Below are 54,289 nucleotides of genomic sequence, written 5' to 3'. Positions count from 1 at the left end.
CGCAGCATGGAGCTGAGCTTCAGCCACTCGAGATCACTCAGCGATGGAGTGGATCTCAGCTCGTATCAGACAGCACCCGATGCGATATTCTATACATCGTTCACGAAGCACCCTCACAACAGCACACCCTCTTTCTACAGAGAATGCTAGCAGGGAAATAAGCACTAGATTTCATATCTGACAGTTCCAGGTTCTGTCACAGTTCTGACAGTTCCATATTCCAGGGTCGTAAAGCAAAGCAAAATGACCACGCGGTTCTTATAAATAATAATAATAATAATAATACAATTTATAATAATAATAATAATAATAATAATAATAATAATAATAATAATAATAATAATATTGTGTGCTTTGTCAGTACAGGAAGTCCCATTTAATAATGAATTTCACACTTTATAAAGCATGTACATCAAAGTAATGTACACGTCCCTGTATATCCACCACCAGGTCGCTTCCACTTCAGCGAGATTACATTTTCAACGATCCTCAATTCGAGTCCTTGTTATTATTTTTCTTGTTTAGTTTTGTGCTTTGTGATGCCGAGTCTGGGGTGCAGAGATTACGGAGCCGCTCAGGGAAGAAGATGGGGTAAACACTGCGTTTGCCGAGAGCCCCTGTGATTGGAGGACACTCCTGACCTGCGGAGAAGCATTAATTCACAGGCTGTGATTGGAGGACACTCCTGACCTTCGGAGAAGCGTTAATTCACATGCTGTGATTTGCTGGAGTATTAATGATCACGTTTCACATGTGTTTTTGCAGCCGGATGAAGCACTTTGTTTCCTGCAGAACGCTGGTAAGAATGCCTTCACGTGCTGCAGGTGTCACCTGAGCTGACTGACAACCCATTAAATACCCAGGCTGTGATGTGCAAGTCCATCGCGATAGACGTGCGTCACTGCAGACAGTGCTGCGCTGCGCGAGGCCCCTGGGATTCTGTCAGCGATCACGCTCTCGTGTCAGGGAGAGTTGCATGCCTGGAGCGGCTCCGTTCCTCCAGCCCCTCAGTTGGCGTACTGCTGGTAGAAGGCGAGTTTGACCCTCTCGATGTGGTGGCACAGCTTGATGGCGGGGCCCAGCTTCAGGTCCATGCACTCCTGGACAGTGGGCAGGGTGAGCAGCAGCAGAGCCTGCCCGTCGATTTCCTGAACAAACCAAACAACCAAATTAAAACCGTTTACAGCAAAAACCTCTAGCATCCGAACTACCTGGATGAGCCGTAACAATCACAATTCAATGCAAAAAAACAACTGCAAGAAACTCGGTCAAGTAAACACACATTTCAGCTTAATTAGGTACTGTAGCGACTTGGATGGCAGACAAGCCCTTTATAATGCTGCAGCCCTAGTTAAGAGACAGTGCTATAAAGTGCTAGCATTGCATTGTGGTGTGCCGTGACCACTGCAGCTCCTAGCGGAGGGGCTCTGTGTGTAGAGCTGCACTCCCGTTGTGTTTTGGCAGCAGTGCGGGAGCGCGGTGGTACCTGATCCAGGAATATCCGTGCCAGAGGGGCGCAGTCCGTGGTCTTGATGAACCGGACCACGTCGGCCACGCTCCAGTCCAGGGGGCTGCTCTCCAGCTGCAGCCTGTCCTCCACCTCGGACCTCAGCTCCTGACAGCACACACATTAACACACGTCAGCCACAGAGCAACTCGCACACATTAACACACGTCAGCCACAGAGCAACTCACACACATTAACACACGTCAGCCACAGAGCAACTCACACACATTAACACACGTCAGCCACAGGACCAGAGAGCAGCTCACACACATTAACACACGCCAGCCACAGGACCAGAGAGCAACTCACACACATTAACACACGCCAGCCACAGGACCACAGAGCAACTCACACACATTAACACACGTCAGCCACAGAGCAACTCACACACATTAACACACGTCAGCCACAGGACCAGAGAGCAACTCACACACATTAACACACGCCAGAAACACACCACAGAGCAACTCACAAGACACACATGTGCACTGCACAGGTTTAGTCAGGGATGGAAATACAGCTTTACTAGAAGCTTGATTAGCCACAGTGTGTGCAGGTTCAGGTGTGTCTTATTAAAGTCCTGTAAAACCAGGTCAAACTCCTGGGTCAAACTGCTATGCAATGGAAGCCTTGTTTCCATCCCTGTACTGCACAGGTTTCCAGCTCATGTTTACTGCACACGTCTGAAAGATCAAGTGTCACACATAACAGTATGTTATGAAACAAGCCCCTGTGTGTGTTACCTTGGGGGAGGGGGGCTTGTTCTCATCGTCGGAGAAGGAGAACGTGCGGCTCTTCCTCTTCCTCTTGTCTCCCTGCGAGGGGGAGGACGGCTGGGATTTCTTCTCGGACACCTCCGAGTCCTCCATGAGCTCGTCCTGCTGCTCCGAACCCGAGTCCTCGCTGCCAGACTCCTCCTCGTCCAGATCCTCCTCCTCTCCGCTCCCCTGCCACAGGAAACAAGCGCAGGCTGCTTATTACAAGAGCAGCAAACTGCACTGCTGCCAGCAAACCCTCTGATCTACTGCAATCACCGAAATACTGGGGCACAGAGGAAAGGGGCTACACATGAAGCACTGTCATTAATAAGCATGCTTTACTGCCTTCCTGTGTCCTGTCTTCTGATCGCCGGGGTGAAGGAGTTTGAACTCGTGAGTGTGTTTGTTATGATAAGCGCTGTGTAAATCAGTGAGGCTCCCTGGAGAAGGTTGAAGGCGGTACCTGCGGGGATCCTGCGGGCGTGTTGTCCAGCGAGGCCGGGGACCGTTTCTTCTTGTGCACAAAGAAGTGCTTGCGTCGTTTCCGCCTCTTGCTGGGCTTCTTGACCCCCCCCTCCAGGTTGGTGTGCCCCCCCGGGGGGCGGCCGATGCGCTTGCTCCTCTTCTTCCCGTAATAGTGAGCTGCGGGGGCAGGGAGGGGTGCGTTAGAGGAGAGCAAGACAAGCACAGCTCCTTTTGGCCTGCTGTTATATATATATATATTTTTTTTTTGATAATTCACTGATGGTGAAAATAGAATGTCTTTAAAATGTGGACATTAAACGCCTCTTCAGGTCAGTACTGAAATATTTAGGAACATGTGTTGTATAATAACTCTACAGAGGAAAACAATACATTTTGAACGTGACAACACTATGTTTTTCTGTTTAATGAAATATTATTAATAATATCTCTCTTTAGATGACTCTGAAGTGCTGTGACATAAGCCATTGCTTTACGTGTGATGATGCATACTGTGACATGCAGGTCGCGATACGACACGCATCACAATCCCAGTTTGATCCAGACAATCGAATCATCAGTTTCTGCAGCTCTAATGATATTATTATTATTATTATTTTTATTATTATTATTATTATTAATAATAATAATAATAGTGTGCATTCATTAAATCGGGCCCTCCGCTCTCGTGCAGTGCGTGTGCTATGGGCCCTGTGCGTACAGCCTGCTCTCGTGCGGCGTGTGACAGCCCGCTCTCTGAGGACTCACTGTACTTGGTCTTGGTCAGCCCTGAGCAGTTCTCGGAGCAGCGCTCCAGCGCCATCCTCGGTCCGAACAGGTTGGGGCAGCACTCCAGCTTGATGCAGGTCTTCCTGCAGAAATCAGGCACCTGGTCGGCCGTCCTGACGATCTCCACCGTGGCGCGGTAACTCTTCCCTTTGTACCTGCAGCAGGGACGACAATGCACGCGAGGCACGGGGGCTTCTCAGAGGTTTGTACAGTAATTCTGCAGCCCTATCCCATGCTTTATTAGACAATGCATTCACCACAGATCATCATTATGCTTTACCACTCATTTCTGGGCTGTACAATGCTTGCCTAGGCTTCACAGTGTGTTCACTATCCTATATTACCCTTGAGTGTGTTCAGTTCTATTATACATGTGTTATCCATTTCCTCTGCTTTACTACACGTGTGTGTGTTCACTATGGGAGGCTCTCTGCACTACTCCAGTGTACACACAACAGGGTTGAAAGAGGTCTGACCGCAGCTCTGTAAAGAAATCCCAAAGCATGGGGTCTTACTTGGCCTTGAGGGTCTCTCCGTACCCCTGCCAGCGAGCCTCTTCATCCAGCTGCAGCTCCCTGAGGACCCGACTCGGCTTGTAGGCAGCGTTGATCAGCAAGGTGAGGACCTGCAATTCAGAACGGAACGATAGCGTGAGGGCAGGCTAGTGGAAACAGACCAAACCCAGGCTGACTCGTGCAGAGGGCTGTGCGGTTCATCAAGAGGGCTCTAGCTTCCAATGTGCTGGAAATAGAGGGTGCTGGAGGGGGGGCGCAGCACAGTCAAAGTGCCCACGAGGTCTGAGCACCGCGCCCGATGGGAATGTGCCTGCAGCAAGCACTGCAGTGTGACCCCCGGACTGCGTGGGACTCGGGTACAGCCTGCCAACCTGAAAACACACATGAAAATGACCAAGTGAAGCACTCCCCGAAACCCTTCATAAAATAAACACGCAATCCGCTTCATTTCAGCACTCTGGTGCTCCCTCAGAAAAGATTCCCCATAGTAAAAGTGTAATAAAGCTTATTAAAAGCATGGTAAAGCATGGGTAAGCATTGTAAAAGACCAGTGAGGTACGGTAAAGCATATCAATAAACATGGCAAACCACTGGAAACCATTGTAAAGGCAAAGTACAACCACGGCAAATGCATGGGAAAAAACTGCAAAAATGCCATGGGAAGCTTCTGTAAGGACGAGCATGCGCTCTCCTCCTGCAGTGCAGTGATACTGAGGTACGGTGCAGAGCAGCCTCACCTCTTTGAGCACCAGCGCACAGCTGCCAGGCCCCACGCACTGAGGCAGCTCCGCAATCCTGCCCTTGTTGAGGTACGGACCCGAGAAGCACCGGTGATTGAAGTAGATTTTCGGACAGCAGTATTTCCCGTTTCCGAGCCCTGGGATGCAAAACACAAACACAAAAGACGATTCAAAGACAGCCCATAGTTAAATACCCGCGCAGTGCAGACAACACTAAATGATCATTATGAGCACAGCTCGTGGGCTGTACAATAAATCATTTCAAGTGTTAAATCAGATCCAGACTGCACAAAGCCTTCCTGTACTTGGTAAATGTGTGCAGGTCGGCTGGCTGTGTTGACCGTGCATGTGAAGGGATTGGGTGCATTCACCTGACTCGCTGGAGTTGTAGTCCTGGCTCCTCAAGCCGTCGTGCGCGGTGTTTCTGGGTGCCACTCTGCAGGGCAGGGAGACATAGACAGCATCGTGATCACACAGGAGATCTTCAAACAGAAGGATTGGGGCTCTGTGTTTGAGAAATCATTTCTTTGGCAGCACTTACTGTTTTTCCGGCTGCACCACAGCGACCTTCCTTTGCTTCTTGACTGCAAAGCAAGTTTAAAAGGGGTTTATTAAGACGTAACCAACGTAGAAAAGTTAAGAAACATTGCATAGAAATATCTAAAGGGAGGCTGGCATCACAGTACAGCAGAACAGCAAGCTGCTGGGTAGTTACTATCTCTGCTTCCACAGGGAGCTGCAATGTAATTCAGCAGTGAGGAATAACCAGACTGCAACATCCACACCTGCTGTAGATGTACACAACTACTGTGCTGCCAAGGGGGCAGGATAATGGTGCCAGTGTGTTTTGACGAGCTGTACAGGGTTAGGGGTTAGAGGTTAGAGGTTAGGGTTAATGGTGCCAGTGTGTTTTGACGAGCTGTACAGGGTTAGTGTTAGGGGTTAGGGTTAGGGTTTGTGTTAGTGTTAGTGTTAGGGGTTAGGGTTAATGGCGTGTGTTGACGAGCTGTACAGGGCTGTCAGGACTGGAAAGTTACCTTTGGGTTTTCGGGGATGGCTCAGCGGGTATCCATTGGTTTCACACCAGCTCACTGGGAAGATGTCCATGGATTCCACGTGCACAATGCACTCTGGGACTGGCTTCTTCGAACCTGAGTCAGACACAGCCCGAGATGAAGAAGTACCTTCCAGTGTCAGGCCAATTGCTTGCTTTATATAACCCTTTACTATTCAATAATTACCGCATGGTGTTTGCAACCTATGTTCCTGGGTTCTCTTGCAGCCCCCCATGCTTTTCCATGGTTATGCTCTGCATTCAGCACAGATTACCAGGGTTTGTCCTGCTTATTAATAGAACCTTTCCACCGGGCTGAAGAGGGCGTCCGAGTGGCAGGAGGTCTTGCAGGAGACAGAGGCGTCTGCTTCCTCTATGCTAGGTTACACTTTGCTTACACCTGCACACTGGAGACCGCTTACCTTCCAGATGCAGCCAGATGTGCTGACCTTTCACCTTGGTAACCGTGGCAGCGTGAATCTCTTCCGGGCTCAGGGGGTTCACTGCCTCCAGTTTCATGTTCTCTGTGTATCCGAAATCAGGCAGGTCCTGAACGATAGAGCAAATGTCACAGCTCCATTCTTCACAGCGTTGCAATGCTTTTATTTACTTTAAGACCAGAGTTAATGTCATTTCACTTAACGTACAGAGTTCACAAGCATCTGTTCAAATCATACAGCCGGGACTGAAACTCAGAGAGAGAAAGCCAGCGATGCCCCTGCCTCGCTCTCACTCACCGTTGAAAAGCAGTGTTGTGGGGCTGCCTCTGAGCTGCACTGTTTCAGGTAGTCAGCCCAGTCAAAGTCTTGTCCTGGGTAACCTAGACCAGCAAACAAGAGTCCATCAATCACAAACCTCAGCCGCGTCGCTCCTTGTGGGTATACCTCACACAGTAAACTATAGTGCAGGGCAAGCCCCTTCACGGGTCACATACTGGTGTTTGTTAAAACACATTCGAAAATCGATGTGGTGGGGATGGGTGCAGACCTTTGGGAGGGGTGAGGTGAACCCCGTTCTTCAGGCACCACTGCACAGGAAAGATCCCCCCGCTGGTCACATGACACACGAACGCACTGGCCCCCGCCTGCTCTGAGCGAAGGTCATCTATCTGAACCAGGAAATACTTCTCACTGAAAACCTGGAAACAACAAACAAACAAAAGACAGAAAGAAATACAATCTGCTTTAAATAGAACATAAAGCTGAACTGCTTCACTTGACGGGAGCCCTGCATCACAAAAAGAGAAATTCTACACGGCAGACTGTTTGCAATTGTGCTGCTCCCACAGCTGTATAGAGCTGCCTGGATCACATGACAGGAGCGGCAGCACTACCTCTCTCTAGATATATAGACAGATGTGTCATTTGAAATCAGGTAAGCCTACCTTGGTCACAGTCGCTGGGCTGATAGTGAAAGGTGCTGCTGGGTCCACAGCCTCTAACTTCATCCCAGCTGAGAATGAATGAGTGCCGATCACAGGCTTGTCCTGATGAAACACCAGCAGCAAGACAGAGACACAGATCACTTCATTACATTCAAAACCTCCTCGCTGAATACAGCCTAATCCTGTCGGCTCGGGATATTCCCAGCACGTGTCACCAGCTATGGACTGTAAATACTGAACTGTGCATTACACATTACACCGCAGAACATGAACACTCAGCCACAAACATCAGAGTTAAACTTTGAAATACAATCAAGGAGTCCGATTTCAGCCCAGTGCAATCTGAAACATCTTAGGGGGCTAGGCGTGTCGGAGACCAGTTTGGTGAAGAAGATTGGTGCCCAAAAACAGCCGTCTTCTTCAATCTAACTTAAATATCTTACTAATAATAATAATAATAATAATAATAATAATAACAATAATAATAATAATAATAATAATAATAATAATAAAGAACCTATTTTATAAAACGTGAACATGCATTTAAAGCAAATGCAAACCCGTTTCACTGAAAGTCTGGACTGCCTGCGCGCTCGTAGGAAGAGTGTTCCCGGGTGAGAGGCGTTACCTTGAAGAACTGCTCAGGCACCGCGGACTCCACTGTCTCCCCAAGAACGCCCTGCAAGACCTCCTGCCAGTCAAGATCGCTCTTCAGCCCCCTCACAGCTGCAATGAAATTCAAACAGCGCGGCGAGGTCAGAGCTTGCCTTTCGTATTGCAGGGTCCTTCCCCAAAGTTTACCAAGGCAAACCTGCAGCCTCTTTCACCTCGCTTGCAGCACGATTCACTACGGCTTTACGTACCTGTTCTAAGATCTCACTCTGCAGCACTTTACTATGTTTTTACCAGGATTTCTACTTCACTGATTCTGCACGATTCCTGAACTTTACCAAGATTTCAGGACGCTTTCACTTTGCTCGACTACACCATGCTTTCACCACGGTACACCACAGTCTACACTTATAGAAGAGGTGTTTAAAAGCCCCACCGGTCTCCTTTAAAACCAAGGTACAAACTATAAGAAACTAAGAAAGCTGGAGCCTTCATCAGTACAGTGAAGCTGTCTGCTTGTCTTAGTTTCTTGTCTTAGTTTCTTATAGTTTTTAGCTTGGTTTTAAAGGAGACCGGTGGAACTTTGAAACACCTTTTTATATAAGTTATACAGGTATATTAGTTTCTTCTGCTTTCACTTTGAGATTGTGACGAGTGTTTGGAGGCTGTGGGTGCTTCTCACCTGCGGGTGGTGTGAGAGAGAGGCCCTGCTGCCTGGCCCAGCCGACGGGATGAAGGAAGGGGTCCAGGTAGAAGAGCCAGCGCCGGTGCTCGGCACGCTTCTCAGCCCCGGCGTAGCGGAACCGCAGCCGGCCGCCCGTGTTCTCCTCCACCACCACGAGCCAGGCCTGCAGGGGCCACTCCCGGTCCTGCAGCTCCAGCAGGGACCCGGGAGCCAGGAGGTCCAGGGGGTTCCTGCCCCGGTGAGGCTGCCACACAAACAGGACACGAGGAGGAGGAGGAGGAGTTAGGGTTCATCCGGTGAGCAGAATTCACATTCTTATATTAAAGATTTAAAACAAACTGAAATAATGATTTACTTTAAAAAAAAAAAAAAAAAAAAGATAATCAGTGTATTATTTTATATAGAGAATATAGAATAAACAGATATTCAAATAGATAGATAGATACAGATTAAGACAGATACAGACAGATAGACAGATATGACTTAGATAGATACAGATTAAGATGGATAGACAGATAGACAGATAGATTGATAGATATACAGCTAGATAAATAGATATAGATACAGATTAAGATAGACAGATAGACAGACAGATAGGTATACAGAGTGATAGATAGACAGATTGAGATTTGATTGACCCTGAACAGGCTCACTGACATGTAACCCTGCTGTATCAGTGTGATGCTCTGCTGTCAGTGAGATGGCATTAAAAGCTCTAGAACCACACAAGCAGCAAGCCTGGCTCTTTTGCATTGCGGCTGGGTGGTCTCCAGTTAGTGTTTAGTTCCACGGGGGCAGAATGAGGTTGCGGGTCTTTGCAGTGCAGCCCGACTGCATTGAGGAGCCCCCCCCCCCCGAGATACCCCTGGATCAGTGCACAGTGCAGAGCTGTGGTCAGCGTGCTGGCTAGCGCTGTGCTGTACCTACCCCCTCCAGCAGGGCTGCAGGAGCACTGCTCGCCCCAGACAGCGTCTGCACCAGAAAGGCACCCCAGTCCGAATACTTGTCCCGGATACCTGAGAAAGAGAATCCATTATTACAGACGTGCAGTCCGATCCTGCAAGGTAAAACCTTCAATGAAACAAAATTATAATAATCGTGAAAGACAAATCTGCTTTTAATGGAGGAAGGCACTACCGTCCTACAGGGAGTCAATCTGAACATCCTAGACGCCGGTATAACCTACACGACCTGTCTATTAGAGAAAGTATTAGGACATGGAAATGAGATATGGTAGGCTGTTTGCAATAGTGCAGCAGAGTTCACATTTCACGTTCTGCGGTTTGATGCAACACAGCGTGATTCACCAGCGCAGTTAAATGCTTTCATAAAACGCAGCTGAGGCTTATCCAGCCCGGCGGAGTACAGGACGATCGAATCACCCCGAGAGGCTCAAACAGAAGGGAAGCCACAGGTGAAATGAATCTACAGTAGGATAGCAGACCAAGTCTGCCACTCTGCACCGCCTCGGGTGCACGAAGCACACTGTATGCAGGTGCAACGTGAAGAGCAGGGGTCTCGTGCGCATGAAGCACACTGTATGCAGGTGCAACGTGAAGAGCAGGGGTCTCGTGCGCATGAAGCACACTGTATGCAGGTGCAACGTGAAGAGCAGGGGTCTCGTGCGCATGAAGCACACTGTATGCAGGTGCAACGTGAAGAGCAGGGGTCTCGTGCGCATGAAGCACACTGTATGCAGGTGCAACGTGAAGAGCAGGGGTCTCGTGCGCATGAAGCACACTGTATGCAGGTGCAACGTGAAGAGCAGGGGTCTCGTGCGCATGAAGCACACTGTATGCAGGTGCAACGTGAAGAGCAGGGGTCTCGTGCGGATGAAGCACACTGTATGCAGGTGCAACGTGAAGAGCAGGGGTCTTGTTGCAAATACTGTGAAACAGAATAATATCCAGAGAGCTACAGACAGAAAAATACATCAAACTGCAAGACTTGGCTGCATGTCAAAACGAGCTCCGCTTCCATTTTTTAATTATTATTTTTTTTACAGCATTTCTATTTGGTAGCAGATGTTCGGGACAGTTGCCATGCAGAGGGAATCGCGATGCAGGGGTAGAGGACCCAAACACAATCTGCTCATGCAGAAAAAAAATCAGAATAACTCACTCATACAAAACAGCAAAAAGCAAGTCATTTTGTAATTATTTAAACCTTTTTTTGTACATCCAACTTTACATTTTTTTCATTTTTGTAAACTGCAGTTATACCTCCTTTGAAACACACATTATATATAAAAATATATACACACCCTGTATATTTGAAATACATCTTTCCATATGGGTGACGGTTTATTGTCTACAGTGTCGTGTTGAGTAACCTCACCCTCACCCTCACCTACCCTCTGGGGGTCTGAGCACTTTGTTGTTCTGTCCGCACCAGCCGATGGGGTGCAGGTCAGCAGTCATGATGTCACACCAGAAGTCTGCGCGGCGGTCTTCCCCGTAGCCGTCGTAGCGCAGGAGGAGCAGCTGCCCGCACGTCATGATGATGGACGCCACCCAGTACGTCTCGGGGTCGCTCTTGTTCGCCACCTCCAGCTTCATCCCGGAGCTGAACCCGTTCTGCAGGCTGAGATCCACCTGGGGGCGCCGGCGAGACACGACAGAGACACGTCAGTGCTATAGACATACACGCCCCCTCTCGCCACGGCCGGGAACGCCAAATCAAATCACTGTGTGGGAATAGAAAAAGGGGACCTGCGACAATTGAGAAGAAAGGAACATTTCCGAGAGAGAGTGAGAGAGGAGACAATCTGACCCATCGATGCTCGTCTGGTTCTGAGCAGCTGGATCACCGATTACATTAATTTGTAGGTCTCAACGTATCCCTGAGAGGAGAGCAGTCCCAGTGTACCACCAAAAACCAGCCCAGCCCGTCCAGTCTACCACCAAAAACCAGCCTAGTCCGTCCAGTGTACCACCCCAAAACCAGCCCAGCCCATCCAGTCTCCGTCCAGTCTACCACCAAAAACCAGCCCAGTCCGTCCAGTGTACCACCCAAAACCAGCCCAGCCCGTCCAGTGTACCACCCAAAACCAGCCCAGTCCATCCAATGTACCACACAAAACCAGCCCAGTCTGTCCAAGCAGACCCTGATAGTGATGCAACAGCATCTGGAATTTCTTTGCAGCAGATAGTTGGTAGCAGATGGAAATTCTTATTTAATACAATATATATATATATATAATATATATATATTTTTTATTTAAACTTTTATTTAAATTTTATTTTTTAAACAAACACTTTCCCTTGACATGTTAAATATACCAAAATGTCAAAATAGGATGCAAGAGACAAGCTGATTTTCAATTTTCACCCACTCAAGGTCAGAGGCCAATAGACCCAGACCTCGTGCAGTACTTCCATTACTTTCTTCAAAAGCAGAGAGGAGCCACAGGCAGCAGGAGCAGCATGCGCATGGACAGAGCCTCTTTCCAGTGTGAGCGCGGTCCCATCCTTCACCTCTCCCTGTGATACCAGGGGCAGCGCACCCAGTTCTTATTGAGGACGTAATGAAACGGCATAAAGCAGCGCATGATTTCACGCTGTTCCTTCGAGTCAGGATGAGAGATGCGTTTACAGCGGAGCAGGGTGGAATAGATCCTGGACAGGCGATACATTTCATTTTCATGCAGCTCGTTCTGTCAGCCAGCTATTCATTGTTATAACACCCAAATTATTTTTTACAAATCCGTTGCGATGCCGTTCAGCGCGCCGGATTAAATGCAAACAGCATGTTCTCCTCAAGCCAGCGTTTGTTCTGTTAGGAACACGAGCGCAGTTATCACAGGCAGCACGGGTCACGGCATTTACTTTCTAAATCAACAATTTACACGGTTTGTTTCCCAGAATTGCTCAAATTGCCTTATGAGGTGCAAGAGCAATTCAAAACGATGTAAAAGAAGAAGCTGCTCAGGCTTGATCAGTTCATTCAGAGCAGACTGAGCAGGGCTGACTGTGCAAACTCCTGACACCTGTTCATTTCAATACTCCACCTGAACAAGACGAGTTCTGAACCCCAGGACTCAGTTCATTCAGAGCAGACTGAGCAGGGCTGACTGTGCAAACTCCTGACACCTGTTCATTTCAATACTACACCTGAACAAGAGGAGTTCTGAACCCCAGGACTGGGTGCAGCAGGACTCGTGGAAGTTTCTAAGCCTGCAGACAGACACACAGTATGAAACACAGAACTCACATGCTTGAAAGAGCTGTGGGGGGCGGCAGTGGTTCCAGTCTCCTCCAGATACTCATCCCAGTTAAACTCCGAGTCCTCCAGGCCTGACACAGCATCTGCAACCAATTTCAAAATCCCAGCTGTCAGCACACAGCTCCGAGACACGGGCACACAGAGAACAGTGCTACGAAGTGCAGCATCCTGAACAGCACCTTACACAACACGATTAAACACAGGGAATGCATAGCTTAAACACAGCCCAATCACATCAAACTGCAGGACAGAGTAAGCGCAGTGAAATGTATTACTGAATGAATGAATGAATTCATTACATAAAAACTAGTTACCATGCCATCATAAACTAACACATCCACAGTTTGTTTTCAAACACACTTCCTATATCTATATCTGTATCTATAGACACACACATAGGCTTATAAAGAGCTATGTGATTTATTGGAGAGTTTCTGGAAGCCTGAACTGTATCCTTTGAAGATTCCTGGTCTTTGTAGTTACGGGGCGGGGAACAGCTGCTAGCTTTGGGGTGGAGCTCATCGGTGCGAATTCCAGGGAAGAGGAGTTTTCAGGAACGCTTCACATGTTCCCAGCAGCCCTCTGATGTAGAACTGCAGTGAACCCACCCCCAAAACTGCAGGCAGACATTAAAAGAGTCCCATTGCATAGGAATGAAACCGTATGATATAAAGGGTCCCCTGAAATTAGCAGGCAGGGAGGCCGGGGTTAATAAAGACCTTTCGGGACGTGCGGACAGGTTCAGAACTAAAACAACACAGGTCTTCCAGCTCAACACACAATGACCTTATAGCTTTGCCAATATAGCTACACCGTCACCCAGATGAAAAACACTTACAGCCTGTAGTGGTTTCTATTTCCAGTTTTCCAATACTGACAATGCATTTCATTACCCTTGGATATAAAAAAAAACATCCACAACAGCAGCAGGGGAATACTTTGCACTTGTTTTGAAATAACCATCTCAACACCTTTACAGAAGTTGACCAGGCTTGTCCCATGCTTAATATTTCTGTCTCAATGCATTGTCCACGCGCTCCCCACGGTGTCTCCTCTTTACCTGTGTCCTGGGGCTCTCTGCTGCTCATGTCCAGGCGGCTCTGACTCATTCCCCTGGGTGTGAGGTTGTCTGCGCCGGATCTCTCCTCCCTCCCTGGCTCTCACAGCTGTGTTCTCATCGGCAGACTCTCTCTCTCTTTGCACTGCCAGAGTGTTTCAGAACATCCACACCAACTCCTGGAGTCAGGAAGGGGGAGGAGAGGAGAGGAGAGGAGAGTGAGTCACTCACAAGGTGCCGTCCAATCAGGAGGCCCGAGCACCTGAAAAACTAAAAGCATCCAATCATCATCCCTCAGTGTTAACCTGCGTTCAGAAACAGCCCTGGGGAAAGCCCAGGGTTTAAGAGGGGAGCAGCACAAGAAATTCTGAAACTTCAGAGGCGCTAAAATTTGGAGACTAAAAGTCTGAAACATGATAAAAGCACACTGCTCATAACGTTTCACATACAGAAACGAAAGTAAACCCGATTTATCCTGCTCTAGCCTGCCACTCCTGAAAGCATGATAAAACCACACTCCTCATAATGTTTCATATACAGCAGAATAGTTCAATAGCAAAAGCAAAACTACATAGATTTTCTTTTGGTTTAAGATAGTTTCCGAGCAACGCAGAAGGTTCCCTCATTAAAAGCATGAAATAAACCAATGCAAGGCCGCTCTCTGATTCCACGCAAGTGAAAAGTGCGCTCAGGCATGCCATGTTAACTGGGGTATTCTCAAACATTGCTTTTTTAAATAAATAAATTGCAGGCGTTGTCCTGAATGTCTAAGAAGCTAAACAAGGACCAAAAGAGGGGGGATTAACCCTCCACCCCTCCCCTCTGAACCCCCCAACAATCACTGAGCTCCCAGCCTCTCCTCCCTCACCCCGACTCACACCAGAAGAATGCCACCCCCACACCCCTCATTGTACAGCCCTGAAAGGGAGGTGAGGGGTGCACTGAGCCCCCTGTCCCGTGTGAAAGAGCCCCCCCCGGAGACCCCACTGTGGGATGTTTCATTAAAAAGGGAAGCGGGGCGGGACACTGGCTGTCAAACCCCACCGTGAAAACTAGCAGGCAAATCCGGGAGTGTTCTGTTCATGCAGATGCGCCGAGGCCCTTCCAGTAATCCTGTGGGTCAGCATCGCGGTCACACTACACAAACACAAACAGCTCTCCCCTCTATTCACACAACCACAGCCACTGTCAGTACTGATGACTTGATTCATATTCAAATGAACTTACTCAAAGAAATTCAGAGACACTGTCAGACAAACAGGACCTTATTTTCAAAGTCTTTCCTCCAGTTTTTTTTTTTTTAATAAAAGACAAAAAAAACCCTGTTAACGTTACAAAGTGAGACACAGAGCACACTGAGAGCGCTGAAGATGGCTCCGAATGTGTTATTTCGTTGCTTGGTTCTCATTTTGTAAAATGAACAGGTGTTTTATTAATAGGAGTAGATTAAGGATGGAGTAAACACTTTGAAAATATGGCCCGTTGTCTTTTACAATTTTCTTAAACAAGAACCCCCTCCTCTTTGGTATGGTGCTGTTTATCTTTGTCATTTCCAGCAGTTGATAGAGAAGATTTCACTCCACCATATAAAACCAAGGGGTCAACATGACTGCATTACACTGCATCACTCGGAGTTTACTGTTTGATAACTCCTTCGGTTGGGGCTCTTCGTGTCTTCAACCCTCTCTGGCCAATTCATCATAATGTTATGGTCCTTAACTTTATTATCAGTAGTAGTAGTAGTATCATCATTAGCATTATTACCACATTATTATTTTCTTCATCACAAATACAACTGAAATAAAAGGACTTCTTTCTAGACGCTGACAATGAGCAGATGCCAGCATCTTCTTTTCCTAACTCAGGCATGTGTTTTTTTTTCTCTGCTTGCGTCCCAGTCTGTGATTGTTGGAAACATTTTAAACAGACAACACCCCCTGCTTCTGTTTCCCTAGCCTGTTGTGACCATGATTCTGAAAGCAAACACAGAGTGAGGCGGGTCACAGCTGAGCCGACGCTAGCGCCAGAATGAGGGGAGGAGCACCGCACCGCACCTCCAGTATCATCATCCTCCTCCTCATCCTCATCCTCATCATTATTATTATTATGAGTTCATTCAGCAGATGCCTTTATCCAAGGTGACTTGCAGAGACTAGGGTGTGTGAACTATGCATCAGCTGCAGAGTCACTTACAGCACTGTCTCACCTGAAAGACGGAGCACAAGGAGGTTAAGTGACTTGCTCAGGGTCACACCGGGAGTACATGACACCCTTAAACCCAGCAGTATTTCAGAGGGCTCTGTCAAAGCCAGTAATATAAAACCAGTACCTCATCAAATGACAGCACATATTGAAGCTAGATACCCAGTCTTATGAGCCAGATCTTCACAAATGATACACGGTCTTGTGTAAACCAATACAAACATGGTCAATTCTGCATGCGTTTAAAGCAGCGTTTGTTTGAATGTTCAAAATATTATTGCCAGCACTAAACAACATCCCACTGCAGTTCCGAGATGTCAGATCCCTTTTCATGCGTTCCAAGCGTTACTGTGACTGGCAGGCAGTGTCTCCTTCCAGGAATGCTTTCAAATTCCCAAATGAATAGACCAAAAAAAACATCCAATTCATGTGATTGACTTCTCCACTGAATGGAATGGGTTTACGGAAGCCTGAAGCTTCTAGACATGCGAGGAAAAAAGAAAGCCGAGCGCAAAGCTGCCTTTTCATTGTTTGCATCAGATATTAGAGACTAAAAACACACAATATTATCTTTACAGAATGCCTAAACAGAGTAAACGAAGGCACAGGGCCTCAGTGAGACAGGGTTTCTGATCGCTGCAATGCAAACCAGAAACACCTGTTTCTACAGAGCTGCTGTGAGTCTGCAGAGCATCAGCACCACTACAACGTAACAGCACTCTCTCCTAAAAAAAGAATCTTTAACTATATTCTTATGATAACTTAGTCTCACTTTGCTAACCGCAAATGCTGAGTCAAAATGCAATGCATGAAATTACTTAAATACAGCTTGATTTTTTCAAAGAGAAATGTATTTGTTAGGTAGGGTTAATGGACACACCAAAGACAAAATAATGACTCTGTGATCTGATCTGATATTATTATCATCATCATGTGTACTGCAGTACAGTGTTTTAATACATTACGAATAATAAACTGTTCTATAGCGAGAAGCCCATTTGAATAAAGCAATGCTAAAGCAATGCAATCAATATTATTGCATTATATTTTAGATAACGGCTGTTAATGCCTTTTTAATTTATTTGTTATCTCCATGAAAACGTCCTAAATTAGTCAAAGGGGTATGCTCTCTGTACCTGTGATTTTAATACTTATGCAAAGAGACGGCGATTAAAGGACTAGTTTATAACAGCTGCAATCTGCACTCAAACAGGGGTACTGAAATAACTGCTATACCGCTCCAATTTCACATGGCACGCTAGCGATCGGAAATTACTGGCTGGGATGACAAGTATAGTGAGGCGTACATTTAAGTTCTTAACACGAAAATGCAATTCGCAGGATTTTTTTTGGTGAAAGGTAAACTAAACGTATTAAAAAGTGTAACAAACGCTCCCTTGGGTGTGTAATTGAAGCTCGTGTGAGTCTCCGTCACTTGTTACTCGGGTTTAGGATTACCAGTTGGGTTTTTTATTTATTTTCCACCGGTGCACAGCGTGATGTTTGTATTATTTCAGGGAGGTATACGCACCCATTCCACCGCAGCTCTGCTGTCCGTTGTTTTCTCGGGATGCATTCCCATCACAACTCGGAACACAGACCCGACACGGATTCGCCAGCTATTATTTTAGGTTTCATTTTTCAAAAATGTACTTTTTTATTTCAAATGAAAAGATTAAGATTTTGAAGAATTCAGATAGTTTTGCAAAATGTTACATACCGGTATTTATACTTTCCTGAAGAAAGAGAAAGCCGTATTTTTATTGGAACTGTGTTTAAAATAAGAGAAAGGGGAGACAGGCTAGTTTTTTGGGGGGGTTCAATGTTCGGTTTGTGGTCAGGGGTAATAATCGCGTGTCAGAATCCGGTCGCGGTTCGTGTTTCATACAGTACCGACCCGAGCCCGTTAGCAAATATTACAGCGCAACAACGTCACCGGAGAAAACACCAGTAACCAAAACAAACGAGGATGAGCTGCAGGGTATTTTGGGTGAAACACCTTTGAAATGAACTGGATTCTCTTTGTACAGCCTGCAGCGTAACACAGACACGGGGAGCGAAACAATAAGGTAACCCGGTGTTTCGACACGCCGCTACGTATGTTGCAAAAGCAAGGAACAAGACCCGTGCTATGTATCTGCAGTAACAGCAGAAATGTGACTAGACTCGTCTATTATAGCACACGGACCACGGCATGCACAGAGGCTATAATTATAATATATATATATATAATCACGCACAGTTCGCCTCCTCTTTAAAAAATATGCAAGGGATTTTAATAAGCAATCGCAGCTACCCTAAGATGATAAATTTACTACAATGCTTTTTCTCCCGTGTAGAACAGCCACTAAATAAAAGTCCCAAATATTGCGACTCGTTGACTATTCTTTTTTTTTTTTTTTCTTTGGCCGGTTTCTCGTTACACAGACTAGCTGAGCGGTTTTAAATACGCAATATTAAACACACAGCAGCTCCGGGTCCCTCCAGTAAGCAGACGGAACCATTCAACTTGGTGGACTTCAATCAAGACATATAGATTACAATGCAACATGTACCCCGCCGCGTTGTGCTGGTATTTCAATTATACCGCTACACTGACCCGGGTATCTTCTGGACTCACGTTGTCTCGAAACGGCTCCTAATCCCCAGTAAAACCACCAATCCCCACACTAACACTGTATATTCTTAACGAGACTGCTGATGCGGCTATTTAACCCTTTAAGTTGCACAAGGAACTGAGCGGCTGTTCAAACAGCTTCTTCTTAAAATACATTTGAGTGACATCACGTGGAAACGGACCATTCGGGTGACCAGATCTAACCTGTCAGTTCCTTTTTGCCCCTCGTTGCATAAACAGCACGGTTCGAATCACGTGTTATTTGAGGGGCATCGTGTCCCTCGTAGGGCTACCTTGACAGTGCCTGTCGTTACAGATTTGTGAAGACGCTGTCGCGCTGTGAACTTTAGCTGGTGACCGCAGAGTGTATTAATACCAGCATGGTCTGACTGCACAGTACGCTATTACTCAACCACCGCACCACACACAGCTAAAACAACTACATACACAACCCTTTAACAATGCGTCATGATTTTAAACCAAATTAAAACATGAACAATTCTCAAATAATACCTTATGCCGCCATTTTACAAAATAAAAATATAAATAGTAGGCCTACTATAGCCCACTATATAGTGTGAAGTTATGTAATTATATATATATATATATATATATATATATATATATATATATATATATAAACATAAAAAATATGATTGTTGAGAATGAAATAAAACACGTGTCCGTTAAACATAATATCACGTTTATTGTTTAGGAGTGCTTACAAAACAACAACCAATTATAAATAAACACATACATAAATAAACAGGGTCCGCTTCCTGATCGTCATCACAGGCAATGCAAACCCACGCTCAAGGCACAATATTAGCCTATAATAGCATTACTTTTTGGCGCTATAGATCAACGTAGAAATAACTGCCGACCGCCCAACTTTCACTCTACATGTACCAGACACCGACAGGGGTTGAATGGTGAAAAGAAAAAACGAGGTGTCTGTCGTTTTTGAACCCTTGTTTTTCAATACCGTACAGTATGTACTGAAGCAAGCGCTTATTTCTACAGAGCTGAGCTCGCATCTCACAGCAGCAGAACTGCTCCAAGTTAGAAACGTCAGGCTGACTGCTGCATATCCAGCCCAGTGTTATGCACACACTTACTCACTGAGGCTGAAAAGACATGGGCTTTTAGCAACGGGAAAAAAGACGAGCTGGACTCCAAAAAACACGAAAACGTCTTTAAACGCGAGATGGGGTTGTTGTCTGTTGAAATGATTTGTGCCCGAGTGTTGTACTCACCTGGTCCGAGTTTTTCCAGGTCGATTTTAAAAGCCGTCTCTCCGAGCTCTGCTCTCAGTGTCCGCTGCCTCATTCCAATATGGCACAGCCTGCCTCTGCGCATGCTCCAACCTCGAAACGCATACTCGCACACCCGACAATACTGCTCTGTTTGGAGGAACACACTATTTATTTATTAAAAATAATAATAATAATAATTGCGTTCAATATTTTTACCGCCCGCTCTAGAAAATTAAATGTTCTTTTTTTTGTTTATAAATAAAAATATATAAATCTAAATAAATCGTCCCGGAATGTTCCCAGTGTTGTGTTCAGTTGTTGTTCTGTAGCCGACGCGCACAGAAAGTCCACTGACCTTAAAAACAAGGAAGGCGCATTCTCACAGATGAAACTGTACTGCGAGCGGCAGCTATAGACTGCATTCTGTATTCTACAAAAAAAAAAGCGAATATTCATTTTAATAAACGCAGCTCTAGAGCTTTGTCAGAGTTTGTTACATTGCAGACCGTGTATGACGTTTCATTTTCAAACAGCGTGTGTGTGTGTGTCTTATTAAACATAACACATCGTGTCCAATCTACCCTACTGATACACGGTCTTCTATATACAGCACATGAAAACCTACCTACTTGTCAGTTTCTTAATTGTTAAATATACGATTAAACGCTCTTAATTTCCAGTGAGCAAATTTGGATAATATTTTATCATCCTCTTTTAGTCTCGCTGGTATCAGCCAAGCGTCTCTTCAAAACTATAAATTACTATGAAGTCAACGATTACATCAATGTATCCAGTTTAACAGATTATTATTATTATTATTATTATTATTATTATTATTATTATTATTATTATTATTATAACAAATGCAGTGGAATTAAGGCGGATATCCGTGTACAGCACCGGTGGCTTACTGAATCAGGCGTGAAGTGTTGGAAATATTAAAATAAACCCGGTATATTCCATACAGAAAAAAAGGTTTAAAATATTAATAAATCAATTTTTAAAAAATGCCACCGTGCTAAAATGACTTCAGTGCTGTAGCCTGTAAGTAAAGCTCTGTCTGTACGGGCACAGTTCTGCAGGGATTCCACGCACTATACAGATCTACTGAGTTCTATCAAATGTGCTCAATGTGATACCAAAAAAAAATCAAATAAAGGTTATACATTTTTGGGACCACGGGGATCCATAATTCCACACGTCATGTTTAGAACTGCCAGAGGTTCTGTTGTTGGATAACACGGGTATGTATTCGGAACGCATTAAATGGAACCCCCAACGCTTTATGGCATGTAGTATATAAGAATGTTTACAGTATATAATATATAAGAATGTTTACAGTAAATAATATGTAAGAATGTTTATAGTATATCGCAGGTCTGATCAAGATCAAGAACACACGAGGACCCATTTTTACCGTATATAAAAATATGTTATCATAATGTAATCACAATGATAAAAACATGTTATCATAATGTAATCACAATGATAAAAATAGGTTATCATAATGTAATCACAATGATAAAAACATGTTATCATAATGTAATCACAATGATAAAAATAGGTTATCATAATGTAATCACAATGATAAAAATAGGTTATCATAATGTAATCACAATGATAAAAATAAAGAAAAAACAAATAGATTCAATCTCATGAAGCCTGAAGGGTTCAGTAGAAAGGAAGGGTAGATCGGTTCATCATTTCTGTAGTACATGACATCACAGGCACAGTAACAGAGTTCAATAGGAAAAACTGAGTGTTCGTTTCAAACACGCGTTCCCTTATACATATATATGTAATGTCTGGGTGTGTGATTGTTACACAGTAACTCGTAATAACCAACTCGTTTTTAAGAGACCCCGTACACCCCAATAGCAGAGATCAGTGATCAGCGTGTCACCCCAATAGCAGACATCAGTGATCAGCGTGTCAGCCCAATAGCAGAGATCAGTGATCAGCGTGTCACCCCAACAGCAGAGATCAGTGATCAGCGTGTCACCCCAGTAGCAGAGATCAGTGATCAGCGTGTCACCCCAACAGCAGAGATCAGTGATCAGCGTGTCTTCCTGTTGATGTGTTTGTATTGGTGCTTATCATCGCAGTACAGAAAGCACGCTGTGTGTCGTGTTCTTCAGGTATCTATAGAGGCGGGGTTATCATCCTTTAACAGGGATACATCACAGTCACTGTGCAACTGTGTGTTCTTCCCATGCTCAGGTCCATTTTGTACAGCGCATTAGCCCTTAAACCGGAGCCCTATATTGATCCACCCGAAACCGACAATTCCAAAGCAAACGCTCTCAACACGAATGACATGAACCTGCAAAAGAAACCAAGGCGCCGCATTCCCGGCGATATGTTCAATCAACGCCAGCGTGTTGAAATGCCCGCTGTGTCTATCTGTTATGCTAGTATTGTCTTTGAATAAGGTCCGGAAAGGGAGTCATAAGAGAAGATAATGTCCGGATATGAAACACTCACTGGACGCGGCTACTTTATTCGAAGCATTCCTATATTTCAGCAAAAGGTTTTTTTTTCTATTAAAACAATGACTGGGTCTACATTTTTCAACTTTGACTTCCTATACGTATTTTAACAACTGCATACCAACTGCATTCCGAGCAGCTGGCATCTCTTTTCCGTGCGTCGTGTGTGCGTGTGCGTGTGTAGTGTGTGTGCGTGTGTGTGTTTGCTGTTGAGAAAGAGGGTCGCCGCCCCCCGTTTCGTATAAGACGATTCTTGCGGGTGCTCTATATACTATAGCATTGCATAGTATAGTCTTCCTAGGACTACTGTTTTTAATTCTTATACCATTGTTTTCACTGGCAATAATCTGATAGCCTGTGCAATGATAATTACCCAGGCAGAGACTCAAAGAGGTGTGGTGCTAGTGAAAGTATAGTGTAAAATAACCTATTACACACAACACACCAGCTAGCTTCTATCCCAGGTCTCTTTTTATAATATATTATATTATAGAACGCTCAAGATCTGTCAGCCAATCAGAGCGCAGGTTTGGTTCTTCTGCACTTCATGACACGTCACAGAAAAACTCTATTCATCACCCGTGCATTTTCAGTTTTTACTGTTGTGTTCTCCAAGATTTTGGCAAAAAACGAAATCCCAGGATTCAATTTTAACGAGGTCACCGCTGTCCATATAGCATCTTGTAAAACACAAACTTTTCTGACTGTGTGCAGTTGTTTGATGCCAAGCGTGCACAGCATGCACCAGAACCCAGCAGTTATCTTCAGTTTCTACTTGCTTTGTTACACTTGTGTACTCTTTAAAAGCCGCTGTAAGGTTAGCGGTGTCTTAATTACACTTTCATTTTAGGGTAACTTTACCCCTCTAGGGGGTATCCATACATTTAATTTCCCTGATGGCTGTTTACCCTCAGTAGACAGTTCATATGGTGCTTTGTACAAATTTGACCAAAATGTCTCCACTGAGATGTGTTTCTCAACATTGCAAGCACCCCTCCTTTACCACAGTGAACTTTTCCAAAGGGAAGACCACAGCAATGCTGTTTCTTTATAAATGGAGGTGTCACATGATTCCTGGAGGGGGCACATGGGGTGAGATCATTGTGAACTCCAGTGCTATCAGTGAGGACCATTACCCATGATGCCTCGGTGCATCAGGAGGAAGAGGAACCGCATTAATAAAAGTGACCTTTTAATAGCAGAGCAATATTTCACAGTGCTGCTTTCTCGTCTGCTCTGTGAGCACGTGGCCCGTTTCTGTGCTTCTTCAATTGCACCGTGCTGCATACCTGAAGTGAGCTTGCTTTCTTGGGACGTTGACCTACATTTTAAATGACTTCTTCTTCATGCACGAAGCCCCCAGCCGAGGGGGTTATTTGTAATTGAAAACAATAGGACTGTAGGAGGTATGTCCTCTAATGAAGAATTGGTTGGTGTATTTTACTTCAGTTTTAGTTGTAATATGGGTTCTAATCCAGTACCACTGTTGTATCCAGTTGTTTCTCCCTGTTTTTCCAGTGCTGTATTTAGTTGAACGGTCACTTTGTGGGGTTCCTAACTTTGAGGTTCAAGATGATAAGATACCAGACGAAGAGGCCGCAGCCACCTCTCCTGTCACCCTTCAAGCCTCTCTGCCCTTCCTCCTGGATCAGCTGTGTGATGTGATCAATGCAATCTAGGCTTTAGCCACCTGACTGCACAGTGCAGACAGCATCGACACAGCAAGCTTCCTGCACGTTCTGATGAGAAAACTCAACGGTCCTGGCATCTGCACTGGCTTCTGCCCCCACACTGTATGCTGTGAAGATACGTGTTATTAACCCCACCCTGAGCCTCTTTCTCAAAGATCCCAGGTGTTTCCTGCAGGCTCATCTTAAATACCAGACCTCAAACAATGCTCCGGTACGGACCTTCCACAAGCTTACCACAGTGCATCTGCACAGTAATGTAGCAGCTTCACCCCATGCTTTTGCCATGGTTATGCTCTGCATTTAACATAGTTTGCCACATTTTAATATGCTTCACCATGCGTAATTGCACTTTGCTATGCTGTTACTATGGGACACTTTTGTAAGGGTTACTTCACCATGGTTTGTTATTTTAAATGCTTTACCACACCCCACTGTGCTTTAGCATGCTTTCACTGTGCTTTATTACACTGTCATGCTTTTCTTATGGGAAACGTTCCTAAGGGAAAACCCTTGTTGTTTCCATGTTAACAGTATTGCACACTACTCCAGGATGAACAGCAGTGTACTTAATGCGCAGTGAGGACTGCAGCGTCAGTCCTGTTGTGTAACTTATACATAGAGATCAATCTCTAAGTTCCCTGTCTCTAATTTTACTCTTCATCGCTCTGAACTCACACACTTCACACACATAAAACAGATTATTGCAATGTTCTTTAAATCTAATATTCTCCCTGAACACAGTGCAATACAACTGCTCTCTCTCTCTGTCTCTCTCTGTCAGACTTGTTTCCATGGTTACCACTACTGCTAGGAGAGTGAGGGGGGGGGGGTATCCAGGGTACTCAGATCTGCCGGAGGAGTGATGAAGCTCAAATATATGAAGAGCGATCTGCTCATGTCATCAGTTAAACAGGATTATTAACTGCCTACAGGCTTTCTAGACATGCAATACTGACCTCTCGACCAGATACAAATACAAATCAATACAGATCACTTTAAACTGAGGCTCGCTGTGCCTACACAACAATTCCACGCTGTTAATATGTGGAGCAATACTGCCGATAGCACATTGGGGAGCATTTTCAAATGTCTTTACACCAGCCTGAGGAACTCAAAAATGAGAAATCACACCTCTTAAAATTTGCCACACCAGAAATAAACACATCTGCTTTTTAATTGAAAGCTTTTTAATTACAGTCAGCTTGGCTGTTTTCTGAATTACTTGAATTAAGAAAGCCATGCGATGCACTACCCATTTCTTCCATGTTCCACTTGCATGTTAGTCATCAGTGAATAGCAGTGCCTGCGTGCCTTCACCATTACAGTGCTAGTGTCTCAAAGATATTTACTCCAAATCATCATGCGCACAAAATATGAATCTGAAACAAATTAGAAACAACTTCAGATTACATGCAGCCCCAGAAGTAAATGTCCGAGTTGTTTGTTCGTGGTTGCGTCATTGTATTGGGTGCGTTTCGTACTACCTGACAAAGCTGTGCTAATGACGCTTTGGAGTAAATAGCTTTGAGAATCGAGTTGTTATTTGTCGTCGTAAGTTTTGCAATGAATCGCTGTTCTTCTCGTTTCTTTTTTAATTTCCTGTCGTGTGTTATTTGTGAATCACCCTGTTTATACGCTGGTGAGAGTTCTTTATCTAGAATTACAGTACCAATCCCAGCAGCATGGAGGTGACAGAAAACCAAAGGAAAATCCTATTCCGTGGCTCTTGAAAGAGTGTGTGGAAACCAATCATGAGCAGAAAGCTGGAATAACATGTGCAAGAAAACACTGCTGAGAACCAGGGAAGAATAAAACAAAACCAAGTTCAGAGCACATTCACCACATGAGTCATGCAGCAAAGCTTCCTTAATTCCTCATCCCACTGCCCTGTCATGTAACGCTAGAGAAATCTTTGATCATGCTGTAAAAAAAAAAAAAAAAAAAGAGCTGTACTAAATAAATTCAGAAGAAATAAAATATATTGCGCTTCAAAGTATATGTTTAACCATGGGGGGGGGGGGGGAGAGCTTGGTACTTTCTTAAAAGTATCTGGAAACATATGCTTGCATATCAATACTGTAAACTGCGTGAATTGTGCACAGAAAAGAGCGGAGAGCCTCCCACGCTTCATCTCCCTGCTTCACTGGCTGTGACAATTTGTGAATTAGCAGACGCCCAGGGGGCAGTGCTGGTGAGCCTCCAACAGCAACCGGTTTCATATTCTGTGTGGGAACCAATCGAGCTGTGCAGAGGCAGGACTGGACTGGACTGGACTGGACTGGACTGCGCTGTAGAAGCAGAACCTGATCATATTACACAATCAGTGCACCTCATTAGAAATGAAACAGCTGTTCACTTTCTCTTTTCTTTGATCTGTTTACACCTCATCTCTGTGACTCCCAGGCACTCAACAGCCAGGTGTGAATACTGACAGTGCAAGCAGGCAGCAAGAGGAACAGAGAGCTTGTGGTATTGTGAACAAACAGGATCACATTTATAAGGGTTTACCACAGTGACAGCAGAGCACAGTGGAAAAAATCACAGTGAAAGCAAGGTAAAGCCCAGGTGAGTAATGTAAAGCCCAGAGAGGTACGGTAAAGCATATTAATAAACCACAGGAAATGCAGAACAACTAAGTCAAAACGTTTGTCATTGAATTACACTGAAGACACTGAGAGATTTCTAGTGGAAACGTCTGTCATTGAATTACACTGAAGACACCGAGAAAGACTTCTAGTGGAAACGTTTGTCAATTAATTTAAGTTTCTTTTAGCATTTCTGACTTTAATGGCTGCTAACACTATGTAACACAATTTCTGTTCCTGGGTAGTAAGTGTTATTTTACTAATTGCTTATGCCTCAAAAGTATAGAAAATTGCTATTATTCCCCACAAACTTTGCTTTTGTGACCAGGACAGTGATATTTTGAAATTTACCTATTTCCAATGAGAAAACGGGCGAATTTGTGTCTTCGTTCACATAAAGTCAGAAAAAAACAACATATGAATCCAAATTAACATGTATTTATACTAAAGTAATACAAAAATGACTACAAAAGATTTAGAAGTGAGTAGTCTTTTTGGTTGGGGTAGTATGGGTTTCTCTCCTCAGCTCCACCTCTGAAATTGTCATCTGGATCTACAACATCTTCCTCGCTCTCTGACTTGCTGCTCTCTTCTAAAGACGGCTGCTCTCTCTCCGGAGGAGTGGGTACGGGGAGCTCATGGCAGTGTGGCACCGGGGCGATGGATGAAGGAAGGTCCGGATACGTGATAGCAGGTGCATTCTTGCCAGTCCGACGTTTGGAAGGGTCCACCATGCAGACGTAGCAGTTGCTTGAGTGGTCAGTGGGTTCCCGCCAAATTCTTGGGATAGCGAACTTCATGGCTCTCTTTTCCCCTCTGTACCATCCTACAAAAATACATTTATTTCACCCATGACTAATGTGCAAGAGATTCTCGTAACATTTTTCATATATGATATATTTTTTCAATAACATTGAAAATTGTAAAACATTTTAAAATTAAAAACTTTTACAATTTTAAAAATTTTATAACATAAAATTCCGAGCAACAAATGTCCATCTTACCGTCAGAGTTTTTTTGCAGTGCTCGCAGGTGAAATGAGGTGCCCAGGGTTTGTCTTGATCCCCGACAGGCATGCTGAAATATGCCTTGTAGGCCTCACACATCTTAGCAGATGCTTCCACGGAGTACTTTTTCGCTCTTGTCTTGATAAATTGGCCGCAGACATAGCAAAATGCGTCTGCCGGATGCTTGCAGCCTCTTGATGCCATCGCAGAAAAATGCAGATATGTATCCACTTAGGCAGCTGGAACTAAACTGAACTGGTGGGATTAAGGCCCCCGTATTTATACTACTATTTATATTACTGTAAAGTTCTAGAAGTTACTCCAAGTTTACTCAGCACTGAATCTATCTGGAATGTCCTGGAAAATAGGTAAATTTCAAAATATCACTGTCCTGGTCACAAAAGCAAAGTTTGTGGGGAATAGCAGCCATTTTCTATACTTTTGAGGCATAAGCAATTAGGAAATAACACTTACTACCCAGGAACCAAAAAAAAAAAAAATTGTTACACGGTGTAATTACACAGAATAAATGCCACAGATTTCCACCCGATTCACACTGCCAAACCATCCCATGCTAACAGCGAGCTTTCAACATGGGTTGATGATCGCACAGTGATAATAACGATGGTCCTTCACACCTTAAAATGACAGCTATTTAATCTAGTTACGCTAGCACCGATTTTAAATATAAAGAGAACAGAAGAGATCCTTTACCTGTACAATCACTAACAGTTAATACAGATGCCAACCACCAATCGCTAAGTCTCTATTTCTGTTAGGGTTAATAGCTGCAACACCCACTTACTGCACTACAAAACCTGGTGCAATTAGAGCAAAGGCCAGTCAGTATAAAGGGTAATTATTCAGAGCCTGTTGGTTAAATAGGAAACAGGCTATTAAAGCTGCTGACATTCAGTTTAGTGATGTTAAGAACCATCCTCTGGCCTTGAAGAGATTTCTAACAGCAACAGCAGCCTGCCCGGTGCACAGACTCCGTGGATCAATTAGAATCAGTCTGAACGGAGAGCAGCTTCTTGTTTTAATTGCTGAAGCGATCTTGCTGGTATATCAAGAATCACACACCTCGATCCCAGGATCCAGATCCTTGAGGAATTTTAGAACGCTGTAATATTTATAGGACGGGACCCAAAGGAATTCTTATTTCTGTACAGAGATACCCTTTGATAATGCAGCTTTGTCACATGGCTTCATTTAACTGACAAAGCAGCACACTGCGTTGACAGGAACGAGACTCCCTCTGTCACAGCAGTTTAAAGTCAGCTTTTATCAATGACAGGACAATAATACAAACCCAATGGATCACTCATTGTGTTCGGCGTGTTGTAAATTATTACAAACGTTTTATTGTTTTGTTACGAAGCTGCTGATTATGCTGCCCCACCCACGGGAGCAGAGAGGCTGGTGCAGCGAAGGGCAAACACTGGGAGGTCCACGGTGCTACTGCTGTCTGGAGGAGTAATGAGAAAAAACGAACGGACAAACAAAACACAGGGAGTCGGGGGAATTCATTTAAAACAGAACTATTTCTGTTTGGGGCTTGCCTTGTATAAAAGTTTACAAGTACGTTTGCACAGTCACTTTGCAGCTTTCCCATGCCTTTCGCACGGTTATACTTTGCATCTTTTTAATATGCTTTCCATACCTCTCTGTGCTTTACAATTCCTTACCATGCTATCACAGTGCTTCATTACACTCTGCTGTGCCCTTACTGTGGGAAAACTTTTACAAGGGTTAGTTTACCATGGTTTTTTTTTTAAATATGTTTTCCCATGCTTCCACTGTGCTTTATTCCACTTTGCTGTGCTTTTAATATGTATTTTGCACTCGTTTTCTAAGGGTGTGCAGCTTTAAGTCTTCCTGTAAGGAGGGGAGCATGTTATCCACGTTCCTATGCTGTTACACTCTTGTGTGCAAGAAGCTGGGTGTTAACCTAATCATTTCTTCAAGTTCACATTTTGAACATGCAAGTTCATTAACGTTCACTGTACTTACTAAAACACAGCCTGTATCAATTTCTGTTTAACATGTGGTGTAGGGGACACGGCTTTGAAATATTGTATTGCCATAATGACTGTAATAAACGTATGCTAAAAAGTGCCGAATTGTTTAATACTTAAAATGTACTTATTATTTGTTTATTTAGCAGACACCTTTATCCAGGGTGACTTACAGAGACTAGGGTGTGTGAACTATGCATCAGCTGCAGAGTCACTTACAACTACGTCTCACCCGAAAGACGGAGCACAAGGAGGTTAAGTGACTTGCTCAGGGTCACACAATGAGTCAGTGGCTGAGGTGGGATTTGAACCGGAGACCTCCTGGTTACAAGCCCTTTTCTTTAACCACTGGACCACACAGCCTCCCTACTTGTTTGGAAAAGTCAGAAGTATGCTATTTAGACGGTGCTAGACAGCACAGTAAACTATAACTTTGTTGTTCATGATGGCGCAGGCTGTGTGGCTAAGCAATAAAGCCGGATGAAGTTTCTGCAGCGTGGTGCACAGTATGTAACAGAAGAATCTAACTCTATCTAATGCAACTGCCTTTCATATTACACTGAGAATGAAACCGAGCCCTGATACTGTTGGAACAAAACAACACAACAAAATGTACGAACCAAGAAGATTTTTAACATTTCAAAAAAATGAGCCGTTATGTAAAACCCCGTGGAGGAACGCATTGACACTGCAGCCTGTCAGGTTAATAAGAATCCACACGTCCCTCTTTGAAACAGGGATTTCAACCCCCCCCCCCTTCTCTATCTCTACATATACACACATATGCATGTAAAGAAAGTAAATCTGAATCTCGCCAGTGCCGATGTTAATCTTATTAATATCTTCTGCTGTCGCCAGGGTGAAATCACTATAATGACACCTTTTGAAACCCTTTTTGAATACACCTCCGTCTGAACGCACACTACAAAGAATCTCAGAAATGCTGCCAAGGGCTCAACTATGCTAATAGCACTGGCTGCTGTTGCTGCTTTTTTAACCGTGGCTTCTGAAGGGAAGGGATTACTGCAGAGGTGTGATAACCAAGGCATTAAAGAACATTAAACACCTGTCTTACTCATTATTAGCATAACAACACTGTCACACGTCTCGGAGACACTTACTTTGCTTATAAAGACTTCCTTCCCCACACTGTGAGTTCGCCCCTGATGGCACACGTAGTGGGACCCCACGTGCCACTCGCTCGCTCGCTCGCACTATATTCAAATACGAAGCGTTCTAAAGAAAAACTAATGAAAGTGTTTAAATGTAAAGTGTCACGATTGTAAGCTTTGGAAATCTGCTCTCCATAGCTACAGAGAGACTAAGTTAGGAGGAACATGCTTTCACAATGTTCACAGTTCCAACGACCTTCAAAACCTCCCAATGTCAGCATGGCCTTGTCAGCACGTTTCATTAGGAACGCGTCATAGAAGCAGCTGCTACAGGCTGCACTGCCACACAGCTGATTCAATCAGAGTGAACGTCATAGAACAGGGCTGCAGATTAGAATGAACTGCGGGGTTGAAGAACGAATCAGTCGTACGCACACGCCTCTTAATGATTCATCATATGTGTGTGTGTGTGTGTTTGAAAGGAGGTATAACTGCAGGGTACATAAATGAAAAGAAATGAAAAGTAATTATTTTGGATGTACACAAAATGTTTATATGATAAAAAATATATAATAATAAAATAAAAAATAAAAACACAGGACTTATTTTATAACCCGTTTACTGCCCTGTCTTTACTTTTCTTTCCACACAGCTGAAAAAGAGCTTTTGAAAAAAAAGCATGTTTTTTTTTGTTTAATCGCTGTGGGTTTTTCTCCCCGCTTGTTTGAAATGTGTAACATTAACACAAGATCAATAGCTGGCTGGGAGCAGATTTGACATGTTAGACGAAAGCTGTGAGGTCGTATTAGTTTCAATTAAATTCATTTCCCTCGCGACGCAGGAGACCAGATAATGCATCTGGAAAGTTGATCACGCTGCAAGGGTTTGCGTTTGACTCGGTCAAGGTGTAACTCAGGAATACTCTGGGCTGGATTCATCAACACTTTTTTTAATAAGAAAAAAATACATGCTCCCAATACCTTTTTTAAATCAATTCCAATTCCCTTTTAATCAATTCCAACACATCACTGATCAAAACTGCAATTTGCAGTATTCTGTTAAAATGAGGTTCTCACAGTGACACAAATTAATTAAACTGACTTCAGATGAAAGAAGTTGAAAGATCACAACGATTATTATGTCTGTAAAATATCAATTCCAATCCCTTCGAAGGAATTAGAATTGGGAATTGCTTTTAAAAAGGAATTGCAGATGGAATTGGAATTGAACAGGAATGGATCAATCAAGGGCATTTTTAAAACCATCAACTGCAAAAGACCTTGAAAATGAAAACCAGAAGACCCTGCGGCCCTTGAGGACTGAAGTTTGACAGCCCTGGATTAGACCATCTCCTACGAAGAGACCATCTATAATTAGACCATCTCCTACGAAGAGACCATCTATAATTAGACCATCTCCTACGAAGAGACCATCTATAATTAGACCATCTCCTACGAAGAGACCATCTATAATTAGACCATCTCCTACGAAGAGACCATCTATAATTAGACCATCTCCTACGAAGAGACCATCTATAATTAGACCATCTCCTACGAAGAGACCATCTATAATTAGACCATCTCCTACGAAGAGACCATCTATAATTAGACCATCTCCTACGAAGAGACCATCTATAATTAGACCATTTCCTACGATTAGACCATCTCCTCAAATGTGATTATCTGATCCTCTTATCCCATACAACCTGATCCTCTGATCACATTGCAGGATCTCACTATCTCATAGGATCTGATCATCTCGTCAGACTTCAACAGGTCTTATTCCTGGTGTGGAGAATTTTCAATAAATACAAATAAAAATAAATAAATCTGACTGAGCTGGTAAGCGAGTGTCGTTCTATTGTCTTTTTCTATTGATTTTTCCCACAGCAGCCCCTGAGTATAAATAAGCTGCTAGTGGGTTCACCCAGGGCTTGGTAATGAAAAGGAACAGGGCATCCTAGAAGATTGACTCTGGCCACAGGGCCCCTTCATTCCCATGCTGCTTGCAGGGTAACGTGTAATTACTGTAATCACCTCACCTGGGCTAATCTCAACCCCTGCCTGTGCTGACGATGCCGTCATTGCATTTTCATCTGGACCCCATTCCTAGTGCTGCTGATAAACCTGAAAGTGCTTCATCAAGCAGGCAGAGCACGAGATCGGGACGACCTCCCTGCTCCTGGGAGAAGGCAAAGGGCAGTCTCTGCAATTGGCACAGAACGGGATGCAGAGAAAGGGGTTCTAAAGGAATGAAAATGAATTGTTAATGAAAAATAAAAAAAAAACATGGCGGTTTCTCTGTGGTACCGCATTCTTTATTTTGCAGCTCAGAATATCAAACGAGTTCTAGAATCTTGTAGCCCATTCAATCGAGTTCTAGAATCGTACAGCCCATTCAATCGACTTCTAGAATCTTGTAGGCCATTCAATCGAGTTCTAGAATCGTACAGCCCATTCAATCGAGTTCTAGAATAGCAATCTTATTTTCACCCCTGGACTGTCACTGGAGCAGTCATAAAAGCCTGCTGTACTCTTATTAAAGTTTACTGCTGTGTTTCTGCACGGCAATTTTGCAGTTTTCCCCAATGCTTTTCCCATGGCTATACTGTGCATTTACTATAGTTTATCCAGCTTCGTCATTGTTTTAAAATGTGCTTTACCATGCCTCTGTGGGCTTTACCGTGCTTACACTATGCTTAATTACACTTTGCTATGTTTTTACGAAGGGAAACGCTGCACTGACAAAAGCCATTTTCAGCAACACAATATATTTTACTCTACCAATAAAAAATGAAACGAATGCTACAATGTAGGCTCACTGAGGACATGAAAAACAATGACAATAAAAATGAGTTCTGCTGAGATCACAAGATAAATAATCAACACTTGAAGAGTCCAGGTCCTGAGCTCCCGTACGATGTCCCCTGAAAGCAACACGGAGCAAAACACTGTCCTCATTGTGTCAAGCCTTCTGCGCTGATAATGTCTGTCTGTCCAAATCCAAACCCAGACTCCTAGCCTCCTTGCATTTGGTTATAACCAGATCAGCTGTTCAATTCCACACACATGTATGAGGAGAGACGTGGTTAGTGGTAAGCTGATTCACTGAACGTTGCTGCGTTATCACTGGTGGCTCCACAATCAATACAGGAGGTCACTTCAGCCCAATGTCATTCCCATGGGATGAATACAGAACACATTCTGCAATTACCGCTGCAATAATGGATTTCTATCCACTGCCAATACGACCCGTGCAAGTTTATTAGACTTTACTAGATTTATGATAAAAACGTTCTATAGTGGTGCCAAGCCTGCCTCAGTTAAACTGAATAAATCCACTGGATTTCTGGCAGATGCTGGAGGGTTTCATAGAACTTTTTAATGTGGGCGCAGAGAAATATGTCCATCCGCTAAGTGAATAACCAGTTAAAAGAATCTGAATACATTTCGGCAGAACTTCAGAGGAAGTGTGCCTAATCCTTTAAAAAACTTGAACGCAAATTTTCTGCAATAAAAATGACAAAGCGCGTTGTCATGTGTTGGCCATATGTAACCTCGGGGTGGATCTGTTTGCCTTTCAGTTAAGCAGCCTTCGTTTGGGCAAAGAGAAGCCGAATACAAAACTACGTTTCTAAAAATGATCAGCCTTCCTGTCAGCGTAAAGTTTAGTGTCAATATATATGACCATTTATGAATAGGGGGTGCTTTACGTTGTTCTGGGATACTGAGTTAGTTAGTGAACAAGGGGACTGGCTGAGGTTCAATGGGAAATGAATCAAACCAGCCTCGACACACTGCGTGCTGCCTGGTCAAAAAAAAAAAAATTCTGCCAGCACATTCATCCCTTCTGCATGTGAACGTCAGCATTACCGTCTTTCAGTTTTCATTCAAAAATGACCTTGACCCTTTTAGGCTCCAGTTCTTCGCTTCCGCACGTTGTCCATTCAGGGTGATCGGCTGTCACGGAACCTGGGAAAGACCGCGATTCATTAAGAGAAGTGGGTCGTTTTCTGCAAAATACGATATCCCCCGTTTAACAGAGAATGCCCCTGAATCACAACATACAGCAATCGGGTGCAGACTTGGGTTAAAAACAGAAGAGCATCTCCAGCAGGCTTTAAGAAGGTTATTCTGATCAAGAACGCTGCGTGGAGGTGGAAACCTGTCTTCAGAGGAATTCACTGACAGGGAGAAAGCTTCTGCTCCACGTGGGCATCATCCATCATTATCCTGAGGAACTCCGAGCTGTGTCAGGATTTGACAGGAGGCTGATTCAAGGTGCCTCTGTGGCTTTGCCTGCATTCACACAGATTGCTTGGCTGCAGATGGCAAGACGTTATGAAACAGCAGCCCCTGCTGGAAGACAGGCTGTAGTGAATTAATTTCCCTTCCTTGTGCAAAACACACTGCAGGAGAAAGAATGACTGCACCATATATTACTGCATGTTCTTTTAAAAGGGACGCAGCTTTTAAATGGACAGCTGAGAGGATGGGTTCCTTTTTCAATGCAGTCAAAATGTACAATGATAAAACTTAACTGACAACAAAACCCACAGCAGAGTTATTAAACACACAGCTCTGACCGACGGCGTGGTGATTTACTGCAACAAATTCATTCACGGAAAGGTAAATCTAGGTAATAAAAATTAAAACCGCACGCCCTGCTACCCCTTTTAAAATGAAGGTGTCATTGGTACATTTTGACGCAGTAAGGAAAGTGCAGCACACACGACAGGTACGAGAATGTTGTGTTGATGTCTTCAATATTTACTTTACATAATGAGGTTACACTCATGTTCCTTTGTTCCCAGTACTGTAACATTTTATAACATACAAAACGAGCAGCTCATGAGATTACAGGGCACACATAACCATGCACAGTAATAACCAAGCAACTACCAATCACTTCTGCACTTGCACTGTACCTGCTAGTGAATAAGTGTGCGATGACATCACAATGGCCTGTACCATGGAATCACATCAGGTAACATGTAGTTGTTCACAAAGGCTATTTACACATAATTATACAGTTGGCACCGTGTAATTACTCAGTTATCACAATGTAATTACACAGCTATCCATGCTCTACAATCTATGGTGTATCAGAAATGCAATCATTATTTTTTTTAATGCATTTTAACAATCACACTTGCAGGTTTACCACAGTAAACCACTGGTACTACACAGACAGACAGACAGACAGACAGACAGACAGATCGATATATAGACAGACAGATAGAGACAGACAGACAGACACAGACAGATAGCTAGCCTTCCCTTGGTTACATTCCCTTTTTCGTGTAACGGGATAAGTATTGAGTTCTTATAAAATGAACTAATTTGGTCTCGGTGAAGAACGCTGTGGTCAGAACAGCCAGCAGACACACAGCCCCCACGGCTATATGCACCAGCCGTGAGATCCAGCCGCTATCACAACACAACAACACCTGCAACAGCAAGACAAGCAAGAGAAATACAACCATTACAACTGCAGCACGAGATACGAACAAAAACAAGCAACCTAGAGGGCACAGTGCAGGGCTGGAAAGAACACTCCCATTGCATAGCAGTTTGAGCCATTCCTGGTTTTACTAGGAGTTTAATAATCAGACACACTAGAGCTTGTTACCTAGACACAGTGGTTAATCAAGCTTGCAGTAAAACCTGGAATGGATGAAAGTGCTGTGCAACAGGAGTCATATTTCCATCGCTGGAGTGTAAGGTGAATGGGTTTGTAAATCTTACTCGCCTCCGAGAGGGCGGTGAGCCCTGCGCTGCCAAGGAAGACCAGCAGCAGGGCTGGGGAGGGGAGCAGGCCAGCCAGAGGCCTGGAGGAGCTGTGGGAGAAGTAGCCCTGGATGTAGCGCACGCTGTGAGCGATGCGCAGCGTCATGTTGAGACAGTTTGCCAGGATGAACCCCACGCTGCCCTGCCACTGGGTGAGGAAGTACGAGAGGCTGAGGAAGGAGGCGGACAGTGCCAGCATCACGAAATTATACCTGCAAGAGAAACAACGAGGGTAGAGAGCAATACACACACACACACACACACACACACACACAGGTTACAAACCCACGCTCTCTGACCGCATGATTCCCTGCATGCCATGAGCTTGTGCCTTGAACACCTTCACCACTGATACCTTACTGACTCCATCAAAACAGAAATCTTTAATCTAAACAATATTAAAGCACCGTGTTTAAATAAGGCGCACCACAGGCACACCTGTCAACTTGTTCTTTGCTCATAGCGGCGAAGGTGAAGCATTCGGTCACACCGTTGACAGCCAGCAGCAGCACGTACAGGGAGTAGTACCGGAGAAGACTGGGACCTGCGAAGAACACATTGTGAGATGAATCTGTTAAACAGGGCTGCGCTCGCGGGAGCTGGACAGGTTTCTGTGACTGCAGGAACGTGAACACTTTTTAAACAAGCTTCATCACAACATGCATAAGCATGCAAACCACACAGCAGTGCAGGTGAAAAAAGCAGGACATAACACACTCACATTGTCTGCGAATTACAGTGAAAAACGCTTGAAACTGTGTCTAAAACGTGGGAAATGGTAAAAAAAAGTGTTAATGGGATTGCACTGGAGTAGCAACTGATAACAAGCGTTCTGTTGTTAGTTTGATTACTCTAGTTGTTTCTGGTTTTGTAATGATTTTTCTGAATCGTTTAAAACAAATTCTTAACGAACTCAAGTGGATCACCACAGGAACAGAGGCTAATGCTTTGGAATTCAGAGGAATTTGCGACCAAAATCTGTATAAGGAACTGAAACTTTTGAATGAGTTCTTTTAAAATGTCCAATATCCATGCATCTTTCTGTAGTTACTTCAATGAAACAATGCAGCGGATTAAGGGTTACTCCTGTTATCTGGTGTCATGCAACCAAGGTTTCAATCCATGCTTTCCGTGTCTCTGTTTCCACAGAACGGCGTTGATGGGGTGCTGCTCTCCACTGTGCTGAGCAGGGAGACTGAAGTCTAGACAGGAAGGAGGAGAGATTCTACACACCTGATCCGCTGCTCAGCAAGGACCCTCCATAAATATCCAGGGCCAGGTGAGAGTAGGCGTAGCCAAACACCGTGATGGTCAGGCCAATCAGAAGCACCAGCTTCAAGAGGCATTCCAGAACCGCTGCTGCCATGGTAACGTCATCCTAGAACCACGGAATGAGCAACATTCCATGAAAAGAATCACAAAACCCATCCGGGAAAGTAAGAATAAAAAAAACAACTGGAAACCCTTTATGATACCAGAGTGTGAGCTTGATGAAACCAACAGCAAACGTCTAACGCAGTGTTACCAGCAATGGCACCACAACGGATTTGTAACAAAATGTTCCATGATACAGGAGCACACTGGTTCTAGCATGGTCCCATTATTACTGGAAACGGAGTACCAGTGTGAAACCCCTGGTGTGTGAAAACATGATGGAACTGTGCTGCCAGTCTAGTAATGGCTTCTCTTTAGGTAGCGCTGGTACACCAGAGCGTATCCATGAACCTGTCCCACAGCAACACTGAGAGAGGCTTAGAGACTGACCGTGTTCTGCTGCTTGGCTTGCTTCCCCCTCTCCAGCACTTTGGCAAAGAAGATGTAGAAGCTCTCTTCAATGGGCTGGAAGATGAACCTGGCCACCAGAGAGCCCAGGTTATTCACTATATCATACACTCCTGGGGGCACAGGGCAAGCAGGGCAGCGGTTACTTATTACAGCAAGCTAGGAAGGCACGCCACGGTCAGCTTGCACTGTCTGCATCCAAACTGAGACGAGACCTGAAAAGCACAGTCAATGAACCACGGCAGACTGCATTCAGCACTGCACAGCCTTGCACTGTGCTTTCCAGTGAAAGATTAACATCTGCATGTATTGAACCTATTTCACACACATGTTTTGCATTTGATTTTTTTTTGATCGAGTGTTTGAAGTTACGGATAATGCTCACTTACCTTGGTCTCCAAAATTCAACACATTTAGGAAGGTCATGACATAGCGTTCACCTAGAGCAAAAAGAACGAAACACCGTTAGCACGCCAAAAAACCAGGAGGACAATACAGGACTACGAAGCAAGAAACTACAAAGTAGAGACGCTGTCACCTTCTGTTAGGATCTGCTTGAGGAATGACTGTTTGAAGAAGCTCCAAGTCAGTTTGGCCAGTCTCCAGTTAACCACTGGCTAAAAGGGAACACAACAGTACCAGTTAAAACATGGCAGTGAAACCCCACCCTGTAGCATTTTATCAGTGTTATCTGGAGGTATTCAATATGCCTGCTAGAATTGTTTTGTTGTGTTACTCAACAGTGACCCCTGGAGATATTCAGGGCATTTTCAATAAGGTTTCTAGAAGGCAGAGACAGAGAGGTTGAACACAACTGTTTGTCACGCTTCGCCATTCTTATTAAACCGTGCCATCGGAACACAGAGCCGATTTAAGGAGTGTGGCTTTACTGAGGTCACCAGCTCACTAGGTTATAGCAACTGAACCCTTGTTAACTTCTGGTTACTTCAGCAGCCCGGGGAGTCTTGTGTGCTCCGTGTCACAAAGAATGATCCGATCTCCTGCCCAGATCCCAGGGCTCACCCTGTCTCTCCCGTTACCGTGTCTCTCCCGTGTCTCTCCCGTTACCGTGTCTCTCCCGTTACCGTGTCTCTCCCGTTACCGTGTCTCTCCCGTTACCTTGTCTCTCCCGTTACCTTGTCTCTCCCGTTACCGTGTCTCTCCCGTTACCGTGTCTCTCCCGTTACCGTGTCTCTCCCGTTACCGTGTCTCTCCCGTTACCTTGTCTCTCCCGTTACCGTGTCTCTCCCGTTACCGTGTCTCTCCCGTTACCGTGTCTCTCCCGTTACCGTGTCTCTCCCGTTACCTTGTCTCTCCCGTTACCTTGTCTCTCCCGTTACCGTGTCTCTCCCGTTACCTTGTCTCTCCCGTTACCGTGTCTCTCCCGTTACCTTGTCTCTTGTGCATTTCGGTAATAAATCGCGGACCCTGGAGAGAGGGAAAGACGACTTCTCCGCTTCCTGGGATCCGAGGAACTTGACGAAATACAAAACATAGCACAGCACCAGGAAACTGGTGTAAGCGAGCTGCAAAACACATGAAAACATTTATCATTATATACACAAGTGTAACGGGCAGCGATGCGTGATGCACTGCTGTTACATACTCTGTCCTGTCTGTGAGATAGGATGAGGGCAAAATATATATTTTATTAGAACATGCACAGTGAATCAGGTCACTGATGTATGTTGTCTGAAATGCATCCCTAAAGATCACTAGCTAGTTTCTAGACTCACCTGAGCCAGCGAGAAGATGTAGAGGCCCCAGTGAGGAACCAGAAGCACAAGCAGCACAGTCAGGAGGCACTTCACAATGATGGACAGACTTTCAGCAATCACCTTAAACACAGAACATCAGCACAGTGACGAGGGGGCACGCAGGGGCCCTACAGAAACAACAGCTCTGCTTTCACTTCCACTGTGGAGAACTAAACTATAGTGCAGAGAAAGACAAAGCTCCCACCGCACAGGAGTTAGGGTCCTTCCAGGTGGGAGCTGCAAATGTTCCTCTACACAGGTGTGTAATTCAGCACGCGGCAAAACATAAAAATGACTCGCACTGCTATGCAGCTGGAGTCTTACTTGGGTCCCTGCAGTGTCAGGGAAGCATTGTGCTTGCTGTTCCCTTCCTCTAATCTCCATTCCAGGGGAGGCGTGAAAGCACTCCTATCGGGGGCTCTTACCTTCAGTCTCACGAACATGTGCGCCTGGGCCAGCACCCACAGGGGCTCTGCCAGGAGCTCCACCACTGCGGAGAGTCCGAACAGCAGCACCCCGACCTCGTAGTGAGGGGTACCGGCCGGGTCAGGAACCTCCAGCAGACACAGCCACACCCAGCCCAGCATAACCGACCACAGCGCCCCCACAGGCACTCTGCAGAGAAACAGCCAACAGGCAGGGACAGAAATAAGACTCCTATTGCATAGCAGTTTCACCCATTCCAGGTTTTACTACTACAAGCTTGATTAACCACAGCGTGTACAGGCAACAAGCTCAGGTGTATCTAATTTAAACCAATAATGGATCAAACTGCAGTATCATTTATACCAGCTGAATGTCATGCTATCTGTCTGCATACTAGACTCCTGCACATCAAACTCCAGGTACAGCAGCACAGGGCAAAACTACACCACACTTCAATATCTATTGAGTCCTTCTCTTAAAACAAGAATCAGAGATCAGTGTCCTAAAAACTCTGTGTGTGTCACCCCCCTTTAAGAAATACATCAGTACGAAACACCACATTCCCATTACTTTGTTCATTTGTCCTTTTCTTTCCCTGTGTTTTTAAAATGGTCTGACTTACGTTAGCCACAGAAGGTTGATGACCTGCGTCCAGTTTTGCTCTGTGCTTCCGCTCAGACAGGCCCTACGAAAGGCTTCTCTTGCCAGAAACACCACGGTGGAGTAGAGCAGTGTGAGCCTGCAGAGCACAGGGGCGAAAAACACAAGAGACTGAGCTCTGCACACGCGCACACACACACACACACACACCAGACATGAGGATCACAGGGGCGAAAAACACAAGAGACTGAGCTCTGCACGCACACACACACACACAACACGAGACATCTTGAGGCAGAGATCAGGAAAGATCAGGAAAGAGTCTTCTCATTAATAAGTGTCACATCCAGAAAGATGTTTGGTCTTCTCATTAATAAGTCTTGTAATTTGACATAAGAACATAAGAAAATTAACAAACAAGCCATTCAGCCCATCAATATCGACCTGTTCCTGGAAGCTGATGTGGAAAATGCATGTTTCTAATGATCTGCTGGAGCTGATCCCAAAAGTTTGTCAAGTCGGATCTTAAATGATCCCAGCGACTCGGCATCAACAACGTGGCCTGGTGACCTTTGGTGACCCATTTCACACCCTCACCACTCTCTCTGCAAAGAAGTGTCTTCTACCATCCAAATCTATTTCCAATTAATTTGCAGCTGTGTGTCCCCTCCGGTCCTGGGGTGGGTATAATAAGTCCTGGTCGGGTTAACTTACTCCACTCCTTCAAGGTTTTAAAACACATCAATCAAGTCACCACGAGTGGCCAGAACATTGACACAACAGAAGAATCAGCCATGTGACGCACTGTCCGTTTACACAACAGCAGTGAGCGTGTGTGTGTGTGCGTGTGTGTGCGTGTGTGCGTGTGTGTGCGTGTGTGCGTGTGTGTGTGTGTGTGTGTGTGTGTGCGTGTGTGTGTGTGTGTGTGTGTGTGTGTGTGTGTGTGTGCGTGTGTGCGCGCTTACCTCACATTCACCACCCCGATGATTTCTTTGGACACGAAGCGAAGCGTGAAAGCATTGAGCACAAAGGTAAGCCCTCGAAACATAACCTGCAAAAAAAAACGACAGGAAACGCCATCTACATAATCACAACAGACAGCCGTGTAGTGAACGTGAGGTGACCACATGACTCCGTGTTCAGAGGGACAGTTCAGGCTTTTCCACTCACAGCCCAATGCATTCTGGTAAGCGCAGTCCTGCTTCTCTTAAAGAATGGTACCTGAGACAGGTAAAACAGACCAGAATGCATTGGGTTGCGAGCTGCAAAGCCTGAAACGGTCCCGCTGAACACGCAGCCATATGGTCACCTTACCCTAATTAGCCAGGGTTACATCCCAGGCGTCGCTTTTGCTTCGGTTTTAAACTGTGCGCTCGCTACATTAAATGAGAGTACAGCTGCAGTGCACGCAATGCTTGGGCGGATACACAGTATTGCTTTAAGTAGCACACTGCAACACGTGTGTCTACGGTAGAAGTTACGCATAATTGTAAAGGTTATTGCTTGCAAAAAAAATACAGCGCATTATGCACAGCGACACTGCATTCTGTCTCTGAACTTCAGCAGGTGACGTAATTCATCTTACAAACTTACCTGCAGCAGCACGTTATACGAGGCTAGTTTTGTAGCGCTGCTCAACACCTCCTGCGAACTCATTTTAATTGTGTTTGAACCTGCCTGGTCGAACCGGATCTAACTAAGCCTTTTCCCGAAGCAAGATTGGGTTCGGTCCACCGCTGTGCATTTCGACCCGTGCCTGGACCGGTTCATTGAAAGCTGTGTGTGTGAATGACAACTCGGCTCTTCCGTATAATCTAGCTCTGCAGCGTTGCTACATTTCCGAGGGCACTTTGCTTCCGTACACACACGCCACGTCGAAACGTCATCGCGCACGTTCATCAAAAGCCTTGCAGAATAATTTTATTTTATAGTTATAGAGTCGCCCGCCAGAGGGCGCGCTGTACAGGAAAAAAAAGACAAAGACTTCGAAAAAGACCCTAATTTGTAGACGGTACTCGTGTGCTTACCAATAACAAAACAACACAAGTACCAAGAAATGCAAGACTATACAATTCAATTTAAAACAAGGGTAACACCAGTTACATCCAGATTTATTTGCACAAACAACAGAGACAGACAGAGATACAGACAGACAGACAGACAGTCAGACACACATACATACAGACAGACATGAATGTCAGTTTGTTCGTGGATGATAGAGCTGTGCTGAATATCAGTTTGTTCGTGGATGATGGAGCTGTGCTGTGCTGAATGTCAGTTTGTTCGTGGATGATGGAGCTGTGCTGTGCTGAATGTCAGTTTGTTCGTGGATGATGGAGCTGTGCTGAATGTCAGTTTGTTCGTGGATGATGGAGCTGTGCTGTGCTGAATGTCAGTTTGTTCGTGGATGATGGAGCTGTGCTGTGCTGAATGTCAGTTTGTTCGTGGATGATGGAGCTGTGCTGTGCTGAATCAGTTTGTTCGTGGATGATGGAGTTGTGCTGTGCTGAATGTCAGTTTGTTCGTGGATGATGGAGCTGTGCTGTGCTGAATGTCAGTTTGTTCGTGGATGATGGAGCTGTGCTGTGCTGAATGTCAGTTTGTTCGTGGATGATGGAGTTGTGCTGTGCTGAATGTCACTTGGTTTTGGCAGTATTTCTGATCCTGCCTCTTCTTTGTAGTCTGGTTTTTGTTTGGACGGTCCTTTCATCTTTGCAGTACAAACACAGGGAAAGTCCCTGCATGTGGTCGCAAGCAGCAGGTCATGAAAATCCTTCTTTCTGAGTATCGCTGCCTTTGTTGGGTGCAGGATGCGAGCTTCAGAAAGGATGCTGGTCTGTATAATGTGACATCAGCACAGTCTGGAGTGAAGACTTTGCACTGGTGCTTAGGAGCTGCGTGGACAGGGTTACCAGACGCTTTCAGATTTTGTATTTATTATACAAAAATAAAACAAAGAAACGTATGGATTAATAACTCTGGTGTTCAATGATTAATATTCTGTTTAACTTCCTGGTCTATGACTTTGTTTTTTTTATATATCTTGGAAGTGTCACCAGCCAACAGAGTTGCTACAGCTTCAATGAATTCAAGGGAAAAAATGACACAGTATCTGCAGTGTCTGCATTGCAGTCAGCACTAGCCTGATTCAGTGAAGGCAGGACGCAGGCATGCAGGCGGGATGCGGGCACACACTGTAACGAGGTCTGATGCTGCGGAGGTGCCACGCGGCTGACCCAGTTATATCACACACATGAAGGAGGTGCAGAGCAGTGCAGTGCAGCCCCTGGTCCAGTAAAGTGTTTGGTTACTGGCTTCAGAAAGCGCCTAAACTCCCGCACCTTGATATCCCTGCATGGGGTCAAATACATCACTGATCATTTTGTACCAGAAGGCTGTTTGTATTTTGCATAATTTTTGGAAAGCAGCCCCATTTAAACGGCAGCAGTAATTAGTAAAACAAAAAAGATAGAAAGCTCTTGTCTACAAAATGAAATCACTGTTTATTTCACTTTGTATAAATTGCATTACCCAACTCCAACGGTTTCATAATGTACTTTTATTTAATTGTGACTCCTCACTGGAGAATCTGCTAGCAACTGAGAAACACATTAACCTTAATTTGAAATCTAACGAGGTCACCAGCATACCTACATACTGCAGGGTCCTGACTCAGTTTAACAGCAGTGTATATATATATATATTAATGAAGACTTTAATCACTTCTCAATAACTACCGTTCACCCAGATAGTCATTTATATCACAGTCCGGGAGCTAGCTCACACGATTCACAAAACTCTTCTTCATTATATCTGTGCCTTCTGTTATTACATGTTCCCTGAGGTCTGCTTTTGAAATGGAACCTGGAAACAGCTCTCAAACAAGGAAGATATTTCATTATTCACCTCCAGTAATAATGAGATTCGTGTGTGCGAGGTGTGCAGACCCCACTGCAGCAATACTGACTGTGTGAAATACTCCACGATATCAGCTTGTGTAGCACACTGCTGTACCGAGGCTGGAAACTGGCAAATACAATCTCGCGTGAAAATATTACATTCATTGTCAGTTTACGACCTTGGGGCTGCAGTCAAAGGTGAGAGGCTAATTCACTTCCAATCGGCTTGTAAAACACTCAATGAGGAAGTGAATTGCCATTGACTGGTACTCGATTGTAAAGGTGAGGGAAGGACAGGTTTTCTTGTTTTGAAATCAATGCATTAATGAATGGATTTATTTAATACCTGCCGATAAATACATGCTTCTTAAAGGCAATTCCGAGGAGGAGTATCCGCACACCCACAGTCGGAAGTGAAGACAGTATTCATGCAAACGCATGCTTTTTTAACCTGCCCTACTTTAGAGTTATATTTTGTGAAATGTTTACCAGCCTGATCCTAATAAGACACATCACCATTAAAAAACACGCACAACAAGAAAGGTTAGCTTCATTATTATTCTAATTATTGTTATTATTTTTCAAAAAAAGGATCCTTTTCAAAATGTCCTGAAGCATTTATAAATTCAAGTCCTGGGGTAATTTGTTTCAGACTGACAAGTTATTTTTTTCTTGTTCTCCCATCAAGGTCGGTGAAAATAGAGCTGTTCTATTTCAGTAACGCGGCTCTCCAGAGTTTCTGTGACCTAGAATCAGAACACTATGAGGTGTGCAAGGAAAGTTCCGACGCAGGCTCTGTTCAGCTCTTTGAAAGTTACAAACACCCGTTCTGTTTGCCCTTAATGATTTGTCCTTTTCTTTTCTTTTCCTGGAGAAAAAATAGGGACGAGTTATGATAACAGCATCATCCATCACCGAAAGTGAGACAAAGGCTCTGGCACCCTTTTTTTTAAGCTGACACAATTTCAATACCCTTCATCTTTTACTGGAACAGAAAATCTCACTGGTTTTATTAATCCATGTTAGAGATTCACACACACAAGAATAAAGGTGAAATGCTATTGTAGTCAATATATCTGAAATGACTTTGGGTCGTGGGAGCTGGGTGTCAGGGCAGTGCATGTGGTAATACTTCACTATTATTTTGAATAACTGGTTCTTGTGAAATGTACTGTACTGTGCAATGTTACTACTAGTGTGCGAGTGCTGTGTACGTGCTGTGTGAATATTCTGCTGATAAGCAATTACAACACACCTGAAAGGAATGGTGTTTATTTTTAAACACACGATCAGGAGATAAGCAGTACAACTCAAAAACAATGTGTTGCAGCGGCTGTTCTAGCGGCAGGGCTGGTCTGGAGCTGCAGAAAGCAGGGCTGGTCTGGAGCTGCAGAAAGCAGGGCTGGTCTGGAGCTGCAGAAGCAGGGCTGGTCTGGAGCTGCAGAAAGCAGGGCTGGTCTGGAGCTGCAGAAAGCAGGGCTGGTCTGGAGCTGCAGAAAGCAGGGCTGGTCTGGAGCTGCAGAAAGCAGGGCTGGATTGGAGCTACAGAAAGCAGGGCTGGATTGGAGCTGCAGAAAGCAGGGACGCTGGGATTGACTTTCTCCTCCAGACCAGGAGCCAGGAAACAAGGAACGGCCAATTGATTTACTCATATTTAATGCGCAATGTTCTTCCCATTTTCTTATTATAACAGCAATCTTTATTTCATTCATTTTTCAATAAAAAAAAGAGAAATCCGTGAAATGGAATCACTTTGTTAAAGACGTGTTGTTAGCGTGTGGAGCTCCGAGTCACAATCACTGAGAGCATGTAGGAAATCTGGGTAACACGTCCCAGGAAGTGTCTCTAATTACTGTGTATTTACACAGGAGTTACACGGGAAACACACATGTACTTACACCTAATTACAATGATTTTATGCACAGTTACAATGCACTTAACATGTAAAACACAGCCCTCTACTGGATTTGGTCCTGTTAATAACAGAACACAGGGATGCTATATTTAGTAAATCTCAATTACTATAATTCAGTTTGTAATTTTAATTTGGTGTCTTTTGCTGCTGATCTTGGATTGCTGCTGTACTGCAGTTACTTCAGCTTTTCTAGGTACTGTATTCTTCAGAAATCATTGAAGCTGGATGGCAGCTGGGATCATTAATATTCAAGCAGCGGAGAAATAAGACGGTCGCTTTGACCTGCTCTGATGTTATACTCCTACACTGATACCTCTTTATTGGGGACATCTTAGGAATATCCAATGATATCAATACGAACTATTACCTGCTGTGTAACATTGAGCTTTCCCAATAACCACCATTTCCATGTTTGAGACCCACTGCACTTTCATTACTCAGAAAAGCGGATACATGGAGAACTGTCACATGGGCATGTCCTTGTAGTTATGCATCGTGTATTGAACACTGCACGCGAAGCTGAGAAAAGTTTCCCACGGTATTTTTGCAGTTTTAGCCCATGCTTTTTCACATGGTTATGCGTTTACATAATGTACCCTGGTTTGCCATGTTTATTAATAATGCTTTAGCACCAACCAAATAATTATAAATGTATAATTAACAAATGCCTAAAGTTATAGGCGTGTGCGCAACTGTTCTGCAGCCCGTATCCCATCTGTGCTTGCTCTGCATTACTTGCAGGGTTACACCCAGCACGCTTTTATAAATGCAGTACGCTGCCGGCGAGGGGTGACATTACTGTGCGCTAGATCGGTAACCATAGAAAGCCTGCAGTGTGTCCAAACTACAGCCCTGCTGGTATGAACGTCAATGCCACAAGCCCTGTGCTGTGCAATACTGTGAGAGTGCGTGCTGTGCAATACTGTGAGAGTGTGTGCTGTGCAATACTGTGAGAGTGCGTGCTGTGCAATACTGTGAGAGTGCTGTGCAATACTGCGAGTGTGTGCTGTGCAATACTGTGAGTGTGTGCTGTGCAATACTGTGAGAGTGTGTGCTGTGCAACACTGTGAGAGTGTGCTGTGCAATACTGTGAGAGTGTGTGCTGTGCAATACTGTGAGAGTGCTGTGCAATACTGTGAGAGTGTGTGCTGTGCAATACTGTGAGAGTGCTGTGCAATACTGTGAGAGTGCTGTGCAATACTGCGAGTGTGTGCTGTGCAATACTGTGAGAGTGCTGTGCAATACTGTGAGAGTGTGTGCTGTGCAATACTGTGAGAGTGCTGTGCAATACTGTGAGAGTGTGTGCTGTGCAATACTGTGAGAGTGCTGTGCAATACTGTGAGTGTGTGCTGTGCAATACTGTGAGAGCGTGTGCTGTGCAATACTGTGAGAGTGCTGTGCAATACTGTGAGAGCGTGTGCTGTGCAATACTGCGAGTGTGTGCTGTGCAATACTGTGAGTGTGTGCTGTGCAATACTGTGAGAGCGCGTGCTGTGCAATACTGTGAGAGTGCTGTGCAATACTGTGAGAGTGCTGTGCAATACTGTGAGAGTGTGTGCTGTGCAATACTGTGAGTGTGTGCTGTGCAATACTGTGAGAGTGCTGTGCAGTACTGTGAGAGTGCTGTGCAATACTGCGAGTGTGTGCTGTGCAATACTGTGAGTGTGTGCTGTGCAATACTGTGAGAGTGCTGTGCAATACTGTGAGAGCGTGTGCTGTGCAATACTGTGAGAGTGCTGTGCAATACTGTGAGAGTGCTGTGCAATACTGTGAGAGCGTGTGCTGTGCAATACTGTGAGAGTGCTGTGCAATACTGCGAGTGTGTGCTGTGCAATACTGCGTGTGCTGTGCAATACTGTGAGAGTGTGTGCTGTGCAATACTGCGAGTGTGTGCTGTGCAATACTGTGAGAGTACGAGCTGTGCAATACTGTGAGAGTGCTGTGCAATACTGTGAGTGTGTGCTGTGCAATACTGTGAGAGTGCTGTGCAATACTGTGAGTGTGTGCTGTGCAATACTGTGAGAGTGCTGTGCAATACTGCGAGTGTGTGCTGTGCAATACTGTGAGAGTGTGTGCTGTGCAATACTGTGAGAGTGTGTGCTGTGCAATACTGTGAGAGTGCTGTGCAATACTGTGAGAGTGTTGTGATGCTTATCACTGCCCGGCTCTACTAAAGATGGTAATTATGGCAGGCTGAGCGTCCTCTCCTTGTGCAGTCACTGTAAACAAGATAATACCATTAACAGGAACAGAGGGGGGTTGTGCTCCCTGACAATTATGAACAAAATTACCTTTGGACCCAATTACTGCAGCTTGGTATTAAGAACCAGGGGATTTGAGATGTAACTGTGCACAATGATTGGGCTAGCCAAGCTAACAAGACCAACCTGCTCTTCAACAGGGCCGCTGTCAATGGCTTCATTAAACCCTTTAATCTGCTCGCACGCTATGTACTTCTGTTCATTTATTAAGGAGGCATCTGTGATATGCCATTCAGCTGAAACTATAGCCAGTTGTGAAATGCTGCTGAGATACAGTACTTGTCTCAAGACTTTGATAGAAGGCGGTGCTACCTGGAGAACTAAAGCAAACCTGAAATTAAACTTGGTTTTCGATATGAAGCACATGCCTGCACCTCATGTTGCTCCTGTGCAGAAAGGCGATACGCCTGCCTCTTGTTGTTTTGCACAGGCTGGCCGGATGTAGTGCTCAGGGCTGCTAATTATGATATCGTATTCTGTCTTGGACAGAGATGCACTTACAGTAATACATTAGCACCGAGGAAACTGCATCTGTTTCAATAGCCAGTGAGGAGGAGGAGGAGACAATGGAAACGACAGGGGGGTGGGGGGGGGGGCTGGCAAACCAGTTTGGAACGATGCAGAGCCTTCCTCGGGCTAGTTCTGTGAAAGCTGTTCTTGTGTATTGTGTCCGTATTCTTACCCGTATTACAGAAGCAAACCTGAGAAAAATGTGATGGTGGATAGTTCACAACGCCACAGTAACAAGAAGCCGGTGCAGTTTGTACTGTTGCTTAAACTCATGTGGGCGATCATCCAGGCACTGGTGTTTGTTTTGTGTCTTTGATAGCAGCATTCATATCAGCCTACTCCACAGCTGTTGGAGCTGCCTGTAATGACTGTTGAAATATTAACGAACGTTGAAATCACAAGATTATATCAGGAGATTGTTTATTGCCTGCCTCGAATGGCCTGGGTTCACTGCTGTCCATAACCAGCTGGCTCGCAGTTCGCTTCAGAGTGGAAACTGCTGTAGTCCTGCCTGGGGTAACGCGTAGTTACCTTTACCTTTAAATATACCTACTATTATCTACAAGGGCTTACTGGAATGAGCTATGAACACAGGCTGAAGGAACTGGAATTATTGTGCACAGAAGTTAGAAAGAATTAGGAGGGACTTGACTGAAGTCTTTAAAGTCTTAAAAAGAGGTTGATAAAGTTAACCCTAACCAATACTTTAGGTGCAGCACAGAACCCAGGACTTGAGGAAGCACAGTTGGAAATGAAGTGGAGATGGACTTAGGACAAGGGGTAGGAGGTACTCTTCATGCAAGGGTTACCTAGTCATGCTGTTAATGCTGAATCATTAGGATTCTTAAAGACAAAGCTTTGAGATACTAGCTTCAGCTACTAGGAACCGGGTGAGCACTGATGGACCGAATGGCCTCCACTGCTTCATACGTTTTCTAGTGTTGTTCTTCGCTTGCAGTATTCAATGCATGATGCATAACTGAAATCAAATATCCATTCCATTTTTCCGAGTCATGTGTGGTGTAATGGGACAGAAACATGGAAATGGTGGTTATTGGGAAAGCGCATGTTGCACAGAGTTTGTATTTGATATCACTATCTCCCCACCTTTGGATATTCCTGAGCTAAGAATAACTATCAGTGTGCAAGTATTAAATGAGAGCAGGTCAAAGCAAGTTTAAACAGCAGGTAACTGTTTGCAATGTTCTCATGTTCTTCCTCACTGTTGGTGCAATATCATCCGATAACATTTGAACAGTCCGCCTGTCTCCTTATTTCTCATGGTTCAAATTCACGTCTTCCCCTGACCTGAGCTCTCTGTACTACTGGCTCGTCGACCCATCAACCCCGAGCCACTTCTGTTCTGTACAGCCCAGTAATCACGCCCCTGGGCACTGCCCTGCGTATTCCTCATCAGTCTGATTGTCCAGGCTTTATTTTCACCCGAGTGTAGGCTGTCTATCCTGCAGTCACCCCTCACATTGCACTGGGTAGGAAGATATCAAGGTCACTTATTTGCTTCAGATCACTCGAGATGACATACGCCAGTAGCTGCCCGGACTGCCATCAGTCACACTCCTCAACACGCTGTTAATATGTTAATACTTTCATGTTCTGCGAACCGCTTCATCTGCCTGCTGCTTTTTTATCTGGAGCAGGTCTGCTGCAGACTTTCTTCTTATTAATGCATGTACTGACATATCGTTGGACTGTCACACTGCTCCTGGCAGCAGGAATGTGTGGAGCAGGCCGTGGCATTGTGCCTCTATTGTGCTTGGCATTAGGTGCAGCCCCTTGGAGGACAGTGCTTCCAAAGTGCATCTGCATCACAGAAGTGTGACTCCGTGCTTCAAAGGGCATGAAGCTTATTTGGCTCGTAGAGGCAAGCTTTTGTTTTTGACGGACGAGAAACTTACACTGACCCATTTTTTAATGCTGCTTTTACTATGCAAAACACGTACACTGAAAACTTGTAAGCTTCCAGCCCCACTGAGGGAGGCAGTCTGTTAAACACCTTAAACCCGAATTCAAATGGAAAGCTCTGAAGAGTCATCTATTTTTAATTGTATTTACTAATACATGGCGGACGGGGAACTTGGAGAATTTCATTAATTTTATTAATTAGCTCTCCAAGAGTGTCTATTACCCGCTGGGTGCCAAGTGAAAATCTGTGGTATCTTTCAGTTCATTTATTTAAACTCAGGTATGCAGGTTTTAAAATAGGTGTGTGATTAACAGAATAATACTCTGTGATAGTTAACTCGCTCACACCTGACACAGTTATAGCTAAAAATTAAGAATGTATTTAGATGTACAAGAAAGGAAACGTGTTCTTTTTGCAATATTAAATCAGATTTAAATAAAGGATTGAAATTAAAAAAAAAAACCATGATAATACAGATCTCACTTCCAATTAGCTTTAAATGTCATTAAATGCTAATGTTTTTCTTCTCTATCTTCACCTGCTTTGAAGTTTGCTTTGAGCTTGCCTGGGGAATCCTAACAGCCGGGTGCTGAACATCCTTCTTCATGTGACGATGTGACCTTTCAACTCAGTCTGTGAGAATGCAGAGTAGGTGGGGCAGGAGGAGTTGAAAGGAGCTACCAGGGAAGACAGTGTGTGCTTCTGTTTCTACAGCCCTTTGTGTCTTCAGTTTATCACAGGAAACAGATGTGTCCCATGAAGCTGACAGTTCAAAAACAATGCTTTCTGAACATACAGCCCAAACAATGTAATGTGAAAAACTGAGGAGCCAAATTGGGCACAATTGTTAAAGACAATACAATACAATACACTGCAGTACAGAAAGTCAAGCTGCAAATTAGGGACTAATAAGTTGCGGTGTTGAGACATTTCTAGGTCTCCACTCAGCTTTTTGAGAACAAACCTTTCCACCTGCAAAGCTGCTATGTGACTAAACTAAAAAAGACGTCCTTTCAACAGAACTGGGTCAGGCAGCGTGTCCCGCTTCACTTGAACACAGTGGTGGAGATCATGATGCTAAAACCTTCAAGTGCACTGCTGTTTTGAATCCAGCATGTAACACAGGAAATACCACAGGAGCACAAGAGCAAAGAGCCACACCTGTCTGTACTGTACTCTAAAGAATATACCGTGTGTTATACCACTGTGTAGACTTCACAAAGACACACGCCACTTATACTTCCCTCCATCCATGTAATTCCCATTAGTACCTGGAATGGGGGTGACAGTGCTCTCTCCACCACCTCACAAAGGGGCCCTCTCTCAATGATATGTGGGTGTAAATCCCTCATTGACTTGTTTTCGCTCCATTTGCAGTATCAGTAAATCAGTGGACTGTAGCATGCTGCTTCTCGTGCTCTGAAGGTCTAAAATAATCCGCTCCACATTTATACTCCCTCAGTGGAGGGATTGCACAATGTTTAGTCACAGCCCATGCCTGCACACACCCACTCCTTGCACTTTCGTAGTCTTGTATTGATGCAGTGGCAGTGCAAGCACAGTGCCTTGCTCTCGCTCTGTTGAGTCACGAGTACTGAGCCTCTCTGAGCTCTTTCAGATTAATGATAAACAAGGAAAACCCCTGGGATCTCTGAGCTGGGAAATCTACTGTGTTGAGTGAACATCTGACCTGACCCTATACTGAGTACTGCACACCCCCCCTTCTCTCACAGTATCTGGAGGTCATACAGGACCCTATAGTGAGTACTGCACACTCCCCCTTCTCTCACAGTATCTGGAGGTCATACAGGACCCTATAGTGAGTACTGCACACTCCCCCTTCTCTCACAGTATCTGGAGGTCATACAGGACCCTATAGTGAGTACTGCACACTCCCCCTTCTCTCACAGTATCTGGAGGTCATACAGGACCCTATAGTGAGTACTGCACACTCCCCCTTCTCTCACAGTATCTGGAGGTCATACAGGACCCTATAGTGAGTACTGCACACTCCCCCTTCTCTCACAGTATCTGGAGGTCATACAGGACCCTATACTGAGTACTGCACACTCCCCCTTCTCTCACAGTATCTGTTTATTTGGTAATACTTGGGAAAGCCCGGATCTACCTAAATGTCTGATAACTCCAACAGCATCGGTGACGCAAGGGAAATAATAAACTATACGAATAAACTACAGGAACATTGTATACATACGCCCAACCTCAACAGACAATGTTCGCTTTTGATTGGACAGCGGTGAACGGTAGGTCCTCCCAAACGAAACAGGAACAACACCCTCCTTCATTTCTGTAACCCCCCCCCCCCCCCCAAAAAAACCTGTGAAACTCAATCCCAATCTTAAAAAGCAAGTAGCTAGTTCATTTACAGAAAAAGTCGCTATTCCGGCTGCACGTCACGTCTGTCGAGAGAGAGACTCCCTCCTTCTGTCTCTCGCTACTTCCTTAAACTGCTTCAGAAAACAAAACCAGATCAAGTAAAGACTACGACTGCTTCTGCACAGATTGGGGTAAGTTGTTTTCTTTCTTTACAAAGCTCATTACAAACAATGTTACACTTATCAATATTTCACTGCAGACAGACAGGCGATTTTATACGTTTCCTTGTTTTTTTTTTTTTTTTTTTTTTTCTATCACCAGCTTT

The 54,289-nt window shown here is 44.6% G+C and overlaps 3 protein-coding genes across 7 annotated transcripts in view; 1 reads left to right on the top strand and 2 right to left on the bottom strand.

The window, feature by feature from the left end:
* Positions 1 to 269: 269 nt before the first annotated feature.
* On the bottom strand, positions 270 to 20,227 carry LOC131697682 (scm-like with four MBT domains protein 1). The gene is made up of 21 exons (XM_058988263.1): positions 19,863 to 20,227; positions 13,791 to 13,966; positions 12,719 to 12,813; positions 10,860 to 11,100; positions 9,434 to 9,522; positions 8,504 to 8,750; positions 7,838 to 7,935; positions 7,210 to 7,311; positions 6,813 to 6,963; positions 6,563 to 6,645; positions 6,248 to 6,374; positions 5,809 to 5,922; positions 5,313 to 5,355; positions 5,143 to 5,207; positions 4,769 to 4,908; positions 4,032 to 4,141; positions 3,496 to 3,671; positions 2,729 to 2,907; positions 2,251 to 2,454; positions 1,487 to 1,615; positions 270 to 1,148 (listed from the first exon to the last, which is right to left on the bottom strand). The coding sequence occupies exons 2-21, from the start codon at positions 13,837 to 13,839 to the stop codon at positions 1,008 to 1,010; spliced, it is 2,583 nt and encodes an 860-aa protein (XP_058844246.1). The 5' UTR covers positions 13,840 to 13,966; positions 19,863 to 20,227; the 3' UTR covers positions 270 to 1,007.
* Positions 20,228 to 33,059: 12,832 nt separating this feature from the next.
* LOC131697681 (protein RFT1 homolog) lies at positions 33,060 to 42,997 on the bottom strand. 2 transcript variants are annotated; one of them, XM_058988261.1, is made up of 13 exons: positions 42,712 to 42,997; positions 42,084 to 42,169; positions 41,141 to 41,257; positions 40,518 to 40,707; positions 40,072 to 40,173; positions 39,727 to 39,861; positions 38,874 to 38,952; positions 38,725 to 38,775; positions 38,318 to 38,448; positions 37,787 to 37,931; positions 36,992 to 37,097; positions 36,516 to 36,765; positions 33,060 to 36,213 (listed from the first exon to the last, which is right to left on the bottom strand). In XM_058988261.1, exons 1-13 carry the CDS (start codon positions 42,772 to 42,774, stop codon positions 36,049 to 36,051), a joined length of 1,620 nt encoding a protein of 539 aa, XP_058844244.1. In that variant the 5' UTR covers positions 42,775 to 42,997; the 3' UTR covers positions 33,060 to 36,048. The 2 variants fall into 2 exon arrangements, with proteins under 2 accessions (XP_058844244.1, XP_058844245.1); XM_058988262.1 differs by having other exon boundaries at positions 36,045 to 36,213; positions 36,512 to 36,765.
* A 10,983-nt stretch (positions 42,998 to 53,980) lies between these two features.
* The window catches only part of LOC117962609 (protein kinase C delta type-like), a 26,005-nt gene continuing 25,696 nt past the window's right edge, over positions 53,981 to 54,289 (top strand). For 3 of the 4 annotated variants that reach the window (XM_058988258.1, XM_058988257.1, XM_058988254.1), the window contains exon 1: positions 53,981 to 54,155. The gene's annotated coding sequence lies outside the window, so the exon portion shown is untranslated. The remainder of the gene's footprint in view (positions 54,156 to 54,289) is intronic. The other variant, XM_058988259.1, reaches the window with a different exon arrangement.

This window comes from Acipenser ruthenus, chromosome 16, assembly GCF_902713425.1.
Source record: "Acipenser ruthenus chromosome 16, fAciRut3.2 maternal haplotype, whole genome shotgun sequence".
Lineage (NCBI taxonomy): Eukaryota > Metazoa > Chordata > Actinopteri > Acipenseriformes > Acipenseridae > Acipenser > Acipenser ruthenus.
This window is presented reverse-complemented; position numbering and strand designations above follow the sequence as displayed.

Coding starts and splice junctions, on each gene's coding strand:
- LOC131697682 (XM_058988263.1), bottom strand. CDS start 13,839: ATGAGTCAGAGCCGCCTGGACATGAGCAGCAGAGAGCCCCAGGACACA. Junction 7,936..8,503: donor CTCTCTCACACCACCCGCAG/GTGAGAAGCACC, acceptor ATTTCATTGCAG/CTGTGAGGGGGCTGAAGAGC. Junction 1,616..2,250: donor ACAAGCCCCCCTCCCCCAAG/GTAACACACACA, acceptor GTGTGCTGTCAG/GAGCTGAGGTCCGAGGTGGA.
- LOC131697681 (XM_058988261.1), bottom strand. CDS start 42,774: ATGAGTTCGCAGGAGGTGTTGAGCAGCGCTACAAAACTAGCCTCGTAT. Junction 38,449..38,724: donor GTTGAATTTTGGAGACCAAG/GTAAGTGAGCAT, acceptor CTGTGCCCCCAG/GAGTGTATGATATAGTGAAT. Junction 37,932..38,317: donor AAGCCAAGCAGCAGAACACG/GTCAGTCTCTAA, acceptor CCGTGGTTCTAG/GATGACGTTACCATGGCAGC.